General features: G+C 44.9%; 1 protein-coding gene and 1 long non-coding RNA gene across 4 annotated transcripts; one reads left to right on the forward strand and one right to left on the reverse strand.

Moving 5' to 3' along the window:
- The first annotated feature begins 8,245 nt into the window (after nucleotides 1–8,245).
- Nucleotides 8,246–23,480, forward strand: LOC115648093 (serotriflin-like). Of its 3 annotated transcripts, none has more exons than XM_030555232.1 (9): nucleotides 8,278–8,336; nucleotides 13,293–13,464; nucleotides 13,586–13,644; nucleotides 15,158–15,277; nucleotides 16,625–16,715; nucleotides 18,465–18,610; nucleotides 19,350–19,444; nucleotides 21,305–21,393; nucleotides 23,226–23,480. In XM_030555232.1, exons 3-9 carry the CDS (start codon nucleotides 13,588–13,590, stop codon nucleotides 23,351–23,353), a joined length of 726 nt encoding a protein of 241 aa, XP_030411092.1. In that variant the 5' UTR covers nucleotides 8,278–8,336; nucleotides 13,293–13,464; nucleotides 13,586–13,587; the 3' UTR covers nucleotides 23,354–23,480. The 3 variants fall into 3 exon arrangements, with proteins under 3 accessions (XP_030411091.1, XP_030411092.1, XP_030411093.1); XM_030555233.1 differs by lacking the exon at nucleotides 13,293–13,464 and adding an exon at nucleotides 8,606–8,668 and having other exon boundaries at nucleotides 8,293–8,336; XM_030555231.1 differs by lacking the exon at nucleotides 13,293–13,464 and having other exon boundaries at nucleotides 8,246–8,336.
- Nucleotides 23,481–24,243: 763 nt separating this feature from the next.
- On the reverse strand, nucleotides 24,244–43,975 carry LOC115648096. The gene is made up of 4 exons (XR_003999460.1): nucleotides 43,934–43,975; nucleotides 33,847–33,906; nucleotides 25,147–25,210; nucleotides 24,244–24,280 (listed from the first exon to the last, which is right to left on the reverse strand). It is a non-coding gene; the product is annotated as an uncharacterized LOC115648096 (long non-coding RNA).
- Between the last annotated feature and the right edge of the window lie 17,389 nt (nucleotides 43,976–61,364).

Below are 61,364 nucleotides of genomic sequence, written 5' to 3' on the forward strand. Positions count from 1 at the left end.
CTCACTTCAAAATGTGTACATTATTTTCAGTCTGAATGTTAGTAACTTCAGTTTCCAACAACTGGATCATGTTATGCTGTTGTCTATCACACTAAATATCAGTTCTCTGCATATTGTACTCAAAGACAGATCAAGTAACTTCTGAACTTTCCCTTTGACAAGTTAAATATATTTAATCCCTTCAGTCTCTCTCACTGTACGTGTTTTCCAGACCTCAACACACTGCCATGTCTTTTCTTGGAATCCTTTTCCATTTTTCCAGATCCTTCTAAAGTGTAGACACCAAAAATGGGACACAGTATTTCAGTAATAGTCTTACTGATGCGATGTACTGAGGCAATACCATTATCCTACCCCCACTCAATATTTTCTTGCTTATTCAACCAAAGATCACGTTAGCTCTTTGAGCCACAACCTCACCCTGGGAGCTCATGAGCATTTAGTTATCTACAACAATTCCTAAGTCTTTTTCAGGGTCACTGACGTTCCAGATACAATGCTCTATCCAGTAAGTATAGAGCACACTCTTTTTTTCCCCTATAAAATAAATAAATATAAACCTTGCATTAGGTTGCATTAAAATGCATGTTTTCTGGCGGCTGTGACCCTTTTTCCAAAGTGCTCTGTATCAGTGGTCTGTCATCATCAATATTCACCACTCCCTTGATCTGTATCATCTGCAGATTTCATCAGCCATTATTTTATATTTTATATAAATCATTTATATTATATAAATCATTGATAAAAATATTGACTAGATTTGGGCTCAGAAACAATTCCTGTGGAATGCTACTAGAAATACCACCTCTTCTTGAGGGTCCCTATTAACAATTGTGTTTTGAAATTCATCAGTAAACCAGTTCTCAGTTCATCGTTATTTAAGCCAGAGAAGAAACTGGTTCTGCGATATTGTGTGAGCAGAGAGAGGTAAAAAGCTTGTTTCGAGGAGATTTATCCATAATTGTATAGCAAAGTTCCCACATAAGATACTGGACCAAGCTGGTGTCAGGCTGTCAGAGTGAAGTGACCTTAGGCAATAATAAAAGAAATCAATAATGTTCCTGGGACAAGATGACATTTCATACTTCTCCTTTGCATTCATTCAGCTCCTATTTTGAGCGGGTTTCCTCCCGCAAGGAGAGATAGAGTCTCTCAAAGTATGCCATTATTAGGAAGGAAAAAATTCTAATGAATCACTCAAAGAAAACTTTTTTTTTAAAAAACCACACAAATACTAAACTTTACTTGGTATAAAGAGAATAGAGTCTAGCTCTGACCCAGTTTGGTTAATTCAGCTGGAGGCCCTCACAGCTGGTTGGTTGCCTTCTTCAGCAGCCACCTCTTCACAGGAGATAACTTGCTAAATTTCTTGAACAAAGATTTAGGAAATCATTATAAATATCTAAATTGCTTAGCTTTATTGTAATGGCAAAGCCATTACTGGAAAAAAATTTCCCTTCAGCTTCCCTTCCTCACGCCACTAGAATGTTTATTGGTATTACTTATGATCTGGAACAGAGCAGAAAGTCTTCACAATATTAATCCTTTTCAAATAGCCTTACAAATGCTGGCATAATCTGAGTCATGTCCTTTAGATGGCCTAGAGTGCAGCCCAATACAGCAAAGAAATACCTTCCCAGAAATCACTGGTCCGGTGGCATCTGTTTTGTTAGCCTTTGTCTATATTAAGGGATAGATTGTGCCCTCAGGGATGCATATGGGACATACTGCACCTGGAGTCTCCTGGGGGAATTCTGTCTGACTCAGCCAGATTTCCTACTGGAATGAGTGAGAAAGATTGGTTAACTACATAATATAATCACTATGTGTATTATCAGGGGGCAAGCTCCAGGCACCAGCAGAGGAAGCACGTGCTGGGGGCAGCACATGCTAAGGGGTGGCATTCCGTCCATTCTTGGGGCAGCACAGTCCGAGCATTTTTTTTTATTATTATTATTTTTTTTCATTTTATTTTGTTTGGAGCAGCAAAAATGGTGAGCCAGCCCTATGTATTATAACCTGTTACCTCTTCTGAGCTTCTCACAGTTTTTGAGTCTGTGTTCTTTCATTAAAGTACAGAGTGGAGAATTATGAATGTATGAGTTTTAATTAGCCAAAATAGCTTTGAAAGCAAATGAGAAATTACAGCAAACAAAATAAAGAGGGTTATATGTAGGATTTACATATTTAGGACAAGCCCTCATTAGTAACCTACTTCCACAAGTTTCTTTCTGTGGGCTGCTTTGTCATGTGTTCCCTTGGCCAACCTTGCACAATTCCATGTTCTTTCCATCAGCAATGTCAGCTTTCTGTAGGAAGATCGATTTTTAAGTTAGAACAGAGTTTTTATGTAAAGTGTCTTCACGCTCTTGGATGGTTTAGTAATTTATCATGCAGCACTGTAAAGTCATTTGAATCATTCACTTGGTCTATCTCCAATAACATAACAATTAATGAAATCATACAAAAAGAGTGATGCAAACTTCTGCACCAGTATTTGATTATTCCCCATACTTCAGTGATAGTCTGTAGGATCGCTGCATATACAGAACTTTTTCTCTGTGCAACTGCCAATCACGCAGTTAATCAGGTCTTACAATCATTGAGGCCTTATTTTGACTCACCTTTTTAACTTCACATTGGTTTCTCAATATACCATTTGAATTTATCAGCTTCTTTGATACAAAATAAACACCTTGCTAGAAATACTTTTGTTAAAGTTTAATTATATAGCTTAGTAATCAATTACTATTTTAAATAGACAACATGGTCTGAACTATTTGCAATACATTGTGGTCAAGTTGCCTAGGTAATGAGGCTTCCTCAAACCAAAGGGGTCTGCTAGAGAATGCCTTTAACAATAAAATAAAATAAAATTAAAATAAAATGCCTAACTCTTATATAACACTTTAGATGGCTTTAATTTTATGATATTGTTTCTTAAACCATAATTAACACATTTTGAATCTATTTATCTATATTATGCCTTATGACACTGCATCGACTAGCATAGCTTGAGCTCTTATATCTCTATTACAAAGTTTAAAGCATATAAAATAGAAGAAAAAGATAAAAGAGGAAGTTACTTCACAATTTAGCAAGAGATTGTGGTTACCTAGGCAGTTAGCTGTTATAGTTACTCAACCTGAGTTAAACACAGAAAGAGCATCTCCTGATTTTTTTTAACGGTGTAAATTATGCCAAGATATTAACCTGGGAGGGCGGGTGTCTCTTAACATTACTCAGTTAACATTACTTCTGTTAATAAGCTCTATATTTTCTGCATAATCAGGATACAAGAGTGCAGTTTGCTTCTCCTCTGTGCCTTACAAGCTGGTTTGGAATGGCTTTATACCCACCCTGTCCCGTTTCTGGCAACTAGCATCTTCTGGGGCACCAGAAGGGAGCAGAGGCTGTGCTCCCCAGCAAGATCTGAGTGTGTGTATATCCGCTATTGCCAAAGCATCTGAGCAGCTCACAAGGGTCAATGTATTAATCCTCACAACATCATTATTTCCCTTCAACCGATGAGGAATCTGGGATCTAATCCAATGTCCACTGAAGTTAATAATAAGTTTGAACTCTTTCACTGACTTCAGTGGGATGTGGACCAGGCAGGCTCTGAGTATGTCTACACTGCAATTAAACACTCACAGCTGGCCTGTGCTCACAGGCTGTTTAATTGCAGTGTAGATGTTCAGGCTCACAGATTGAAGGGGGAAGGGTGCCAGACCCCTGGTGCTAATCCAACCCTGAATGTCTACACTGAGGTGAAACCAGCCCCATAAGCCTGAGTCAGCTGACCCTAAGAGAAAATTGAACAAAACTCCCATTGACTTTAATGGCAGCAAGATTACACCCCTGGTACTTCAACTTTAATCAGATTCTGGTGGTTATGGTTTATGTTAAGGGTAGGGAAGGAAGCAGGGCCAGCTCTAGGTTTTTTCCACCCCAAGCAAAAAATTTTTGGCTGCCTCCCACCCCAGCCCTGGGCTCTCATCCCACCCCCTGCCCACTGCCCTCCCCTGCCCATAACCCCTGCCGCACCAGCCCTGGGCTCTCTCTTCCTCCCCCACCCACACCCCTTGCTGTCCCAGTGCTTGGCTCTCCCCCCCCAACCCACCCCACCTTCACCCCCTGCTGCCCAGCCCTGGGGTCCCCCCACCAGTGCTGACTCCGCCCCCTCCCCTCCAACCAGTCTGGCACTGGCAGGGTCAGGATAAGCAGCGGGGCTCCCAGGCTGCGCTCAGCCCAGGGTTCCTCCAGCCAGGGCTCCCGCCTCCAGGACCGGCCAGGACCTGGGAGGGCAGAGCCGTTGGACTGCCCCAGCAGGGGGCTGAGAAGCCTGGGCAGAGTAGCCCCAGGGTAGCCCCAGGGGGAGGGGGACCTGTCCTAGATGGCCCCGCTGCTGCTGCTGCTTCTGGCCACCCTGCCGCAGTCCCTGGGTGGCTTGGACTGCTTAGCCCAGCCCTGGCTGCGGCGCTGGGAGTGGCCACCCTGTGGCACCCGCAGGCAGCTCTGTGTGCTCTGTGGGGCGGCCCCCAGCTAGAGTGTCCCCCACTCGGACCCTGCTCAGCCCAGCCACAAGGTGTGGGCACTGTCCCCCACCCCTGGCACGAACTGCAGCGGCCCCAGGGCGCCCCCCATACACAACGCACTGCTGCTGCCAGATCCGGCTCTAGGCTTTTGCTGCCCGAAGCAAAAAAAAAATGGCTGGAATGCCACCCCTGAATATGTGACGTCCCAAGCACTGTCTTGGTTTGCTGGTGCCTAGAGTCAGCCCTGGAAGGAAGCACTTCATTGTAGATGCAGTCCAAAATATCTAAAGCTCAGTTTACCACCCACATTTAGCAATGATCAGTAGGAATATATGACAGTGTTTGGTATCCAATGCCTCACCCCTTCACTTAACCATAATCAGGATAAGCTAATTACCATTCCAAAGTGTTTTCTGTGTAGCTCAGTCCCAGATATCATATTTATTGGTCTTTTGGTTCTTCATCCTTCTTTCATCCCTGAGTAATGAGTCACAAAGTGCTGTGGGAAAAAAATGTTCTGAACACCAAAGGGATGTGGCTGTATACCCAAGTACGGATGTTGTAAAGGAATGTTTGTGAGTTTATTGTTACTTATACAGTCCCTTCCTTTCTGGCTTATGCACATATTGTTTTAAATAAATACACTACAGATTATCTGAAGGTCTGGTTCAGATCTATCAAACCGTGGCTTGTGTGTTTTCATATTCAATAGGGGCCTCATTAGATGTGTGAAAGTTTCCCTCTCCACACAGAAAGGATTGTGTGCTACCTGGGTGTAGCTCTGAGCTAATATTAGCTAAATCCTGCTCACCACCTGGCATCCTGGGAGAATGTGCAGTGCCCGAAGGAAAATTGCCAGTCTCTTCAGAGAGATAGCGCAGCTCAAGTGACTCACAAGCCTCTGTGCTCCTATTTCAGAGCATGAAAGGAAATGTGAGGCTTTTTAGATGAATGAATTTCAAAAGGTTCAGATAAGCATCCAAAAAGAAATACGCACATTGCTCATGCAAAGTGCATCTGAACTATTCAGAACTCTTAAAGAGGGTTTGAGCAGCAGAATGTTTGACATAGCCCCATAGACCTAGGTCTTCTCACAAAGCCTCCCTCACCTACATAGTTCAGGCTCACTTCTTGCCTTGCATTGTCTGATGGGAAGAAGGCGGAAAGGCCCAATGACCTATTCTTCATAAAACTCTAGGATTAGTCCTGTCCTAACCCTGTAGAAGATACTTAGTCCTCTTCCATTTACTTCTTCCATTTGCTTGGAGGTAAGGTGGGAGGGCTGGCAGACTGGGCAGTTTCTGGGAATGTAACTGGCTCAGCCCCTTGCTCCATTCATCAGAATTCTAAATGCTACTCCAGGTCTTGTTGCTGTTTCTTGTGGACCCTTAATGCCTCATAGTGCTGGGATGCCCTAAGGGGTTCTGCAATAATCAGTGATAGAGTAGAAACGTTTTTCATGCTGTGGAAGGGAATTTAGAGTCCTGCTCCATGGGGAAAGGTGCAAACCCAAACACACATGCATCTATGTGTTGGACATTTTCCAAACACAACCCATAATTCTCTTGCTATGTGTTTGTACAGCACCTAGCACAATGGGGCCCCAACCTCATCTCTGGAAGCTAGCATAATGAAGATGATATTTTAAGATAGGAAACAGTTCCACGGAAACTCTAAGTGGGCTCTAGCACAGAGGTTTCCTTAGCAAGGAGGCTATTGTGTTAGAGAGGGGTGAGTTGGCCCAGTAAACCCCTCCGCCCTTAATATTTATTCCATTATTTTATTAGGGCTGGAAGTGAGACTTATAAAGCAAAAGCAGTAAAGAATCCTGTGGCACCTTATAGACACCTATAAGGTGCCACAGAATTCTTTACTGCTTTTACAGATCCAGACTAACACGGCTACCCCTCTGATACTTATAAAGCAGTCACTGCCACTATAATCCTTCTTTCTTTTTTGTGAGGATCAGTGCTACTTCTGCTCCCCTCCTTCCCCTTTAGCAGAAGTGCCTAAAAGTCAGATTTGTGGAACATTGGCAAGGAATTTTCACCTGCTCTGTGAAAGGACTGACCTTCCAAGGCCTGGCACATGTTAGGAGAGCCAATTTCTGTTTTTCTTTGTGTTTTGTTTTTTTAAAGGCAAGAACAGCACAGGTGGACTAGCTTGATTTCAGTCAACTGTTCCCTGATTAAAGATAGTTCTTTTTAAAAGAATGCTGCACTATGCTGAGATATGTCATCATGTGCCAGCAATGCCCCTCGGCCATGTACATTGGCCAAATTGGACAGTTTCTACACAAAAGAATAAATGGACACAGATCAGACATCAAGAATTATAACATTCAAAAACCAGTCAGAGAACACTTCAACTTCCCTGGACATTCAATAACAGAGTGGCAATTCTTCAACAAAAAAACTTCAAAAACAGACTGTTGTCAGATGCTACCGGTGTGGTGCTCTGCTCTGTTCAATGTTGGTATCACTTGGCTGCGTGCGTGTGTTCCCTCTGTGTGCTGCGCCAACTCTGCAGATAGCTGACACAGCAGACCCGAAGAGAACCCCCAATGATCACAGAGTCTAGTAAGGTGCGAAGGCACGTCAGCCAGGTTTATTGCCATATTGGACACAATGATAGTTCCCTGCAGATTTTTACTCTAGCTCAGGGCATACTACAAATATTTGCCCACGGTCAATGGACTCGGCTCAGTCAGTGGCGGGACTTTCCACTGCCCCCTTGGCCAGACATAGACACCACCCCAGAGATACATTCTTATACACAGGTACAAACAAGTTACACATCACTCCTGACGTATTGAGGTGCAACCCCTCTACGTAGCCAGGTACAACCCCTCTACATAGTCAGGTGCCACCTCTCACCTTGTACATGTTGGTTCGAACAAAACAACTCTATCCAGCATATTCCCCTTTTGGCCTTGTCATTGGGATGGGTCAGCCTGTTTGTTCCTTGTTTTCTGTGGAATGTTCCAGTACAGGGTGTTCTGGTACCGTGTTTATACTTCACCACACTAGGTAGATATATGTTTATGCAGCATCAGCCCTTTCCTTGCCAGCTTCTGTGAGTAGGGCGTGCCTCTAGCTCACACCTTAACTTTGCTTTATGATAACAAAGTCTTGACCATTACTTTAGCTCAGGCCTCAGGCCTCATACTGGGCCTTTATCAGGGCTTTACTTACTACACAGACTACAATAAGAAACTGCAGAACTGGAATTAATTTGCAAACTGGACAACATCAAATTAGGCCTGAATAAAGACTGGGAGTTGACGGGTCACTACAAGACATTTAAAAAAAACCCTAATTTCCCTATGCTAATTTGCCCCTACTGTTACTCACACTTTCTTGTTAATTGTTTGAAATGAGACACCCGGATTAACACTACAAAAGTGATTTTTCATCTTGTTGATAACAGCCCACTTTAATAGATTTCTCTCGACCCCCACTGGGCAAGGCAACTCCCATCTTTTCATGTACTGCTATATATATCTTCCTACTGTATTTTCCACTCCATGCATCTGATGAAGTAGGTTCTAAACCACAAAAGCTTATGCCCAAATAAATTTGTTAGTCTCTAAGGTGCCACAAGTACTCCTCATTGTTTTTGCTGATACAGACTAACACGGCTCCCCCTCTGAAACCTATGGTGATATTGTAATTGTTTTTAAAACCATGTGTTTATAAAACAGGAAGTAGGCATGCTATATATACACTTCTAGAGTGGAGATAACTTCAAACACTTACAGCCCTTCCAAAGATACAGAAAGACTCAGGCTGGAGAAAGGTAACAAATTCTTTTCTTTACAGAATTTATATTGGAGAAAACACTTATTCAGCACTGTCTCACAATGGCTATTTTATTCAGAATCTGAATAGTACCAAAATGTCTTTACTTTTAATTGCACAATTTTAATGTACTAATCCCACAGGGAAATTATACTAATAAATAATATTGTCTGTCTATATTATTTGATCTAAATTGCACTGGTGTAAATAAGAAATGACTCCCCTAAAATCAATGGAGTTAATCTGATTCCCACCATTGTAATTTAGATCCAAATCTGGCCCATCATCTCAAGGCATTTTCCATGCAAGGGTCTTAAAGCACTTTGCACAGTGAGTATCTATTATCCTGCTTTGCAAATGGTTAAGCTCAGTCACTGAAAGACTGATTCTTTTCTCTTTTACATTGATTTTATGCTGGTGTAATTTCAGTGGAATTATCCCTGATTTAAACCAAGGTAATTGAGCATAGGCTTTTCTTCTCTAGAGAAACTAAACAACTTGCCCAAGGTCTCATGCATACAGTATATTAGACTATATATTAAATATTTCAGTGAAAAACAGGTTACTTCTATATTTTTAGTGAATGGGGGAAAAAAACTAAAAGGCATAAATGTAAAACACATAAAAAATAGAAAATGTATTACAATGTAAAGTGAATAAACAAACCCTACCAATGACTGTTAGTTACAAAATTAACAGAAAATCTCAGCATTAAAAACAGGTCAGAAAAATTTCTCAGTTAAGAAAAAAAATAGTGTTGGGTTGTAAAAACGCAAATATATGAATTTGTTTCTAGCTTTGTCGTTTAATAGATTTTTTATAATTAGGAATTTTTAATATATGATTACAATTGGCATAAAACAGCTACAATTTTCAAACCTGGGTACCTGATGTTAGAGTTCTAGAGCTGGAATTTTCAAGACCACTTAAGGCTCAGATCCTCCAAGGTGTTTAGGCACCTAACTCTATTGAAATTAATCCCATTTACTTGGTATAAAATTGTGTTTGAGAGCACAAATATCTATTTAAGAATCTACCTTCAATGCCCACGTTTCAAAATGTGGTATAATATAGTTTGATAAGGACCTATTTATTAATATGGGTGGGCTTGTCAGATCTTATTGAGTGCAAATGTATATTAGTATTTTAAGTTTGTGAAACAAACATGTGATTCAAATCTACTGCTAGAAATGTTTTGTATCCCTTGCCATACATTTATCTGGGGAATTTCAAACACTATGCACTAACATGTTAGAATGAACTTTGTATCAAGCCTTGAATCATCTCAAAAATTCAGCCTCCTTTGGTCTTTTTTTTAAAAGTGAAGATAATGTGTGTACTTAGAGAGAAATCCAGACAACACCTCTGCACCCAAAGATTTCCCTCCCTCTGCAGGACTCAGACTTCAGCCTGCATTGTATGTCAGCTTTGCCACTAGCTTTATTTAGCATAGCCCCAAATCCCTGGTGTGGTTTTTCTTATGTAACAACGGGGGAGGGAGAGCACATGGGCTATGCATATGAGAGGGGCAGGGAGCCCTGTTTGGTGCTGTGTGGGCTCTGTGTAGCAAGATACATGGAATATGGAAGGACAGAGCATGCTAAGGCAGAGGTTCTGACAGTGTAGTCCCTCCTCAGCACAGCCAGGCTAAACTAGAGGTGCATGTGGGAAAGTAGCCTCCATGAATGGCTCCATGAGCATACCATTGGCTGGTAGGGAAGGGGACAACGTTTCCCCAGTGCCTAGACCCTGGCTACTCAGTGTGGGCGCTGGGCAGATGATGGAACATCTTCTCATTGCTAAAAAACAAGACCATATCCTGCTTGCCTCACCCACACAAACTGAGCCTTTGATTTCAGTGTAGCTACTTCTGCATACGCAGCAAGCAGAGCTTCTCCTGTGAGCAGACTTTAATATTAGAAATGCACTTTAAACCAAAATAACGTAAAACCTTTGCCTCCCACTTGGTCTGGCATTTTCTGTGCTACAGGTAATGGGATCACTCATGCCTGCAGTGCAGGGAACTGTAACCATCATACTGATTGTACTGTTGGTCACATCATGAAACTGTAGAATGGGAAACAGAGAGTCCTGGGGGGCTGGACTTCAATCTTGCCAGGTAACAGGATGCTCTGTTCGCGTTTAAAAGCTATTTATTGGTAATTCCTCTGCAGAAGTTGGACTCCTTTGTCACATCATAATCATTCACTGCAGCAGTTATAGATTCCTGGCAGGTCAGATTAGAAGAGATCCTTATCATCTGTTCTGATCTCCTGTTTACCACAGGCCGTAGAATTTCTCCCAGTTTCCCCTGCATTGCATCCTAGCTTGTGTTTGACTAAAGCATAGCTTATGTTTACTTATTGATTTTTATGTTGACTAGTAGCAATTTGTGATAATAGCAATCTGGGGGTGTTCCTCACTTACACTGATGTAAATCAGGAGTAACTCCACTGAAGTCAATGGTCTCAATCTAGTTTAAGTGAAAATCGGGCAACAAAGATACAGGAAATTTCAGACTTTTTAGACAGGAAATTGCTTTCTGCAGTATATCAGGATCATATAAATATCAGAGCCTCCCACTCCTGTTTCAAGGAGTAGGAGAATACCAGTTGTCCACACATTTAAAGTAGATAGTTGTGTAACCCATCTTTGCGGTGTAGTGTTAACTTGCCGCTAGCTATTTGCCAGACTGCAGCAGCAGAACTCAGTTCACATCAGGGGGGAAAGTTACAGCTTTTCCTAATTCTTACTTCTTACCTGTTATCAATAGGTGTAGTTCATTTATTCATCTGCTAAGAATTTACATGTCTGTTTTCTACTTTCTTCTTATGTTTACACATTTAATAAGCCTTAGAATCGTAGCATCCAAGTCAAACAGGATTTCTCAGATCTCTGCCATATTCTTGCCCTGCCTAGTTTTTGTGATTATACAACAGGCTGAAGCTCATATTTATTGTTATGTATAATATTGCTCTATGAACTGAAATTTTCTCTCAATTGGCTATTGTCCTGTGGAAGTCACTTTATCAACCCAAGGGGCAATAGTCTGTTTTCATAAGCTGGGCACTGTGAGGGCAAGCGTCATCTGCTATTTAACTCTCCACATCTGGAGCAATTTTAGCTCATGTATATGTTCTGGTATCGCAGTGACCTTGTACTGAGTTATCTGTTTGAAGTAACCTGGTCTTATGACCCAGTTTCAATCAAGAGTCACAACAAATACATTGGCCATCTAAAAAAGCAATAGTGCAAAAATAATCTCACATTATGTATGTATGTATGTATGATACAAATGCACAGAAGGAATCATCGTTCCATCTGAAAGTGAATAGAGCTTTATTAAATCCTGCAAAAACACGTCTGTGAATATTCACTCCAATTCTGAACAACAGAAAAACAACAAACTAACAAGCTCACGAACACATGCACATTTGGTTTTAGCACCATAATGCAGAAGTTATCAACCCCACACCCAGCTTCCCAGAAAAGTCTGAACGGCTGCTCTGCAGGAGCCATGAAGAAACCTGACATCTCCAAGAAGTCAGCTGGTGTGAAAAACAGATTAATAGGCAATGTTTCCTAACTTGGTAACCTCTGCTACTCATTGCACCTGCATTCAGGGTATCCCTACTCAGTATTAGGAATATATTTTTAATGTGTGAATGTAGCAGGGCTGATCAAATCTAGGAGATGGTGGGATATTAAGAGCTTGATTTTCCTTACACAAGTTTTACCTTTCTGTATCATCACTGGCTTCAGTAACATTAGAGTGAGAGCAGAATCAGGCCCATAGAGTCTAGACATGGAAAAGATTCAGTACGAGTCATGCAGCCAGTCTCCCTGTCAGTGCAAGCTAATTAAGGGATCAGGGAAAATATCTAGTAATGGGGAGACAATGAGTGTAGAGACCTGATCTGCTTGCCTGCTTTCTGATATGACACCTTCTTCCCCAACACATGACTACAGCTATCTGAGAATTTTTTGTGAAAAAAAAAATGACAGAAAATGCAGTTTTCACAAAATCAACATTTTCTGCAGGAAAATATCAGTTGTGTCTTATTTTTTTTCAGTCAGGAAAATCAAAGAAGTATTTTATTTTGAGTCAGGTTGACCCCAATCAAAATATTTTGCTTTGTCAAATTGAATCAAATTGTTTCATTTCAGGTAAATTCAACATTAATCTATGTCCGCTTAAGATGCTGCACTGCCTCATGGGGGTTGTAGTTTGGGTGCCTCATGCACCCAGTCTCTTCTGTTGATTGGGCTCCCTGGCTGGACTACATCTTCCATCATGTATCTCAGTCTCCCCTCTGAACTACCATGGTCCATCATGGGAGGTGTAGTCCCACCAGGGAGCCCAGTCCATAGAGGAGAATCTGGATGAAACACCCTAGAACTAAAACTTACATGAGGCATTGCAAAAGCTCAGATGGAGTCAGTTCATTGTTGAAATGAACTAAAATGATATCTTTCAACATTTCTGATTTTTTTTAACTTTCTGTTCAATAAGAAATGTTGATATTCTAAATTTTCTACCCAATTCGAGGTGAGGGGGGATTCAAAATATCAGAACTTCCCATAGGGCAGAAATTATGTTTGTTTTTGTTTTGTTTTTTTTACCAGCTCTACACCTCACCCACCTCCCTGCTTCTGATTTCTGACTTCAGAGTTAGGGAAGGCAAGTCAGCCATGATGGCATAGGGCCAAGCTAGGAAGCAGTGGGGAGTTTGAGCAATCAGCAATAAGGAAGCAATACCGAAAAAAGCCAACTAACAGAGCAGGAGAAGGGAGTGGAAGAACATTAACAAGGAATGCAGTGCTATGTGTAAATTGGTGGAGGACTGGGTCACCTGTGGGGGTTGATATGGGAGAGGAAGGGCAAGGAACCGAGGACTAGTATATCCATCTCAGTGCAGCATGCATTAAAACAACCCCTCTCTCCTGCACACAGATGTTCAATGCTATGTTCTTTGAGGAGAGCAGTGGTGAGATCCTGATCTACTGCATCAATGAACGAAGGCGCCTTTTATAAAGTGAAGAGAAGACAGGCAGAAAACTGCTGCACATTCAAGTTATTTCAAATCAGAGAAATGGAGACAAAAGAAGATTTTTCTCATTAAAATGTTAGAACCCAAGTTACCTTCATCCCTAATCTCCCTGTCTTGCTCCAGAAATATATTCCACTAACAAAAATGCTGCTTCAGAAAAAAGACTAAATGACATGGTGTTTATTTTTTTCCTCAGAGATGGGTCTGCTAACTGCGATCATGTGCCTTGCTGCACTGCACCAAGCTGTTGGACAGGTATGAACCTTTATTTCTATGCAGAGGAATAGAAATGGGCTGAGTTTTGTACTAAACCACTTCCAAAATATTTAGTTGCCCAGAGTTCCATAAGTACAGATGGCATTTGACCACCAGTACCCATTACTTCAGCATGTACTCTAAGCATCTCCACATTTTTCCCTACCCTTATTTATTTAAATACTTTCCACAGCTAAGGTCTGCTTCTCCTCTCACATTTGCCTTATACTGGTGTAATTCCACTGAGTTCAGTGGAATTATATCTAATTTAAACTGGTGCAAGCAAGAGGAGAATCGAACTTTGTCAGTATGGAGATGCTGATGCGGTAGTGATCTCACCAGGAACCACTATTTTCTGGAACTCCTTCCTAGCACTTTGCCATCCTAATGGAAACAAGCAGGGAAGCAGGTAGCTTACTGCTGGCTGCTTCTAAAGGCATTGCTTGTTCACAGAGGACAGACACTTCATAGCTATTCACATATGGAGCACCTTTATTTATCTGAATCTCAGCTATCCAAAACTCCCTATTGTCCATGTCCCCTGGCATGTTCTCTGACACCTATTAATAACATTGGAATTTCCCACAATGATCTGAAACATCATTTGCATGCATTCAGCATCCTCCACTGAGTGCTGATCCAGATGTGAGCTTTTCCAAAGTAGGGTAGTGTTTGGGCCCCAGCATTTTGTTCAGCCCAGTCTAGAGACAGAGGCTAGTTGCAAAGTTTGATATTGGATCCACATCTGTGCTTTCCAAACATTCAGGGATGTTTGGATCTGGGGATGCAGTTCTGGCCCATCTATGCATTCCATAAGCCAGCTCTGGGATTGAGAGGGGCAGTTAAGGAGGAAAGGGAGAGGGGCAGGACTTCAGTAACTGTAGGAACAAAAGGGAATTCACCAGCAGGTGAAAACAAAATGGGTCACCACTGACTGGTGAAGTAGAAGAGGAGATATCAGCAAGACAGGGACCACTGAAAATAACACACTAAGGGACTGTGAGGGAAGGTACTAACTAGTGGGAGTGGCAGACAGAGGTGACTAGATGGATGGTATAGGAAAGGAACAGTGTAAAGCAGCCGGGGAGCAGGGAGTTAAATGGAAGGGAAGCAGGAGGTAGAAGGAGCCAAATATGTGGGTATTAGGATGGACAGTGGGAGGGGGCAGAGTCAGAAGAGATTGACTGGGGCACCAAAAGACAGATAGGGAGTTTGGGAATCTGCTGACTGGAGAAGCAGAAGGGAAGGCACTAAATGGAGGAGATGGGTTTTCTGCTGCTCATTAAAAAGACAGAGGAAAGAGAGCCATTTACTGACAGTGCTCCATAACCCAAGGGGATGCTTCCATCACCAGTGTGAGCCAGTTAAACAGAGCCTAAGAACACTGAGTACAGTATAATCATCAAACAGTAGTTAAAATAGTCAACTGGGATTATAGGTTAATGCATCGAGTATGGTGAGATTTGGCAAACAAAAATGTGACAATTTTTCCTGTGATTTTTCCCTTCATAAGCCAGGTCCGGGATTTCCCGCTTTGTCTCATCTCAATGTGGATAACCAAAAGGTTATTGTCAACAAGCATAATGACCTTCGGCGTGCGGTGAATCCCACTGCCAGAAACATGCTGAAGATGGTAAGCTACATGGCATTGCTTTTCCTACAGATCTGAAATGTTTCCCATTGTCACAGAGTGGCAAACTTGGCCATCAAAATCCTTCCATGATAAGGTGCAGTTTTCGCGCTAAGCTGGGGGAGTTTAAACCAAGTGGGAGAGAAGCATGTCCTTGTGGTTGGCCATTGGCCTAGGCACTGGTAGGCCAGAATCTACTCCTGTAATTGACTTGCAGCAGAGCAGAGGAAGTTTTTTCAAAACCACTGAAGTGACTTAGGAGCCCAAGTGCTATTGAAAACCCTACCCTTCAGCTCTGTGCCTCAGTTTTCCCATCTACAGAACTGAATTAATAATATTCACCTACCTCCCAGGGGCACTGGTAGGATGACCGGATGTTCCATTTTTAAAGGGACACTCCCAGTTTTGGGGACTTTTTCTTATATGGGCGCCTATTACTCCGAGAGTGACCAGACAGCAAGTATGAAAAATTGGGACAAAGTATGGAGGGTAATAGGTGCTTATATAAGAAAAAGCCCCAAAGATTGGGATTGTCCGTATACAATCGGGACATCTGGTCACCCTAATTATCCCCCACCACCTGTCCTGTTTTTTCACAGTTGCTGTCTGGTAATCCTAGTCACCGGGAATCTTACCTCAATAATATTTCTATATTGCATGGAGATCTTTGAATGGAAGGAGCTGTAGGAGACAAATTCCAGTTCTTGTGCAGGAATCTAGTACATGGGTTCTGCATGACTTATGTCCCATTTTAAGCCCTCAGAATAAGGCCTAAGTGGTACCTAGGAATGGAATAGCAGATGCTGTCCCTCCAGAACCCCTTCACAGGGATTGCCAGCTCCTGGATCTTTGTGTGCTGGAACTGTACAAAAAAGGTTTGCCTCAACATATTTCTAATGTACAATACAGGTTTCATGTCCTTTATGACTGCCAAACTGTTATCAAAGCAGGCTGGAAACTGGTTTACAGACCTTTCCATTGGACTTGGACATTGCTAAAATCACAAACCATGGCACTTTTCAGGGCTAGGCTCTAAACTATAGAGATTTTGGTTTATTCATCCATAGTGACAAGAGGGTCCCCTTGTCACTATGGATGTGGGGCTGAGGAGTTTTCCTTGAAGAGAACACTCCACTTCAAATAGATAGAAGAAATCTTCAGGATATTATAACATTCAGGATCCCCAGCTAATATAAACTAGCCTAGCTACAATGACTTCCATGGGGCTGTTTTGACTGACACCCCCTGAGTAGCCACGCCATAATTTCCAGATCTGAATTTAGTTTTACGTTCACTATTGGATTGGTTTTACCAAAAGGTAAATATGATATTTCTCCTTGTTTCCTTAAGAAATGGAATCCTGAAGCTGCGAGCAATGCTCAGAGATGGGCAGATCAGTGTAAAATGTCCATCAGTCCTAGAAATGAGAGAGTTGCAAATGGTAAGTGAAGAGTAACTATAAAATTATGAGCGATTGAAATAACCATCTGGAGACTTACAGGTACAACCATTTTACTGCAAAAGTGTTATTTTAGCAGGGCAGGAGCACTGATATGGGACGAGTTGAGATTTCACTTCCAGATCCATATAAAAAACCCACCTGAGTTGAAACTTGACACACACAATCTCAGCCAGAGAGTGAATGTTTTCTTCACCATGGAAAAAATTGCTTCAAACTTTTTTTTCTTCCCATTTGCCCCTACCAAAATCCATCGGGGAGAGGAATCCATTAATTCTGTGGGCAGTGTCTTGACCGCTGAGACATGAAGCTCTTTGGGGAAGAGACTGTCTCTTACTATGTCATTAGAGTGCCTAACACAATTAAACCCTAATCTCTGTTAGGGCCTTTAACTGCTATTGTAATACAAATAATTAGTAAAGTGGGACTTAGAGTGATGCACAAGTTTTGAGTGAGTCTTCTGCAGAGGGATGTATTTTACAAACAAAGAAATTTGAACAGGTGGTACGTGCACTATAATCAGTTATTGGAGGGGGATGATTATTTTAATCTAATATTTAATGGTAGCCTGTTAATCCAAGAACAGGTGGTATCTTTTAACTAGATCTGCTCTTCTCATCTAATATTTTAATGAGGTGCTTCTAGTTTAAACAGTCTGCAAACGAATATCTCTGGGTATACAGGACCTGCTCCAAAGCCTATGGAAGTTAATGAGACGCTTTCTGTTGTCTTCACTGAGGTTGGATCAGGTCAATAATTCCCTTCTTAGAGGTACTGGCTTATAGGTACAGTCAAACGTCGCAATAACGCGCCCCACTATAACGTGAAATCGCATATAACGCGATCGTAGTTTGGCTCCCCTTTAAGGCATAATACAGTACTGTACCACGGCAGGGGAGAGATGCTGCAGCCCCACATCTGTTGGGGACAGAGAACTCTGAGGCTGTGGGCGCCAGTGCTCTCTGTCCCCAGTAGGTGCAGGGCCACAGCTTCTCTCCGGCTTCTCCAGGGCTGTGGACGCCGGTGCTCTCTGTCCCCTGCAGGCGAGGGGACCGTGGCTCCTTTTGAAGCCGGAAAGAAGCCGCGGCCCCCCACCTGCCGGGGACAGAAAGCACCGGTGCCCGCAGCCCCGCAGTTCTCTGTCCCTGGCAGGCAGGGGGCCGCGGCTCCTTTCCCTTGGTGGGCACTAGACACTAGGGGCACTAGGCGGTGCACATCAATGCACCGCGTTGGGGACCACTGACAAACTGACTGGTTTGAAACCCTGCTATACTGCAACCTCCCATTTAGCATGATGGAAGTTTTTGGACCCCAAACATCACGTTATAGCAGGGTTTCACTGTTCTGCTTTGTTCAGACTGGAAATAAGGTGTAAATTTTCAACAGTGAGGTTAATTAAACTTTGGTACACTTTACCAAGATTGTGGTGGATTTTCCATCTCTGAAAATTTTTACTCAAAATGAATTTTTTTTCCCCTAAAAGATCTGTTCTAATTCAAACAGGAATTACTGAGGGGAAGTTTTCTGGCCTGTGCTATACAGGAAGTCAGACTGGCTGATCACAATGGTCATTCTGGCCTTGGAATCAATGAATCTCTGATTAGACACAATGTGTAGGGTGGAAATATGGTGGTTAACCTAACTGTAGGGTGCAACTCACATCTCTGCTATTCCTACAGTCTCTCTACTTGTCCTCACACTGTCTTGAAACTGCCTCATTTCTATTTTCAGGTGTCTTCTGTGGTGAAAATACCTTACAGGCAACTTATCCTCAGTCTTGGTCTGATGCAATCCAAAGCTGGTATAATCAAGTGGCTAATTTCAAATATGGTACTGGAGCAATCAAAGACAATGCCCCTATTGGTAGCTACACTCAGGTATGGAGATTAATGACAGATTTCCAGCAAATGACATATTGTTTTAGGAAGAAAAGTGATACCGTCTGGAAATAAAATATATTTATGTGAGCACCCATATGTCCCCATCAAAGTCAATGGAACTGTGTCTGTGTAATTAAGGAAAGTTAGGAGTCTGTACCTTTAGAAACTTATTACTATCTGTCATTCCCTGCCTGATCCAAAGTCCACTGAACTCATTCAGAGTCTTTCCATTTACTTCAAAGGGCATTGGATCAGATATTTAATAAGATATATTCCAGCAGAAAATTATGATATTTTGATATTTTTCTTCTTCCCAACATGGGACCAAATGTCAAAGTATCTTAAATTACTAATAACATACTGAATTGTGGAATGACAATGTCTGAAAAATGTTGATTTGGAAATGTCAAAGCAACACATTTCAAAACATTGAATAGAAGCAAAACATTACTTGTCTGAAAAAATCATATAGATGCTCTACAAAAGATGGTTGGACACATATTTCAGTCTCCTCCTTCTCCCAACTGCTAAATTGCATTTTTCAAAAAGCTAAACATACAGAAATATTTCCTTGTTATTACTTTTCCAGGTAAGCAATTGCTACAGTTCCCACAGTGATGTTATGAGTTCATGAACTGAAAGGCTGCTGTTCTGGGAGCTCCTGAAGAGGCTCTCAAATAATCCATGATTGAAACGAAGCCTTGCTGATTGAATGTACTTATTTTCATGCCTGCAGGTGGTTTGGTATAATTCTTACGAGATTGGATGTGCAGTTGCCTACTGTCCTCAGAATAAGTGGCAGTACTTTTATGTTTGCCACTACTGTCCCGCGTACGTACCAATATAGATTTCCTTTAAGTTGAAACACTTTGTAAGATGTTTTGAAACCTTCTAGGCAGGGCTGTCAATTAACTGCTGTTAACGCGTGCGATTAACGCACAGCAAAATTAACGCACATTTTTTTTAAAGCACATTAATCGCAAACCATCTGGGCAGGAGGGCAGCATGAGCGGCCTTGAAGCGGTCTGGTCAGGCGCAGTAACGCAAGGTGCCACCAGGGGGTGGGAAGAGAAGAGGCTACGGAAAGTAATATAGTTCTCATCCCTGCATTTTTAAAGTAAAAACAGGACTGCCAGGGACTCGCCAAGCCGCCTCCCTCCCCCTTGAAGGGCTCTCCTGAGCTTCTCTCCCCATGCCTCCCAGGGCTGGGGCTAACTGCCCCCCACCCTGTGCCACTAGGGTGACCAGATGTCCTGATTTTATAGGGATAGTCCAGATATTTGGGTCTTTTTCTTATATAAGCTCCTATTACCCCCCACCCCGTCCCATTTTTTCACACTTGCTGTCTGGTCACCCTATGTGCCACCCACCTCTGGGGCTGAGCTCCATGCTGGCCGCAGTTGGGGCTGCCCCGCTCAAGCTCTGCACTGCCCATGGTGGGGTCTCCCCTCCCAGCCCTGTGCCACCCACAGCTGGACTGACCCCTCCCCCCTGCTGCCCAGGGCTGGGAGTGACCCCCATCCCGAGCCCTGTGCCACCCGCAACTCAGGCAGAACCCTCCCCCAAGCTCTGCACTGCCCATGGCTGCAGCTCAATCCCCCCTGCCCTCTAATCCTGCACTGCCCCTGGCTGAAGCTAATCCCACCCTCAAGCTCCACGCCTCCCCTGGCTGTGGCTGATTCCTCCCTCCCCATCTCTGTGCTGCCCAGGGATCAGTTCTGAAGCCAACACTGCCTGCCAGCAGCAAATTTCTCTGCTTTCCTTCAGATGACACCTGCCCCCAACACTGCCACCTCGGGACAAATGCCCAGTGTTGGTGAAGATATAGGGACGGCTGGGACAGAGCTTAAAAAGGGGCCTGTGCTGGCCAAAACGGGAGATATCGTCGCCCTAGCCAGCCCGGGCCCTATTGTTCCTGGCCAGCCCCTCATTCCCGGGACCAACCTCCCTGCATCATGCCCCATTGCCTCTAGCCAGCCGCTCGCTCTGGGGGCACCCCATAGAGAATGTGGGCCTGCCTCTCCTGCTCCTCCCCTGAAGTACGATGAGTCCCTGAGGTAAAATCCACCCTCCCTTTCAAGCAAGGCTTCAGTCAGCTGAAGGGAGCCCAGCTAGCTCAGTAAAAGGAGGTGAGCCCAGTACCAGAAACCACCCTTCCAGAAGCAGCAGCAAGACACCTCCCTCCCCCTCCTCCTGCACAAGTTATTACTTGCTCCTCCCTATTGTCACCCCCTGTCCTGCCAGACCCTCCTCCCACACAAGTTATTGCTTACTTCCCCCCACTTTTGATTTAGTTATAAATGTATATTCAGAGGGAGAAGGGCGTATTTTAATATTTGTACATTTCGAATACTGACCTACCCAAAAGGGGTGCTGTAAGGGTTATTTCATTCCTGCCCACAGCATATTTGGAGGTCTTTGAATGGAAGGTGCAGAGAATTAATTGTGTTACTGTATATTCTATACAAGGACCAAATTATTATATTGAATTAAAAAAGAATTATAACCACAGAAATGTATTTCTTTCTTTCCTTTCAAATAGACTGTCCTATCTCCAAAGCATCATTTGAAGTAAAACAGGATTGTTTAGGAGCAGGTTTCACACAATCTGGGGAGTTAGTTCTACGTTATACAATACGTTAACTTTATTTTAAAGGGATATTTCATGTCTGGGTTGCTTTTTAATTTCAGAGGAAATAATGCAGCAGACTTATCTAAGCCATACAAACAGGGCCCAACATGTGGCGATTGCCCTAATGCCTGCGACCAAGGACTCTGCAGTAAGTTAATGGGTTTTTTGTTCTTTCCATATCTTTCCTGAAGAGAGAAATACAATGCTAGATTACCTTGGACAATAACGAAGGTTAAGATTGTCACAGTTATTTTTAATAAATGACCGTACAGGTCACGGGCAACAAACAAAAATCACGGGAGCCTGTGACCTGTCTGTGACTTTACTAAAAATAACCAAGGGGCACAGTTAGGTAGGAGGGAAGAATGACAGCTGGAGTCCCATGGGGGAAGACTAACAGGCCCAGCCCCACAACCATGCGGGGGGACAGCTTGCCCCCGGCTCCAGCAGCCTCAGCCATGGAGCAGGTGCACAGCCCTGGTTCCTGAGCTGGTGGCAGCTGTGGGGCAGGGGCACATAGTCCCAGCTCCAACCCCAGCCACAGGCACACAGCCCCAGCCCCCACCACAAACCGTACAATAAAACCCTCTGGCATCTCTCAGACTATACAAGTAGCTATTCTGGACAATATTTAATAAATAAGAGTCCCCTTAAAACAGTCATGGGTAAAGTAAATCCCATCAGCTCTGTCCTAGCGCTAGACACACATCAGTGGGCCATGTAATCTAGATAGTGCTAGCAGTGCCCTCTGTTGGAGACCTCATTACCCTATATTAAGTATTCAGTCTAAAGTTTTTCAGCCCTGTATACTTAGGGGGGGACACAAACACCCAATACGCACATGAGCTGGTGGGTTACACATATGCATAGAGCTCTGCATAGATACTAGAGCTTTGCAGGCTGCAATTAAGTGTGAGCAAAAGTGTGTATATGGTTAAGTGTGCAAATAGTTTCACCTTCCAGTTTGCATCCACCCCCTCCCTCCAGTCTCTGAAACTGAGAAAAATAATAATTCTCTACTTCACTGTACCTTGTTGTGGAGCTTAATCTATTAAAGCTTAAAGAACACTTTGAGATCTTCAGAGGAAAGGTGCTTATTATGATACCAATGACGATTTGTGTTCAGAACAATAAATTCCTAATAAAAAGGAAAATAAACTGTCCTACTCTTGGTGCAACCTTATAGTCAAGTCCTTTTGTATCTCCACTAACTTCAGTTGATTTGTAACACGGTTAATTTTGGCTTGTTGCACTGTATGATATGGCTGATCTTCTGTTTCAAAGTGATAGTCAGTGAATGCCAGTGACTAAAACCTACCTTGGCCTAAGCACAACTTTGATTCTACTTTCACTTACATCACTTACATCAGGCTGGAGGAACCCTGGGCTGAGCGCAGCCTGGGAGCCCCGCTGCTTACCCTGACCCTGCCAGTGTAATTCCACTGAAAGTAGTTTAATGGAGCGCAGATGAGGCCCACCAGGTTATTGTGGGTACAAAAGCAGAGAGCCAAACAAGACTACATAGGTTTATGAAGACAGTGGATTGAAAAATACATTTTGAAAGGGAAACAATTAATGGATCAGGGCCAGCTTTAAGCCGATTTCCCTGATTCCCTGGAATTGGGCCCCACACCTAAAAATTAATTTTAAAATTTTTTTTACATGCCCGGCGGGGAGGAGTTCTGCTGCGGGGCTTCTGGGGCATTTTGGTGGCGGCTGGGGAGGGTCCACTCCGGGATTTTGGCGGCGGGAGGTGGGGGATCCATTCCAGGTCTTCAGGGGCATTTCGGCGGCAGGCGGTCTTTCATTGCCGTAGAAGACCCAGAGTGGACCCCTTGCTGCCGAAGTGCCGCCAAAGCCCCAGACCGCCCCCGGGTATTCAAATCAGGCCCCGTTGTTCATAGAGCCGGCCCTCTAACTGATTTAGGCCTGACTTATCCATTTATCATCTAACTCTGTTTACCATTTGGTTTATTTCAGCCAACCCTTGCAAGTATATAGATGCATACGCAAACTGTGCCGTCTTAAAAGAGCTCTTTGGCTGCACTCATTCTCTGGTGAAGGAAAAATGTCCAGCTTCCTGCAAATGCACCAATGAAATAAAATAATATCCTGCTATCCATCACTTTCTCTTCCTTGAGATTGTTTTATTTGATAGAGAAGAGAACCCAGGATAAAACAAAAACAAAAACATTCCCAATATTTTCATATCCGCTTGAATTCTGGATAAAACAATGATTAAGTTGTGCTCTGCCTTATGTGTTAGATATCCTGAATATTATTCAGTAGTTGAAACTATTTCCATAATTACTTTAGATTATTCAAAAATCTTATTTTAGCTATTAATGGGCATAGGTCTATTCCAGGAGTAGGTGGGTGAGGTTCTGTGGCCTGCAATATGCATGATAGGTCCCTTCTGGTCTTAAAGTCTATATGAGTTTACTTCAAAGCATGGAACGGCCGCTGAATTTTATTCTTAAACAGGAAATCGAGTCATAATCTACTTGACTATTTCTTTGTATTGCACATTAAATTTCAGTTGATTTGCCACTGACTTTTTCTTTAATTATAAAATGAATGTAATCCTGCTAAATAAAAGCATTGTTTAAAACCCTCATTGTGAAGTAATTCTTGCCTGTAATTCTTTGCCACTGTGCATGTAATATTCCACAAAAAATTTAAGCCAAAGAATGCTTTCAATTAAGCTTTACTTATGCAAATTACCTCTCCTTCATAACAGCAACCGATTCACCGAAAATATTATGTGATGCCATTGAAAAAGTAGCAAACAGGACAAATACATGTATTATTCATATACATTTAAATTATAATAATGATCAGACTTCAATGTTTCATGTTCTTTGTGCACCTTCTACAGGGCTGGTGCAACCCATTAAGCAACCTAGGCGGTTGCCTAGGGCGCTAGCATTTGGGGGGCAGCATTTCTGGTCCTTCGGTGGCTACCGCGGTGGCCGGATCTTTGGCCACCCCACTCGTCATCGGCATTTAGGTGGAGGGACCCAATCCCCTGGGATCTTAAAACAAGGAAAAATCAATCAAGTTCTTAAAAAGAAAAAACCTTTTAATTAAAGAAAGAAAGATAAAAATCATCTCTGTAAAATCAGGATGGAAAATACTTTACAGGGTACTCAGATTTATATAGCCCAGAGAAAACCCCTCTAACCTTAGGTTCAAAGTTACAGCAAGCAGAGGTAAAATCCTCTCAGCAAAAAGGGACCTTTACAAGTTGAAAAAAACAAAATTAAAACTAATCCGCCTGCCTGGCTACTTACAAGTTTGAAACATGAGAGACTGATTCAGAAAGATTTGGAGAGCCTGAATGGATGTCTGGTCCCTTTTAGTCCCAAGAGCGAACAACCCCCAAAACAAAGAGCACAAACACAGGCTTCCCTCCAACAAGATTTGAAAGTATCTTGTCCCCTTATTAGTCCTCTGGTCAGGTGTCAGCCAGGTTTACTGATCTTCTTATCCCTTTACAGGTAATAGAGACATTAACCCTTAACTATCTGTTTATGACAAATGCAAACAAAAGAGAAATAAGCAAAAGGGTTAAACATTTAAATAAACAAGTTATTACCTTTTTATTTAACGCTTTTATTAAAAGTTGATAAAATTTATATTATTTGCCAAATCTGTTGTATTAATTTAGTAACTTAGGGCATTTTCTATTACTTTATATTAACTTTATTTTAAAACCCCACCATATGGAAATAAGGAAAGCCCATATTTCAAATATTAGTTAGTGGTTAGGATTAGAAACAGAATCTGCATTTCTGTTGCTTGGCAACCATATCTTCAGGAAAGTTAGAAGTCCAGCGGTTGCATTCCTGAAGGGTTAAAATAATTAATTTAGTGGAATTACTAAAAGTAAAGTTTTTACCTTGTTTTCCCTTTGTTTGATTGTTGCTTTGTTTTGTTTTCAACTGCATTATCTTTAGAGGTTTCTGTAAAAAATATAATGTTTAATTTTTAAAACAAAGAGAGAGAACAGAAGTGGGAAGAAGCAGGAGAAGGAAGGGACAACCTAGGAAAGTAGGGAGACCTAAACCAAGAAAGGTTAACTCTATCAAGATATCTTAAGGTACAGGGAGCAGCAGCGAGTTTAGCAACTGATGATTTGTCTATGCTGGCACTTCGTCAGCAAAACTTTTGTCCTTCATGGGTGAGAAAAAAAAACACTCCTCCCCCAAACGACAAAAGTTTTACTGACAAAAAACGCTGGTGTGAAAAGCGCTTTGTTGAAAGCCTCAGCCACTCTTTGGAGGTGAAAGTTTTTTGCCAGCAGGAGAGCTCTCTCCTGCCAACAGGCAGCACTACACTGCATGCTTTTAAGCAGCATGGCTGTAGCAGCACAACCGTGTCACTAAACGCCTTGTAGTGTAGCCATAGCCTGGAAAAGGATATAAAGGAAAACATAACCACTATGTAAAAATATTTGAGAAAAAAGGTTATATTTTTAGCTCTGAGCAAGGGCTATGGCTCCAGGAGTTAAAGCAATGGTTTTTATCCTGGCTTTGAAAGATGAGTGGGGTCATTACCTGCTCTTATTAAACCTGAATTTGTTCCCCCAATGTATGTTGCTTTGGGGTGCACGCCAAATAGATTGCAGGAGTGCCCTTGCATGCCTCAGCTAACTGTTTTGGTGCAACTCTGTATGTTAATGCAACAATTTTAGATGTTAACCTTCTCAAATTTCAGTTTTTTTACTTTGAAGTTCTTTTTTATTCACTTCCCTGCAATCAAGTCGCAGCTCCTGTGCTCTGTGAACTGTTCCATTTTTTCCTTCATCTGTTTGATCAATTTAGTGAAAGTAGTGTTTCCTACTTGTCCTGTTCTCACAGGCACCAATCTACATTTAGGTTTTACTGAAAGGTGGCTTTTATCACATGGTGGTGGTTGCAATGCAGTGGACCCTGTTTCATCTTTTAATTTTGCTAGGAGCACCTTTTTCCATTTTTGTCCCCATTCTTCAGGCACCAGGTAGCTATCTGAAGCCTGCTGTTGATCGCAACTATTTATAACAGGGGAGGGTACATCTATTTTTTGTAGTTTGCTTACACCTGTTTCCAGTGTTTTATTCTGTTCCTGTGCTTGCTTTCTCTGATAGGCTTGCTGCCCTGCAAGAGGAGCGGGAGCATTCCAGGGCTCTGTGGCTTTTCCTGTTTCTTTTAACTCTCTTTGTTTCTATTACTTGTCCCATCAATTTTGTGGCATGTTGTCTTAACCATTTAACAGCCATGTTATAGTTTGCAATATACTACATTTCGAGGCTCCGATCTCCGCCTTAGCCTTACAGATTTCATTCCATGTTTCTTCCCCACTATATTTTTTAAATCCACATGGACCTCTTTTGCTTGCAACCCAGCACATCCATACCCTATTAACCTTTGTGAGGACTCACAGGGAAGGGTTAAGTGAATTCCTTAACTTGTGGTTTTCTTTCATGTTAGATCACAATTCCTGTAGAGGACAACTCGCTTACTTACCAGATCAGCAGTCATGGATCACTAGTGTGGTTAGATGTTCAGCTGAGAGTGTGTGCTGTCCCAGCTCTGTGTAGACAGTTGGTACAACAGACCTCGAGCGAACCACCCAATGACCACGAGACTCGTTAAGGTACAAAGGCACCAGGCCAGGTTTATTGTCAATGAAGCATGCTACTTGTATCCCGCAGACTCTACCAGACTGCTAATACATGTGTGCCCCTAACAATGGACCAGTTCAGTGAATGGTGGGACTTTCCGGTCCTCCCTAGGCTAGATAGAGACACTCCCTTTGAGCCTCCATTTTATACACCAAAACAAACAAGTTCTGTACTGCCCCTCTGACCTAGTTATTTGGCACCCTCTGACATGATCACTTACCACCCATCACCTTGTACATCTCTATCCATCACACTGTCATCCTGACCTTATCTTTAGGGTGGGTCAGGGTGTTCCTGTTATCTTTAGGAAATGTGTTGATATCAAGGTAGGGTTGCCAACTCTGACCGAAGCTATTCTGGGAGATTTTTTTTTCCAACATGACATAATATAATTTTCTTAAAATAGCCTATTAAAATTTCCTGGATTGCTTTCAATATTCACCGGAATATCGATGCCGATTCTGGGAAACTCCAAGACAATCCTGGAAGGATGGCAACCCTATATCGAGTTGATCTGGCACCTCTCTGGAATATGTTTGTGTGAGTGCTCTGTGCCTAATACCTCTTAGGAATGGTGTTTTAGCAATATCAGCCCCATTCTTGCTGTATTCTATGAGCAGGGCCTTCCTCTAGCTCACAGCCTGATTTTGCTTTATATCAATAATGTTTTGATTGCTACTTTAGCCCAGTCCTCAGGCCTCATACCAAGCCTCTGATACAAGGGCTTATGTTTCAGGCCCTCTTCCTACTACACATTGTAACCTGTAACCAGAAGTGTAAATAGGGCGGTACCCTCTGGTACTCCGTACCTGCAAGAGATTTCTAGCTGCTACGGGGTACTGGAAAGATGTGGGGCCAGCCCCTCCCCTCCCCGCCACTTGCTGGAGCGCATGGCTGGGTGGGGCAGGGCTGCTCTGTGTTCCTTAAAGGAACAGAACCTGGTGAGGGAGGGCATTCAATTATTATGGCTTTAACAGCACAATACATAAGCTAACAAACAAAGGCTTTGTTTAAGGTTTTTAGCATATGTATTGTGCTGTTTTACATTGGTCAAGACTCCTCAAGAGTGGAGAGTGGGGGGACAGAAGGTGCTTAAATAAAACAGTGTTTTTTATTCTGTTTCTCCCCACTGGTCTGAATTATCCATGACATTCATACTGCATCACATCAAGTCCAAATCATTAGAGGAGTGCCTCTGCTTGCACTGACCAGAGGATGTTTGGATTCTGATGTCAGCCCAGTTCTGCAGCCTGACAAGAATTAGTGGTGTCCATCCCCAGTGTAAAACACAGAATTCTTCTTTGCAGCCAGGTAAGTCTGACATGCATATGGTTAACTGGAACTGGAGCAGCAAAACAAAGAAAACAAATGCCTCATTTTCCAGCTTTGTGGGTGAGAGAACTATAAGTGAAGATTATAATGCTGGGCACTGATGGCCTTAAACCAGCTGCCTCAGGGATCTTCCAAGAACTCAGCTGAAAATATGTTCCTCATCTTAGCAATGGAGCTAAGACTTATCACACTTTTGCCCACCTTTATTCGAATGAAGCTTCTTCTGATCTGACAGCTCAGATATTGTCAGTTCCATCCAGAACAATTTACAAACTTGGAACATAAACCTGTAAACCCTTAATCATTTGATCAATGCCATTGAAGACAACAGGACTATTTGTATGACTATGGACCACTTTTGTGGACTGGTAAGAGTTTCTGGAGTCTGTTCCTATAAAGGAAGTTGAATCCTCCATTGAAGTGCAATGTTTGGGTACAATACCATAAAGCAGTTTAGGCTACAGTTCTACTTAAAATTTGTCTTTTAATAAGTCACAAATATGCTGAAATGGCTCCTCACCCAACTCCGATATTCTATATAAACAGACTGAATATTACATATTTTGGGAGAAAGTGAGTTAAGCATGTTGATGTTTTTGTATACAAAGGGGGGATATTGGAAAATTACAAAAATCCAGCTCCTTGACCTTGCAACTTCCTCTGTACTGGTGGATGCCCTTGTATTTCAAGGGGATCCCACAGAGTTGCAGGGGACTGTTAATGCACAATCACTTGTAGGATGACAGCCTGGGTTATAAGAAAGAATCATAGGACTGGAAGGGACCTTGAGACATCATCTAGTCCAGTCCCCTGCACTCATGGCAGGACTAAGTATTATATAGACCATCCCTGACAGCATTTGTCCGACCTGCTCATATGTGACTAGACAAACAGACTGGAGAGAGAAAGGGGTGGGGTTCCTGTTAAAAGAGGATATTTAGCATTGCAGGCAGTAATCACAGATCTGCTGAGATGAGAGGCTGTCTGCGCCATTTCAGAAAACTTTGGTTTGGGGGAAGGTCTGAAAATAAAATTTGCAGCTTGCTTCCTGTTATAATAATTGCGGAATGCTCAGCATAGCCCTCCGTTTTTACAAAGGCACCTACGGGGAACGCTTGGCTACACCAACGTCAAAGAGAATAATGAATTCACAATAATTATATTCAGATTTGGTCCCCCTCTCCAAACATAGACAGAAGGATTTAATGCGGGGTTTTAAAGAAGAAACCAAAACTGTTTTAACAATGGAGTGTGTGACTAGCCCACTGCGTTCAAAACTTAAGCTTCAGAAGTGAGTTCTAAATAACTTTTTTTGTTTAGCAGAATGACTACTGATAAATGACTAGGTGCCATCTAGGCAAATATTTATGAAAGATCCCAACCCTTAGTTCTTCCTCCTTCCAGCCAGACTCCTGATTTGGCAAAAAAGTCTTAAGTGAACATATTGTTGCAGGTTGGGCAAAACACCTTTGAAGAGGCTGGATGCAGCTTCTTTTCATTGAAGTTAGCTGCAAGAAACACTTAAGTTGCTTTATGAAACAATAGCAGACTTCACCCCAAGGACAGGTATTTATGAACACTCGTCTTCATTTTATTTCATGTTGTTTCATATTTGCAGAAAACATGGGGCTCTAGTTATCCACTACTGTGTGCTGCACAAGCTGCCTTCTGCTGGCTGAGAGCTGCGATTTCGGGGATGAGATGGCTGTGGTAGCAGGGACAGCTAGTCACACTACCTTTTTATCAATCGGTTTAGGTCTGCAGTACGGCAACCCCAAATGTTCAAAAATCATGAATCAGGCTCACCAACAATCATGAGATTGGTTTTAAAATCATGAAATTATGTAAAAATAATAGATTTGAGGTTCTTTTTATTTGCCTTCTGCTTTCCAAACCTTTGGGGTGCATTGGGGTCACATTTTGAAGATGTCTCCACAGCCACAAGGGCTGGAAAATTCCTTTATTTATATTGGTGTAGTTAAAACAGAACAGCCCCGTAATGTAAAAGCAATTACATTGGCTTCATAGTGGTATAGCTACTTCCATACAGAAGAGGAATAAGCTCTACTGGTATAAAGCACCTTTTATACCAACATAGCATCCACAATAGGGCTTGTATAGGTGGAAAAAATATCACAGACTTGACCAAAATAGCTCAACTAATATAAAACTGTGTGCAAACAAAGCTAGAGGCACCTCTGAAAATCCCCGCAAAGTTGCCAACTCTCATGATTTTGTTATGAGTCTCATGATAATTATTGTTTTCCTTAAAGCCCCAGCACCTGGAGTCAAGAGGAAAAACTGCCCCACAGTGGCAGCTCCTGCGGATCCTGTCCCGCAGGATTGAGCCCAGCTTCATGTTCCTGGCATTGCGACCTGGCACGCAGGGTTACAGCACTCCTCAGGTCTGGCCCAGCTGCCCCGTCAGGAGGGGAGTGGGACAGCCAGGCCAAAACTGAGTGAGTGAGGTTGTGACGTGGCACATGAGATCACCATGCCATTCACTCGAATATAGACCAGCTGCTCTTCCATAATCACAACGATGGGGCAGCCAGGTGAAACGGGAGTGGCTCTGCAGCTCCATGCACCACGTCGCAACGTCCTAAGCAGGGAGTCAGGCCCAGGGTGGACTAGCACTGCACCACCAGGCAACGTTCCCTTCGGGGGCAGGACCCAACTCCCCACCCCAGGAGAGGATAAAACAAACTAGACCAGAATTCCCAAAAAAAACAAAAAGTGATGGAAAGTAGAAAGAATTTCACAGGGCTTTATTTATAACAATCAGTGTGCTGCTACGGCAGAATATACAAGGTTTATGCAATAGAGGGCAGCATAGCATAACAATTACTGCTCCTCGAAGGCGTCAAGGGAGCCAGTGGACGCCGCCCAGAGGAACTCCGCCCGGATGCGTGATCGGACCAAGGAGCGGAAGCAAGCCCCACAGTCACCGGAGTCTCCATCGGCCAACCTCCCCTCCCTGGTCGCGTGGATGGCCTTTTTCGCCAGGGCGAGGAGGAGGTTGACCAGGAGGTCCCGGGACTTCGTGGGGCCACGGATAGGGAGTGCGTACAAAAGGAGGTGAGGGGAAAAGTGTAACCAGAAACGTAAGAGGATGGCTGTGAGGAGCCGGTGTAGGGGCTGCAACCTGGCGCACTCTAAGTACACGTGCCCCAGGGTCTCCCTCACGCCGCAGAAGGGGCAGGTGTCCGGGACAGGGGTAAACCGCGCCAAGTACACGCCCGTGCTTACGGCCCCATGGAGGAGCCGCCAACTGATATCCCCAGTGGGCCTTGGGACCAGGGTGGAGTAGAGGCTGGCCCACCGGGGCTCCTCACCCTCCAGAGGTGGTAGGAGGTCCCGCCACTTTGTATCAAGGCGGGACACGAGGGTGAGGAAGAGAATCTCCAAGTAGCAGGGTGATCCCCTGCTCCTGCCCTGAAGGGCTTAAAACAGCCCAGGAGAGAGCTGTGGCTGGGGCAAGAAGCCTGGGGTGATTGGGGAGAGTAGGCTCAGCTGTGGCCATGCCCCAATCAGGTCTAGCTGGCCCCTATAACAGGCTGTGAGCCAGAAGCCCAAACCCTCTCCCTCTGCCTGTAGAGGGAGAAGGGCCTGGCTGCAGGGAGCTAGACACAAGGTACCTGAGTGGAGCAGGGCTGGGGGAAGGCAGAGGAGCTGGGGAGCTCCAGCCTGGAAAGACCCAAGCTGCGGCCTAGCATTGGGCTAATAGGGTTGCAGAGGGCAGCCCAGGGGTAGGCCAAGGCCAAGGCAGCAGGTCCAAACCCTCCTTTCCAGTGATGAGTAGTCTGATACTGCCATCTGTCCCAGGGCGTGGGGCTAGACAATGACTGGTAGTAGCCACATACTGAGGTGAGGTGGGAATAGTGGGTGGGGGTTCCCTGGGGAGGGGAGACCCAGAGAGAAAGGGGTTACTGCCAGGGGGCAGCACCTCAAGTAAAAGGGCACCGGGTCCAGGGAGGGACACGGGGGACAGAGGACAGGCGGATCATCTGCCTGCAGAAGGTGCTCCGGAGCTGGAACTGAGCTAATTCCCAGAAGTCACCAGCAGGAGGCGCTGCAGCGGTGAGTCCGCTCCTCTACACTCCAGCTTAATTTTATAACACACAGGTGGATTCTGACCTGTGTGTTCATTGTAAACTGAAGGTAATATTGATGCAAGTACTATTCTTGGCTAATGTATAACAATATCCTGTATGTTGCAGCCACAAATGCATCAGTCATTATTTCTGACCTTTCTTTTCATGTTAATGTTCATACCACTAAAGGTCCTCTCCTGAAGATAAAACCAGAGCTTGGCCATCCTAAGCAACATTCTACTTCCAAGCAATCAGAGTTGTACTAGAGACAAAATTGAACCATAAATTGTAGCAAAGATCTCCTTGATCCCCACCAGAGAATATTGAGACTGAACTCCTTCTGAACAGATCTCTAAGAAAAATATAAAAAATAAAATAGAACAACTAGTAAGGAAAAGCTCTTGTAAAAGTAATAATTTAAGAGCAGGTTAAGGGATGCATACGAGATTTGAACACGTGCAATTTAGGACATACTAATAACATATTTTTTTTAAATTATGTACAACTTGTGCTGTTCCAAATATTGCAAGTAAGTAAAAGCAGTACCAATTTTCAAGGAAAGAAAGAAGAGTGATCCTGGTAATTATCCCATAAATTTCATAGCATTTAAGGCCAGAAGGGACTATTATTATATCATCTAGTCTGTTCCCCTGAGTAACACAAGCCAGTTTCCCCTATATTAGGCTCAATGACTCTAGTTAGAGCAAAGTTCAGTCTTCAGGAGACTAAGGGTATGTCCACACTGCAACAAGAGGGTGTGATTGTAGCTTGCAGTGTTAGAATGTTAATTGCATTCAGCCCCAGAAACAGAAAAGGCTGCAAGCCTACTGCTTCTGTTGATGCTGCTTTCTGACACCTTCTGAAAGCCTGCTGTAATCTTGAAATTCTCCAACCCAGTGAGAGTTTCTTCCCCAGGATTCTAAATCAGTTTCTGAAATGTTTATCAGCTCAGCAAGTGTGATGATTAAGAATCATGACGCTTTTAGTACATGCTAACGAGACACATTTTAAAGGTCCTCCAGCAACACAGAAAGATAATTACAAAGCCTGAGCTTAATAAGTGTCCTCAAGGTGTGTGCATGTGTATGTAGTTTAAACGGAAACGGTTTATCAACAAATGCTAGCCTTCAGTGCTTTCAATCCAAACATTTCAGCATCCTACAACAGTGCAAGAAGCTGGAAATGTAATTGAGTAGCAATTGGTTTGTTTCTAGTATCCAAGAAGAGACAAAAGCACAGGATAACCAAATAGAATAGTATAATTAAATTAGACCTGAAGAATTCTGTTTTCACTATTTAAAGGTGCTATTTGTAATGTAATTAAGGAAACTGGTTTTTAAAAGTTATATTAGCTGATATAAATTGACATAGGTCCATTGATTTCAAGGAATTTACAAAAGGTGAGGTTCTGGCCCATGCATTTTTAACCTGACAGTAGCAATTAACTTGAATATTAAGTTTATAAATATTTTGTATCTTATAAAAGAGAAATAAAAATGTTGCCACTTACCTCAATTCGTCTCTTAAGTCTAAATTAATAGAGGCACTGAAAGCTACTCATAAGGAAGCCCTATAAAAAGAGAAAGGTAGGAAAAACATTTCTGAAAACGAAGACATTCCAAGTGTTTAATAAACATAGTGGAGGACAATCTGCTTGTTCTTGTTTCCAGCCAAAATTAAAAAAAATATATTAAAGAAACAGCTATTAAGCAATCCCTTTACCAGAGGCAATTCAGACTCTACTGAGTCTTAAGTGAAAATTAAGAGTCCCATTTTGGCATGAAGGGCTCAATCCTGGGAGGTGCTGAACACTAGCCTTGAATCAGCAAAACATATAGGCATGTGCTTCACCTTAAGCACAGAAGTAAACCCTTTGAGTTCAATGAGCAACTGGTTAAGGGCTTTGCTGGACTGGGGTCCAGCTGCTCATCAATTTACAGGATGCAGAGCTTAGCCACTGCTCTGAGTAGGCCCCATTAACCCAGGACACTGTGGGGGGGGCACTCTGGGCTGGTGCAGAGGGAAAACATACTGCTGTCTGATCCCTATCCATTTGGGATCCTGCATAACCCCAGGGACCCATTAGAGAAGCAGTCCCTGCACTCAAGTGTAGTAACTTTCAAGGGCTGCGCAAAGCAGACAAGGTACCTTGCACACCTGCACAGCAGGTGATCAGTCTGGCCCTATGCAAGCAAGACAAAAGTCAATATTTCTCTTTCCAGGTTCTCTGGAATCATTGACACCTTTGTCAGGAGTAAGGTTCCTCCCCGGAAACAGTGCTCTGTAAGATATGTTATCAGTCAAAGTAAATAAAGCTGTCCTGTTTGCACAGCAAATACTCCGAATCTATACACACTCCCTCCTCCTTATAGTATGACTGCACTCCTTTGGACACATGAGCGTTCACTGGAGTGAGGTATCTCCTCTTACAGCAATTTGCTGACCAGACACAAGATTCTTCTACCTCCGATACAATGAAGGTCATAGAAGGGATGCTACCTCAGACCTGATAGATGTCTCTAAAATCATGAATGGTGTAGAGAAGGAGATTAAGGAAATATTATTTACCCCATCACATAACACAAGAACTAGGGGTCAGTCAAATAAATTAATAGGCAGCGAGTTTAAAACAAACAGGAGTATTTCTTCACACAACACACAGTCAACCTGTGGAACTCATTGTCAGAGGATGTTGTAAAGGTTGAAAGTATAACTGGGTTCAAAAATAATTAGATAAGTTCATGGAGGATAGGTCCATCAATGGGTATTTGCCAAGATGGTCAGGTATGCAACCTCATGTTCTGGGTAACTCTCAACCTCCAACCACCAGAAGCTGGGACTGGATGACTAGATCACTTGAAATTGCCCTGTTCTGTTCATTCTTCTGAAACATCTGGCACTGGCCACTGTCAGAGACAGAATACTGGGCTAGAGGGACCATTGGCCTGACCCAATTAGCTCTTCTTATGGATCCCTTATGATCTCATTTCAGTTCGAGTCTCAGCTGGCTTGCTTCTCTAGGCCCTAGTCTTACCCATTCTTTGGGATACACATTTGATGCACAGTCTGAGCTGGATAAGGCAGCCATTGAAGCTGTCTATGCTCAGCTTTAACCTGCAGCAACCATCACAGAAAGACTCCAGTCCACTGCAGCAGGGCATAGACAGGGGCAAAAAGCAGGGACAGCCACCCTCGCTCTCTGGCTTTTATGAGCCAGTGGATCCCTGTAGTTCATGAACCACTTACACATGGACCTACCCCACTCACCATGCCCACTCCCCTCTCTTTGCTGCCGAGATGTGGGATGCTGTGGAGAAGGGGTTCTCAACTCTGAGCCCGCTCCCACCGCCAATGCTATAAAAATGCCACAGCCCACACATGCCACGACAACTGTTTTTCAGTAGATTAAAAGCCAGGGCCAGCATTAGGGGGTAGCAAGCAGAGCAACTGCCAAGGGCCTTATGCGAACAGGAGCTGCTAACAGGGAGTTTTGCAAGGGAGTTCTCCAGGTGAAGGAGGAGCACATACAGCATCTGTGACGTAAGTGACTGTTTGCAGTGTTTGTGTTTGTGTTTGGGGGTTACTTGCTGTGTGCTGAGCTTGTGTTTGTCAGTCTGTTTGGTTTGTTTGTTTGAAGGACCGTGTACTTTAGCTGGCAGTTGGAGGTGGAGCTACTAGGAAGGTTTGAAAGCTAGAAGCCTCTGGTAATTGGCTGAGCCTTAACCAGTGGGTGGGGCATTCACTCAGGCCAGGGCTTTATAAAGCTGCGCACAAGCGACCAGGGAGCTTAGTGAACAAGAGCTGCTAACAGGGAGTTTTGCAAGGGAGTTTGGAAGGGGAGTAGGAAGGGAGAGGGGGTCCCTTGTTGGTCTCATCTGTGACCCATCGGTCCCCTGAACCTATAAACTGAGACACATCCAAAACCTTTTTGTTTACAGCAGAGCAGAGCGGACAGGGAGCTGTAGATGGGAATTTGAGAGTTTGATAGAGGGAGGCTTACAATCGTGAGGAGGACCCGCAACACCTGTGCCAGCACTGCTTCTGTCTCCTTCACCTGCGCCTGTAGCCAGACAGAGCACCAAAGCATGGATGCTTTTACCCAGATTCTGGTGTGGGCTTGCAAAGACTGTAATTTGCAATTTCCACTTACTGATATCCAGGCTGGGGGTGGCATCCAATGTGAAAGGTGCCTACTGGTGGAATCTCTCAGGCAGCAGGTGGGAGAGCTACAGGAGGAGGTGGCTAGGCTGAGGAACATCCGTATCCATGTGCAATTCCTGGACAGTATCCATGTGGACACAGCTGACGTAGCTGTCCCACTTGACAGGACTACTGACACACCAGTGGAGGAGGAGATGCCTCAGGGTGTATCTGACACACCAGAGGAGGAGGAGGCTCAGGGTGGACACAGCCAGCTGGTTACTTCTAGCAGCAGGCAGTGCTCCACCGCTGCTGCGAACCCTCCTGCTGTGGTAAAAGATAACCATTATGCTCTTCTTGATACAGGAGAGAAGGAATCACCCCCAACAGTTAAGGAGGTGAAGCCTCGTACCCCTAAGGCTGGGAGGTCTGCTGCCACCACTGATAAGAAATGTAGGGTAGTGGTGGTTGGAGACTCTCTGCTGAGGGGGACGGAGACACCAATCTGTCGCCCTGACCGTTCATCCCGGGAGGTATGCTGCCTGCCAGGGGCCCATATCCGAGATGTTACAGAGGCATTGTCGAGGATTATCCGGCCTTCTGACTACTACCCCATGCCATTCATCCATGTGGGCACAAATGATACTGCGAGGTGTGACATTGAGCAGATCAAGAGTGACTATGGGGCTCTGGGAGTACGGGTTAAGGAGTTTGGAGCGCAGGTGGTATTCTCTTCGATTCTTCTTGTTGAAAGTAGGGGTCCGGGCAGAGACAGATGCATTGTGGAGGTGAATGCCTGGCTGCGAAGATGGTGTCGCCAGGAGGGCTTTGGCTTCCTCGACCACGGGATGCTATTCGAGGAAGGACTGCTAGGAACAGATGGCGTTCACTTTTCGAAGAGGGGAAAGGCCTTATTTGCACACAGACTGGCTAACCTAGTAAGGAGGGCTTTAAACTAGGTTCGACGGGGACAGGTGAGCAAAGCCCACAGGTAAGTGGGGAACAAGACCTGGGAGATGAGTTGGAAACAGGAGGGAGCACGGGCTATAATGGCAGAGAGGAAGGAGGGTCAGGCCAAAGCTGGGAGGCAAGATCAAACCAGTATCTTAGATGCCTATATACAAATGCAAGAAGTATGGGTAATAAGCAGGAAGAACTGGAAGTGCTAATAAATAAATACAACTATGACATTATTGGCATTACTGAAACTTGGTGGGATAATACACATGACTGGAATGTTGGTGTGGATGGGTATAGTTTGATCAGGAAGGATAGACAGGGGAAAAAGGGAGGAGGTGTTGCCTTATATATTAAAAATGTACACACTTGGACTGAGGTGGAGATGGACATAGGAGACGGAAGTGTGGAGAGTCTCTGGGTTAGGCTAAAAGGGGTAAAAAACACAAGTGATGTCGTGCTGGGAGTCTACTACAGTCCACCTAATCAGGCGGAAGAGGTGGATGAGGCTTTTTTCAAACAACTAACAAAATCATCCAAAGCCCAAGATTTGGTGGTGATGGGGGAATTCAACTATCCAGATATATGTTGGGAAAATAACACCGCGGAGCACAGACTATCCAATAAGTTCCTGGGCTGCATTGCAGACAACTTTTTATTTCAGAAAGTTGAAAAAGCTACTGGGGGGAAGCTGTTCTAGACTTGATTTTAACAAATAGGGAGGAACTTGTTGAGAATTTGAAAGTAGAAGGAAGCTTGGGTGAAAGTGATCATGAAATCATAGAATTTGCAATTCTAAGGAAGGGTAGAAGGGAGTACAGCAGAATAGAGACAATGGATTTCAGGAAGGCGGATTTTGGTAAGCTCAGAGAGCTGATAGGTAAGGTCCCATGGGAATTAAGACTGAGAGGAAAAACAACTGAGGAAAGTTGGCAGTTTTTCAAAGGGACACTATTAAGGGCCCAAAACAAGATATTCCGATGGTTAGGAAAGATAGAAAATGTGGCAAAAGACCACCTTGGCTTACCCTTGAGATCTTGCATGACCTACAAAATAAAAAGGTGTCATATAAAAAATGGAAACTAGGTCAGATCACGAAGGATGAATATAGGCAAATAACACAGGAATGCAGAGGCAAGATTAGAAAAGCAAAGGCACAAAATGAACTCAAACTAGCTATGGGAATAAAGGGAAACAAGAAGACTTTTTATCAATACATTAGAAGCAAGAGGAAGACCAAGGACAGGGTAGGCCCACTACTCAATGAGGAGGGGGAAACAGTAACAGGAGTCTTGGAAATTGCAGAGATGCTTAATGACTTCTTTGTTTCAGTCTTCACTGAGAAGTCTGAAGGAATGTCTAGTATAGTGAATGCTTATGGGAAGAGGGTAGGTTTAGAAGAGAAAATAAAAAAAGAGCAAGTAAAAAGTCACTTAGAAAAGTTAGACGCCTGCAAGTCACCAGGGCCTGATGAAATGCATCCTAGAATACTCAAGGAGTTAATAGAAGAGGTATCTGAGCCTCTAGCTATTATCTTTGGGAAATCATGGGAGACGGGGGAGATTCCAGAAGACTGGAAGGGGGCAAATATAGTGCCCATCAATAAAAAGGGAAATAAAAACAACCCAGGAAACTACAGACCAGTTAGTTTAACTTCTGTGCCAGGGAAGATAATGGAGCAGGTAATTAAAGAAATCATCTGCAAACACTTGGAAGGTGGTAAGGTGATAGGGAATAGCCAGCATGGATTTGTAAAGAACAAATCATGTCAAACTAATCTGATAGCGTTCTTTGATAGGATAACGAGCCTTGTGGATAAGGGAGAAGCGGTGGATGTGATATACCTAGACTTTAGTAAGGCATTTGATACAGTCTCGCATGATATTCTTATAGATAAACTAGGAAAGTACAATTTAGATGGGGCTACTATAAGGTGGGTGCATAACTGGCTGGATAATCATACTCAGAGAAGTTGTTAATGGCTCCCAATCCTGCTGGAAAGGTATAACAGTGGGGTTCCGCAGGGGTCTGTTTTGGGACCGGTTCTGTTCAATATCTTCATCAACGATTTAGATGTTGGCATAGAAAGTACGCTTATTAAGTTTGCGGACGATACCAAACTGGGAGGGATTGCAACTGCTTTGGAGGACAGGGTCAAAATTCAAAATGACTGGACAAATTGGAGAAATGGTCTGAGGTAAACAGGATGAAGTTCAATAAAGATAAATGTGAAGTGCTCCACCTAGGAAGGAACAATCAGTTTTACACATACAGAATGGGAAGTGACTGTCTAGGAAGGAGTAGGACAGAAAGAGATCTAGGGGTCATAGTGGACCACAAGCTTAATATGAGTCAACAGTGTGATACTGTTGCAAAAAAAGCAAACGTGATTCTGGGATGCATTAACAGGTGTGTTGTAAACAAGACATGAGAAGTCATTCTTCCGCTTTACTCTGCGCTGGTTAGGCCTCAACTGGAGTATTGTGTTCAGTTCTGGGCACCGCATTTGAAGAAAGATGTGGAGAAATTGGAGAGGGTCCAGAGAAGAGCAACAAGAATGATGAAAGGTCTTGAGAACATGACCTATGAAGGAAGGCTGAAGGAATTGGGTTTGTTTAGTTTGGAAAAGAGAAGACTGAGAGGGGACATGATAGCAGTTTTCAGGTATCCAAAAGGGTGTCATCAGGAGGAGGGAGAAAACTTGTTCACCTTAGCCTCCAATGACAGAACAAGAAGCAATGGGCTTAAACTGCAGCAAGGGAGATTTAAGTTGGACATTAGGAAAAAGTTCCTAACTGTTAGGGTAGTTAAACACTGGAATAGATTGCCTAGGGAAGTTGTGGAATCTCCATCTCTGGAGATATTTAAGAGTAGGTTAGATAAATGTCTATTAGGGATGGTCTAGACAGTATTTGGTCCTGCCATGAGGGCAGGGGACTGGACTCGATGACCTCTCGAGGTCCCTTCCAGTCCTAGAGTCTATGAGTCTATGCCATAGAGGGCCCATCAAAGCTAAGTTGGTCGAGCTTCAGCTCAGGTAGGAGGGGCTCAGGCTGCAGCTTCAGTCCCGAGCAATGGGGTTTGGGATTTGGCTTTCTGCCCTAGGCCCCCGTGAGTCTAATGCTGGCCTTGCTCTATGGTTTATTTTGACGGAACCCCTGAAACCTGCTCGCAGCCCATCAGGGGACTCTGGACCCCTGATTTGGAACTGCTGTTGTAGAGTTCAGTTCCTTTTTGCACAGGAAGTGCCATGCAAGAGGCTAATCTCAGTACAGTGTGTCACAGCAGTCAGGCTGGCTTTCAGGTCTCTGCAGCTGCAATGGGAGGCAGAATTTCCCCCGTGATACTAGTGGTAGGGCCTGGTGAGCCCAATTCCACCGACCACACACACACGACTAAAGAAACAAAGGGATTCTAACAAATCTACTATGGGAGTTAAGGCAGCAAAAGAGTCGCTTCTAACTACATATTGCAGTTCCCTTGACTTTATTGGAGTTCCTTCTGCTGTACATCAATGTCGGAGGAGAATTGTGCTCTGTTTTATTTATGCCACTGGAGCAAGCTGGTGTCAAGCTGCCTCCTCAAAACATAATGATGATTGGGCAAGAACTGAACAATATCAGAACCTCAGAACATTTTCTGCCTCCCACAAGATCAGCACAGTCTGTGTCCTGAGCATTGCCGCCTCCTCCTCCCCAGGTACAGCCAGTTTTTCTCCAGTTGTGCAACTACTGTCAGAAAACCTAAGCAGCTTAAAAGTAAAAAGTATCCCACCCAGAGAGAATGCTTGGTCAGGTTTAATAATTCAAATCCATAGTTTTTTTCCAAGAGTGTTTCAGTTTTTTTAAAAAAAATTATTTCTAAGTAATAATGGGTCCCTTTTATACAGTCTGCATCTGTATTTTCATTAGAACAGCTCTATCCCTCTGCCCAATCAGTTTCTTTCTTTAATTTATTATTTTTATTGATATTCTGTCAGGTCCTCTGTTGTATGAAGCACTGGACAAACAATAGAAAGACAAGTCTTGTTCTAAGTCTGTTTAAACCAAGACACACCCAATAGTAGTGTAACAAAAGAGATTTAGCAGAGGAAGAAGGGCAATAGAAACTGCAATAGAAGTCATTAACTTAGACCACCAATGTCCAGAGCTAGACTCAAATAAGTTATCAATAGCTAATAATATTGTCAGAGGTCATTGCCTCATCACTTGCCCTGTTTCCATGGTTGTTTTTCTCTGCCCCTCTCCTCTGGAGAATATGGCCCCAGTAATGTTAGAATTGATATTTGCAAGATTAGACAGAGTTAGATCTCCTAGTCCCATCCCAGACCATGTTTCTGATGGGCAGAGGCAAGAATCCAAGTACATTGCTACCCCGATTTAACGCAGTCGTGGGGAGCCAAAAATCCCTACTGCATTATAAGTGAAAAGCCGTTATATTGGGGTAGCAGTGGCAGGGTTGCAGCAGCAATTTAAAGGGCCTGGGGTAACTCACAGCAGCCAGAGCCCCGGGTCCTTTAAATCGCCGGCAAACCCTGCTGCCGCAGCCCTGGGGAAGTGGCAGCAAGGCTTCGGCACTGATTTAAAGAGCTCGGGCTCTGACCGCTGCAGCGAGCCCAGGCCCTTTAAATCGCCGGCCCAGCCCCATTGCCGCAGCCCCGGGGTAGCGGCAGCAGGGCTCCGGCGGTGATTTAAAGTCTCTGGGGCTCCCCGCAGTAGCTGGAGCCCTCGACCCTTTAAAGCATTGCCTGAGACCCGCTGCTACCATGCTATATGCGAACCTGTGTTATATCAGGTCACATTATAGCTGGATAGCAGTGTATTTACATTTGAAGATAAGTGTCTCTCCCTGGATAAAACATTTATGACTTAATTTCAAGAACTGTTTGTGTGTGTTCCTGCTACTGCCTAGGTCAAATAGATTCTCAGTAGAGACGGACAGGGCTGGTGCAAGGAAGTTTCGCACCCTAGGCAAAACTTCCACCTTGCACCCCCCCAGCTAACCCCACCTCCCCATGGCAGCTAACTCAGCCCCCCACCCGGGGACACCCCCCCCGCAGCAGCTAGCCCCCACCGGAACAGCTAACCCCTCTCCCTCCTGTCCCCCCATAGCAACTAAACCTGCCTGGGGAGACTTCCCCCCGCCCACCGATAGCTAACCCTGCCTGGGGAGACTTCCCTCCTTCCTCCCCCCCACCCCGGCAACTAACCCTGCCTGGGGAGACTTCTCCCCTTCCCCCCGCCTGGCAGCTAACCCTGCCTGGGGAGACCTCCTGCGGAAACGAAGCCTGCCTGAGTAGCCCGCCTCCTCCACTCAGGAGCCTCCTGAGTAGCTCAGCTTGGCCTCCTCCACTGAGCACGCTGGCGCCGCTCTAATTCTCCTCCCCACCCAGACGTGCGGCGCCGATTGGAGGAGACTTAAGAGCTGGGCTGTGTGCTCAGCGGAGGAGGCAGAGTGGAGGTGAGCTGGGGCAGGGAGCGGTTCCCCTGTGCGTCCCCCCCCTCGTTATTGCAGGCAGCCCTCCCCGCATGCCTCCCCACCCAGCTCACCTCCACCTCCTTGCCTGAGGGGGCTTTTAGGCGCCCCCAACCGCTAGGCACCCTAGGCGGCTGCCTAGTTTGCCTAAATGGTTGCACCAGCCCTGGAGACGGACTTGATGGATGCAGAGCAGGAAGGCCAGGCAGGGAGGGATAGGGAAGAAGATGAGGCCATGGCCAGAAGCAGGTTGAATGTCCTGTACAATCCCAGCAATTGCAAACCCTTCCTGAGCTCCCCCTGGCGCACACACACCCTGCAGGCTGTGGGTCTGAGGATAATGTTTGGTTAGAACTGTAGCAGAACTGTAGCCAGCTGTAGGGTGACTACAGGTAGAGCTGGCTGGAAAATGGATTTTCCATCCTGCAAAATATTTTGAGCTTTCATTTTTTCCATCATCCTGAATTGGGGAAAAAAGTCAACATTTTAAAAAAAATTTTAAGTTAAACTCCCTCAGTCCCTCTCACCCCCCGGCCCCCCACAATATTATTGTTTGGATCAAACTTTTCAATTTTGATCTTTTTTAATACAAAATAAAGTAGTTGACAAATGAAGAAAAAATCAAAACTTTCCATTCTGAAAGTGTCAGACTGAGCTATTGTGACATTCTCGAAATGTTTTATCAATCCTTTTTGGGAAAGAAGTTTTGAATAAATTGGAATTACCTTATCAAAAATATAGGTTGAGGCAAAATGGCATTTTCCAATGAAAAACTGCTTTCAATTAAAAGTTTTCAGCTAGCTCTAACTGTAAGTATAGACAGGGCCGTCCTTAGGCATAGGCAGAATAGGTGAAGGCGTAGGGCCCCACACTGCCTGGGGGCACCACTCAGCAGGCAGCCCAGACAGTGTAGATGCAGGGCTGCGGGGTCCTAGAGAGAGCCGAATGCAGCACAGTCTGAGGGATGGGATTGGCTGCTGGGGTCTCTGGGAAGGGGCGGGGTGGGGGTTGGGAAAGGAGCTCACCTGTGAGTGTGACTCTTTCTTTCCCCCCGGCTGAGGTCAGGCAGGCTCTGTGGCTCTGGAACCAGTATCCTTTGTTGTCTCCCATAACATCCATTCTTCTCCCCCCTGCCCCACGGAGCACCCCCTCCTTTCTCTCCCTCCTCCCCAGGAGCACCCCTCTCTCTCTCCTCCCTCCCCTCCGTCAGGGCTGGGTTGGGTGAGGTGCTGCAGGGGAGGGGAGAGGAGGCAGCTGGCTGCCTGCTGAGGAATGAAAGTGAAAGTAACTCACTTCCTCGCAGGCAGCCAGAATTGGAATGTGACACAGGGCTTGGCTGGCAGTGGGCTGAGCAGGCCAGCTGAACCACTCAACCTGCTGTCAGCCTGGGGTTCCATTCACTCAGCCGGCAGCGGGCTGAGTGGGCTGGTGGCGGGCTGAGCAGGGCCGGTGGGGGGTTGAGTGGCTCAGTCTGCTGCCAGTCTGGGGTGCCAGCAGCACTCAGCCTACTGCTACTCCGGGGTTCTGGCTGCCGGCCCCTTGCCAGTCAGGAGCTCAGCCGCCAGCACCACTCTGCCTCCTGCCAGCCTGGGTGAGCAGAATCCCAGGCTGGTAGCGGGCTCAGGGGGGGTTGGCGGCCGGGATCCTGGCTGGCAGGAGTTGGTGGTCAGAACCCCAGACCAGCAGTGGGCTGAGCAGGGCCTGGGATCCTTGTCTAGGGTTCCAGCCACCAGCCCGCTGCCAGTTTGGGGTTTCATTTACTCAGCTGGCAGTGGCCTGAGCAGGACCGGTGGCCAAGACCTCAGATAATAACAATAGTTTATTTATATAATATAGACATAGAGAGAAACCGTCTTGTGACGAACTGGGTATGTTCTTGATGTTTCCTCTGAATACTGTGTTGGTGCCTCAGTGTCCCCTATGCAGTTCTTAAGTATCTAGGTGGTGGGATAAGGGTGTGTGATTGCTGAAGAGCAAAGGGACAGTGCACCTAAATGCCTGGCACTGTCTCCTAGCAACTGATGGCCTAGGCCCCTTCTCTGCAAAGGTGCCAGCTGAAGGTGTTGGAGACAAAGGGATCAGGTGACCTCCTGGCCCGGGAAAGGGGCTGAGGAGAGAGGAGAGGCTGGGAGGGGTTGTTAGTCTGGAGCTGGCTGGGGTCGAGGAGTGAAGTGCAGACGTGGGGGGTCTGGTTCACTGCCCCCCAGAATGGACCCGGCCGAGGGGTCTGGTTCACTGTATCTACAAGCTCTGTTTAAGACCTGTTCCTGTCATTGAATAAACCTCTGTTTTACTGGCTGGCTAAGAGTCACATCTGACTGCAAAGTGGGGGTGCAGGACCCGGTGGCTTCCCCAGGATCCCACTGAGGCGGGCTCACTATGGGAAGCACACGGAGGGGCAGAGGATGCTGAATGCTCCAAGGAGAGACCCGGGAGGTGAGCTTCTTGCCCTGAACAAGTCTGCTCCAAGGGAGAGGAGGCTCCCCAAAGTCCTGACTGGCTTTGTGGGGAGCAGTTCCAGAGCATCGCCCGGTGACTCCGTGACACTTCTACAAACATTAAAATGTATTACTGGCACGAGAAACCTTAAATTACAGTGAACTTGGCACACCACTTCTGAAAGGTTGCCGACCCCTGGTATAAAGTGACCATATGTTGTACTAAGATTCTCCTGCTTTTTTTTTTTCCCTGTGAGTCAGTATAACTTTTGCCAGCCCAGAAGTTGGGCAGCCAATGTTTTACATTTTCACAATGTTTTCTCCAACTTTCATAAAGTAAATACATAGTTAATATGAGTTAAAAAGGCCAAGGACACTTCTTTGTGAAGAATCTGTACAGTAGATCATTCCCATAGATGATCCAGAAAATAAATTTGAGGTTGAATTTTTTAATGTTGTGATGGATAAAGAAGTATCTGCTGTTGATGAAAGGTTTAATACCTTGCAAGTACACCATGAACAGTTTGGATTTTTGTATGACATAACTAAATTCAACGAAATAGGAAAACAAGAGCAACTAATGACAAAGTGCAAGAACCTAGAGAGCCTCCTGAAGCACGGTGATAGTTTTGAATTAAATGGACTTGAACTGTACGAAGAATTGAGTACACTGTCATCAATGTTGCCACATGCAAAATTGGTGATGGACATTGTACAGTTTATTCATACTCGCAAACTTGTTGACATATATCCTAATGTGTATATTGCCACTTGTATTCTACTGACAATTCCTGTAACAGTAGAATCAGGAGAACAGAGTTTCTCAAAACTAAAGCTCATTAAAAACTATCTCCGCTCTACCATGAGTCAGGACCGCTTAACTGGTCTTGCTATTCTTGCAGTCGAACAAGACACAACTTTGTCTTTGTCATACGATGACATTATTACTGATTTTGCAGCCAAAAAAGCCAGAAAGATTGCTTTTAATTAAAAACAAATCTTTGTTTCAATACCTTTTCATATAAATTTCCAATAAAATTTTGATGAATTAAAAAAAAATATTATTTGCATCATTCTGTCATATCAGAAGTTTTTCTATGGTGCTGCTTCTTTAGTGCTAGTCCATCAGCATTACAGTGTGCTTCATTAAGTTAAACTGGTTTTAATAATGTGAATGTGGCAAGTTTTCCAATACTGTAAGCTTATGTTTGTGTTGCTAAGAGCAGATCAGGCACAGGGGCACCAGTTTAATAATCTCGCCTAGGGCACCATAAATCCTAAGGCCGGCCCTGGGTATAGATCAGGGATCAGCAACCTCTGGCATGCGGCTCGCCAGGGTAAACCAGGGTATACCTGCCACGTCCGCAGGTTTGGCCAATCATAGCTCCCCCTGGCCGGGGCTTATCGCTCCAGGCCAATGGGGGCTATGGGAAGCGGCAGCCGGCACATCTCTCAGCCCATGCCACTTCCCACAGCCAGGGCCGGCGCTTGCATTTAGGAGACTTAGGCAATCGCTTAGGGTGCTTGCATTATTAGGGGGCGGCATTTTGCCGGAGGGGGCAGCAGGCGGCTCCAGTGGAGCTACCGCAGTCATGCCTGCGGACGGTCGGCTGCTCGCGCGGCTGCGGTAGACCTCCCGCAGGCACGACTGCAGCAGCTCCACCGGTGCCGCAGGAGTAGCCGATTGTCCGCAGGCAAGACTGCGGAGCCGGGGGACCAGCGCGCTGGGCGGTGAAATGGCCATGCACCTAGGGCACTCAAAACCCTAGCGCCGGTCCTGCCCGCAGCCCCCATTGGCCTGGAGCAACAAACCACGGCCAGTGGGAGCCACGATCGGACGAACCTGGGGACGTTGCAAGGGAACAAATCGGTCAGGCCTGCCAGGGCACTTACCCTGGCAAGCCGCATGCCAAAAGTTGCCGATTCCTGGTATAGACATACTAATGTGCATAAATGATAGAAAGACAGGAAATGATACAGTATGTGACTCATACACACACACAAATTATGAACAATTAAACTCTGCAATACGCTTTTCTAAAAGGGGACAAATCATCTAACCAGACTGAGATGGTGGCTAGCAAATTAACGAGCAAGCCACTGCTGACAACTCAGCAAGGGGCATCAGCATTACAAATGCCAAGTGAGATGAGACTGGTGAGCACTGCCAAACTTAATTGTTCAAAATCACGAGTCAGGACCCCCCAACTCAAGTGACTTGAAAAATATATAATATATGGGCAGATGGTCTAGTTATTTGCCTTCTAGTTCTCAACTGTCTAAAATTCATGTTTGTATGCTTTTCCTCTGCAGTCATGAGGGCTAGAAACTTTTTTTTAACTGAAAGTTGAAATTCTCATAATCACGAGTCCAGGAGCTAGGACTTTAAGAAAACTAGAGTTGCCAACAGTGAGCTTGGGCAGGGGGAAGAGTATATGGAAAGTATTTTGTAAACCTACACTGAGAAATGAACGAGGAACAGGACATGAGAAGTTAGTTGTGGGAAATCTATGGATGCTTAAAAGTATTTAGGAGGGAAAAGGGTGTTTTTTGTTGAAATGCTCACAAACAGCATAGTGCTGTGTAAATCTCTATCTTTTCTGATTCATTTTTCAATGACTGGCCCAGACAAAGCTTTCTGAAACTAGTAATTAAACTGAAAAGGAAATAGGAGATTTCCCGTTGGCTGCTATCTGGCAATTTACATGAGGTATTGGACCAATGTGGGTATGTACAAGTGCACTTGAGGCAGTCAGAGTAGGAGGAAAGCATATTTTTCAATGGCTCAGTGAACAAGGAAGTTGTTGAAGTCCTGTTGTTGCCCAGTTATATAGGGAAGAAAGAAGGAGATTTCTGAAAGAACAATATGTGCAATTAAAAGCTATTAAGAAGAAACCGATCAGTGATCATTGAGACACTGTTCTAATAGAGACCCTGAAAAAGAGACTTAAGATGTGGAGAGGAAAACAAAATCAGGGGTAAAGAAAAATTTATTTTCAAGGAAAAAATTATTTGTAAAGAAACAGAGCAAAGGCATGACTATTCATGTCTAACCAGACATGTAGGAAGACATAGGGCTACCTTAAGACCCTACTCATGCACGTCTAAGGAAGCCTGTAGATCCTGAGTAAAGAAAACATTTAAGCATATATGTTAACCCATCTCTGTTCACGGGAAGCCAGTTAAGCACATGCTTAACTTTAAGCTTTTGCTTCAGTTTCACCAAAATGAGTGTCTTGAGCACATACTGATGTGCTTCTATCATGGGGCGCTCTACTCACCACTGGGACACCTCCTCCTGGCCACTCTGGGCATTAAGTCCTTCAGGTGTTGCACCCTCGGCTCACGGGCTCTCCACCCATCTCTGCAACTCCAAGTCTTTGCAACTGGTCCCTCAAGTCAAGTCATTACACATGCTGCCCCTTTCTGGGGTGTCAAGGTCTTCCAGGGCAAATGGTTCCAGGCAATCTATTTTCCATTGCCTGGGCTGTACCACTTCCCCAATACCTAGTAATGGAACCAGGGCCTGCCCTCTGCTCTGGGGTCCAGCTCAAGGACCATCTAATCAGCACCAACCTCCCATCTCGCAGGGTCCTAGAGCCTGAGCTCCAGCCCAAGCCCGGACAGCAACATAGCAGTGAAATAGTCTCACAGCCTGAGCCCCACAACTCCAACTCAGCTGGCATAGGACAGCCATAGGTGTCTAGTTGCTGTGCAGACATACCCTATGTGTACCTTTCCCAGACCTGAGGTAAACCTCTGTGTAGCTCAAAAGCTTGTATCTCTCACACCCACAAAAGTTGTGCCAATAAAAATATATTACCTCACCTGCCTTGTCTCTTTAATATTCTGGGACCAACAGCTACTACAACACTGCATACAACACTGAACATCACAGGTCCGAGAACTTCACCCAGTGACTCCTGAACTGAGCTCTATAATTTATTATTAAAACACTAGAGCATAACTTTCAGGAGTTCCAAGTCTGATTTAGCTTCCCCAAGTGATGAAGAATCTACCATATCCCTTGATTCCACTGGCTAATTACCCTCATTTCAAAATGTGTACATTTTTTTCAGTCTGAATGTTAGTAACTTCAGTTTCCAACAACTGGATCTTGTTATGCTGTTGTCTATCACACTAAATATCAGTTCTCTGCATATTGTACTCAAAGACGGATCAAGTAACTTCTGAACTTTCCCTTTGACAAGTTAAATATATTGAATCCCTTCAGTCTCTCTCACTGTACGTGTTTTCCAGGCCTCAACACACTGCCATGTCTTTTCTTGGAATCCTTTTCCATTTTTCCAGATCCTTCTAAAGTGTAGACACCAAAAATGGGACACAGTATTTCAGTAATAGTCTTACTGATGCGATGTACTGAGGCAATACCATTATCCTACCCCCACTCAATATTTTCTTGCTTATTCAACCAAAGATCACGTTAGCTCTTTGAGCCACAACCTCACCCTGGGAGCTCATGAGCATTTAGTTATCTACAACAATTCCTAAGTCTTTTTCAGGGTCACTGATGTTCCAGATACAATCCTCCATCCAGTAAGTGTAGAGCACACTCTTTTTTCCCCTATAAAATAAATAAATATAAACCTTGCATTAGGTTGCATTAAAATGCATGTTTTCTGGCGGCTGTGACCCTTTTTCCAAAGTGCTCTGTATCAGTGGTCTGTCATCATCAATATTCACCACTCCCTTGATCTGTATCATCTGCAGATTTCATCAGCCATTATTTTATATTTTCTTAAAAATCATTGATAAAAATATTGACTAGATTTGGGCTGAGAAACAATTCCTGTGGAATGCTACTAGAAATACCACCTCTTCTTGAGGGTCCCTATTAACAATTGTGTTTTGAAATTCATCAGTAAACCAGTTCTCAGTTCATCGTTATTTAAGGCAGAGAAGAAACTGGTTCTGGGATATTGTGTGAGCAGAGAGAGGTAAAAAGCTTGTTTCAAGGAGATTTATCCATAATTGTATAGCAAAGTTCCCACATAAGATACTGGACCAAGCTGGTGTCAGGCTGTCAGAGTGAAGTGACCTTAGGCAATAATAAAAGAAATCAATAATGTTCCTGGGTCAAGATGACATTTCATACTTCTCCTTTGCATTCATTCAGCTCCTATTTTGAGCGGGTTTCCTCCCGCAAGGAGAGATAGAGTCTCTCAAAGTATGCCATTATTAGGAAGGAAAAAATTCTAATAAATCACTCAAAGAAAACTTTTTTTAAAAAAACCACACAAATACTAAACTTTACTTGGTATAAAGAGAATAGAGTCTAGCTCTGACCCAGTTTGGTTAATTCAGCTGGAGGCCCTCACAGCTGGTTGGTTGCCTTCTTCAGCAGCCACCACTTCACAGGAGATAACTTGCTAAATTTCTTGAACAAAGATTTAGGAAATCATTATAAATATCTAAATTGCTTAGCTTTATTGTAATGGCAAAGCCATTACTGGAAAAAAATTTCCCTTCAGCTTCCCTTCCTCACGCCACTAGAATGGTTATTGGTATTACTTATGATCTGGAACAGAGCAGAAAGTCTTCACAATATTAATCCTTTTCAAATAGCCTTACAAATGCTGGCATAATCTGAGTCATGTCCTTTAGATGGCCTAGAGTGCAGCCCAATACAGCAAAGAAATACCTTCCCAAAAATCACTGGTCCGGTCGCATCTGTTTTGTTAGCCTTTGTCTATATTAAGGGATAGATTGTGCCCTCAGGGATGCATATGGGACATGCTGCACCTGGAGTCTCCTGGGGGAATTCTGTCTGACTCAGCCAGATTTCCTACTGGAATGAGTGAGAAAGATTGGTTAACTACATAATATAATCACTATATGTATTATCAGGGCAAGCTCCAGGCACCAGCAGAGAAAGCACGTGCTGGGGGCAGCACATGCTATGGGGTGGCATTCCGTCCATTCTTGGGGCAGCACAGTCCGAGCATTTTTTTTATTATTATTATTTTTTTTCATTTTATTTTGCTTGGAGCAGCAAAAATGGTAGAGCCAGCCCTATGTATTATAACCTGTTACCTCTTCTAGGTTTCTCACAGTTTTTGAGTCTGTGTTCCTTCATTAAAGTACAGAGTGGAGAATTATGAATGTATGAGTTTTAATTAGCCAAAATAGCTTTGCAAGCAAATGAGAAATTACAGCAAACAAAATAAAGAGGTTAGATGTAGGATTTACATATTTAGGACAAGCCCTCATTAGTAACCTACTTCCACAAGTTTCTTTCTGTGGGCTGCTTTGTCATGTGTTCCCTTGGCTAACCTTGCACAATTCCATGTTCTTTCCATCAGCAATGTCAGCTTTCTGTAGGAAGATCGATTTTTAAGTTAGAACAGAGTTTTTATGTAAAGTGTCTTCACGCTCTTGGATGGTTTAGTAATTTATCATGCAGCACTATAAAGTCATTTGAATCATTCACTTGGTCTATCTCCAATAACAAAACAATTAATGAAATCATACAAAAAGAGTGATGCAAACTTCTGCACCAGTATTTGATTATTCCCCATACTTCAGTGATAGTCTGTAGGATCGCTGCATATACAGAACTTTTTCTCTGTGCAACTGCCAATCACGCAGTTAATCAGGTCTTACAATCATTGAGGCCTTATTTTGACTCACCTTAAAGATTTAACTTCACATTGGTTTCTCAATATACCATTTGAATTTATCAGCTTCTTTGATACAAAATAAACACCTTGCTAGAAATACTTTTGTTAAAGTTTAATTATATAGCTTAGTAATCAATTTCTATTTTAAATAGACAACATGGTCTGAACTATTTGCAATACATTGTGGTCAAGTTGCCTAGGTAATGAAGCTTCCTCAAACCAAAGGGGTCTGCTAGAGAATGCCTTTAACAATAAAATAAAATAAAATTAAAATAAAATGCCTACCTCTTATATAACACTTTAGATCGCTTTAATTTTATGATATTGTTTCTTAAACCATAATTAACACATTTTGAATCTATTTATCTATATTATGCCTTATGACACTGCATCGACTAGCGTAGCTTGAGCTCTTATATCTCTATTACAAAGTTTAAAGCATATAAAATAGAAGAAAAAGATAAAAGAGGAAGTTACTTCACAATTTAGCAAGAGATTGTGGTTACCTAGGCAGTTAGCTGTTATAGTTACTCAACCTGAGTTAAACACAGAAAGAGCATCTCCTGATTTTTTTTAACGGTGTAGGATTAAATTATGCCAAGATATTAACCTGGGAGGGCGGGTGTCTCTTAACATTACTCAATTAACATTACTTCTGTTAATAAGCTCTATATTTTCTGCATAATCAGGATACAAGAGTGCAGCTTGCTTCTCCTCTGTTCCTTACAAGCTGGTTTGGAATGGCTTTATACCCACCCTGTCCCGTTTCTGGCAACTAGCATCTTCTGGGGCACCAGAAGGGAGCAGAGGCTGTGCTCCCCAGCAAGATCTGAGTGTGTGTATATCCGCTATTGCCAAAGCATCTGAGCAGCTCACAAGGGTCAATGTATTAATCCTCACAACATCATCATTTCTCTTCAACCGATGAGGAATCTGGGATCTAATCCAATGTCCACTGAAGTTAATAATAAGTTTGAACTCTTTCACTGACTTCAGTGGGATGTGGACCAGGCAGGCTCTGAGTATGTCTACACTGCAATTAAACACTCACAGCCGGGCTGTGCTCACAGGCTGTTTAATTGCAGCGTAGATGTTCAGGCTCACAGATCGAAGGGGGAAGGGTGCCAGACCCCTGGTGCTAATCCAACCCTGAATGTCTACACTGAAGTGAAACCAGCCCCATAAGCCTGAGTCAGCTGACACAGGCCAGCCACCAGTGTTTAACTGCATGGTAGACATACCCTAAGAGAAAATTGAACAAAACTCCCATTGATTTTAATGGCAGCAAGATTACACCCCTGGTACTTCAACTTTAATCGGATTCTGGTGATTATGGTTTATGTTAAGGGTAGGGAAGGAAGCAGGGCCGGCTCTAGGTTTTTTCCACCCCAAGCAAAAAATTTTTGGCTGCCTCCCACCCCAGCCCTGGGCTCTCATCCCACCCCCTGCCCACTGCCCTCCCCTGCCCATACCCCCTGCCGCACCAGCCCTGGGCTCTCTCTTCCTCCCCCACCCACACCCCTTGCTGTCCCAGTGCTTGGCTCTCCCCCCTAACCCACCTCACCCTCACCCGCACCCCCTGCTGCCCAGCCCTGGGGTCCCCCCACCAGTGCTGACTCCGCTCTCTCCCCCCTCCCCTCCAACCAGTCTGGCACTGGCAGGGTCAGGATAAGCAGCGGGGCTCCCAGGCTGTGCTCAGCCCAGGGTTCCTCCAGCCAGGGCTCCTGCCTCCAGGACCGGCCAGGACCTGGGAGGGCAGAGCCGGGGGACTGCCCCAGCAGGGGGCTGAGAAGCCTGGGCAGAGTAGCCCCAGGGTAGCCTCAGAGGGAGGGGGACCTGTCCTCGATGGCGCCGCTGCTGCTGCTGCTGCTTCTGGCCACCCTGCCGCAGTCCCTGAGTGGCTCGGGCTGCTTAGCCCAGCCCTGGCTGCGGCCCTGGGAGGTGGCCACCCTGCGGCACCCGCAGGCAGCTCTGTGTGCTCTGTGGGGCGGCCCCCAGCTAGAGTGTCCCCCACTCGGACCCTGCTCAGCCCAGCCACAAGGTGCGGGCACTGTTCCCCCACCCCCGGCATGAACTGCAGCGGCCCCAGGGCCCCCCCCCCCCCCGTGCACAACACACTGCTGCTGCCATATCCGGGTCTAGGCTTTTGCTGCCCGAAGGAAAAAAAAAATGGCTGGAATGCCGCCCCTGAATATGTGACATCCCAAGCACGTTCTTGGTTTGCTGGTGCCTAGAGCCAGCCATGGAAGGAAGCACTTCATTGTAGATGCAGTCCAAAATATCTAAAGCTCAGTTTACCACCCACATTTAGCAATGATCAGTAGGAATATATGACAGTGTTTGGTATCCAATGCCTCGCCCCTTCACTTAACCATAATCAGGATAAGCTAATTACCATTCCAAAGTGTTTTCTGTGTAGCTCAGTCTCAGATATCATATTTATTGGTCTTTTGGTTCTTCATCCTTCTTTCATCCCTGAGTAATGAGTCACAAAGTGCTGTGGGAAAAAAATGTTCTGTACACCAAAGGGATGTGGCTGTATACCCAAGTACAGATGTTGTAAAGGAATGTTTGTGAGTATATTGTTACTTATACAGTCCCTTCCTTTCTGGCTTATGCAAATATTGTTTTAAATAAATACACTACAGATTATCTGAAGGTTTGGTTCAGATCTATCAAACTGTGGCTTGTATGTTTTCATATTCAATAGGGGCCTCATTAGATGTGTGAAAGTTTCCCTCCCCACACAGAAAGGCTTGTGCACTACCTGGGTGTAGGTCTGAGCTAATATTAGCTAAATCCTGCTCACCACCTGGTATCCTGGGAGAATGTGCAGTGCCCGAAGGAAAATTGCTGGTCTCTTCAGAGAGATAGCGCAGCTCAAGTGACTCACAAGCCTCTGTGCTCCTATTTCAGAGCATGAAAGGAAATGTGAGGCTTCTTAGATGAATGAATTTCAAAAGGTTCAAATAAGCATCCAAAAAGAAATACACACATTGCTCATGCAAAGTGCATCTGAACTATTCAGAACTCTTAAAGAGGGTTTGAGCAGCAGAATGTTTGACATAGCCCCATAGACCTAGGTCTTCTCACAAAGCCTCCCTCACCTACATAGTTCAGGCTCACTTCTTGCCTTGCGTTGTCTGATGGGAAGAAGGCGGAAAGGTCCAATGACCTATTCTTCATAATACTCTAGGATTCGTCCTGTCCTAACCCTGTAGAAGATACTTAGTCCTCTTCCATTTACTTCTTCCATTTTTGTAACCCTTCTGCCCCTCTGAGTTGGCAGCAACAAGGGCCGGGTTCAGTATCCAGGGGTTCCGTTTCAGTAACACAATGCATAAACGGCTCGAGCCCCCACCCAGTGACCTGGGACACTCACATACCACACACCCCTGGGCTCCTCTAGGAGGCAATACTTCCCCTCTCGCAAGCACAGAGTCTGAGTGTAGCAAAATCTTTTTAATAAAGGAAGGAATCAATGCGGCATCCCATTGGAGAAACACCACAAACAGGGTTATAACACAAACCATAAACAAAAACCCACCTCCAAGTACGTTTGGCACTGTCCCTTTTCCCCTTAGGGTTTTAAGTCCAATCACCCCAAAGTCCAACAACCCAAAAGTCTCTGGTCAATGCCACCCCAGAGTTCGAGAGTTTATCTGTAGAGGTCCCTCCCCCCAGCCTGGGTAGAAAGGGGCACCTTACGTGGTCCGGGGCCAACTGCCCTGCCTCTCCGTGGGTTCTGCTTCCGCCTTCTCCGCGAACTGCTCCACTTTACCAGCTGCTCCACTCTGCTCCTCCAGCCGTCCTCAGGAACTGCTCCGCTCCACCAGCTGCTCTGCTCCATGAGCTGCTCTGCAAAACCTGCTCGGCTCCGCTCGCTCTGTGGGCTGCTCCACCCATCCCACAGCTACTCCGCTCTGCCAGCCGCTCTGCTGCCACCAGCTGTCCCGTGATCCGCACCAGCCATCCCCGCAACTGCTCCACTCCGCTAGCTGCTCTGTTCCACAGTATATCTTCAGGCTCCCCCACTAGTTAGCACAGTACTCAGTGCTCTCAACTCAGTCATTTCAGCTCTTTCATGATTTCAACTCTTAGTGATCGCAGGTCTTAGTGGGGGAGCCCCAGTGCTAGTGCACCATTAGCCCAAAGTACATTCAGCTCAGTAACCTGTATTTAGATTCTTGAGGGAATAAAAAAAATCAACTCTGACATTCCACAGTGGAGAGAGGAGGAGGTGCAACTGGTGCTTCTGGCTCCACAAGGAGACTACACCACCAGGCACAGATACCTGTCCCCAGCCGTATTGAGCATGGGCAAGGGAGATTGGTCCAAAGCAATATAGTTTACTGAAACAGACGGCATGCATTCAGGGGGTAGGCCCAAAGTTTCAGCAACACATCCATGAAGGCTCTCATGGGCCTCCGGCTCTTGGCGACTTACACTGCAAATAGCTCTCACTCCATCCGTGGGTATCACAGCAAGTCGTGGTGCCTGTGGACGCCTGGACAATGCATCTGCATCTACATTGCTTCTTCCTGATCGGTTTTGAATGCTGAAGTCATAGCTAGCCAAAGCGGGCACCCATCTTTGCCCTGTAGCATCCAGTTTAGCACTTGTTAACACATAAGTCAGTGGATTGTTGTCTGTCCACACCTGGAACTGAGCCCCATACAAGTAGTCTCGAAATTTCTCAGTGATGGCCCATTTCAAGGCCAAGAACTCCAGCTTGTGGGTGGGATAGCGGGTTTTACTATCAGACAGTCCTCGGCTAGCAAAGGCTACAGGTTTACGCTTGCCTTCCACCTCCTAGTACAGTACTGCCCCCAGACCCTCCAAACTGGCATCAGTATGCAGGATAAATGGCTTGCTTGGGTCAGCAAATACTAGGACTGGGGCATGAGTTAGGCAAGTAATGATTTCTGGAAAAGCCCTTTCACATCTCTCATCCCACCGTGGCCCAAAGGGTTCGAAGGGGCCATAGTGTCTCTGCACGGAAGGCCTTTTATTCTTGGTCTTAGATTTGTCCTTGCTGGGCTGATATCCCCTTGTAAGATCATTGAGGAGTTTTACAATTGTAGCATAGTTTTTCACAAATCTGCGGTAATAACCACTAAACCCAAGGAAGGTCTTGAGTTCTCTGTAGTTGCTTGGACATGGCCATATAGTGAGTGCTTCTATTTTATCAGGATCAGTACTCACACCCTCTTGGGACACTATGTGCCCCACATACTTCACCGAGGTCCTGCAGAACTGGCATTTGTCAATTGAAAGCTTCAAACCATAATCCTCCAGCCTATCAAGCACTTTAAGAAGTCTTTCTTCATGCTCCTCCAAAGTTCTTCCAAACACAATCAGGTCATCCAAATAAACTAACACTTGCAGTAAATTCATGTCTCCCACAACTTTCTCCATAAGATGTTGAAATGTGGCAGGTGCTCCAGAAATCCCTTGGGGCATGCGTTCGAACTGATAAAACCCTAATGGGCAGATGAAGGCTGTCTTCTCCTTATCTTCTTCACCCAGAGGGATCTGGTAGTATCCACTCCGAAGATCCAACACAGAGAACCACTGGCTTCCCAGCAAACAGTCTAAGGCATCTTGAACTCGAGGCATTGTGTACTGGTCAACCACAGTACGGCGGTTTAGGGTGCGGTAGTCAATACACATCCGGATTTTCCCATTCTTTTTACGGACCACCACAATGGGCGAGGCGTATGAGCTGCAGGACTCTGTAATGATGCCATTTGCAGCCAGCTATTGAAGATGCTGTCGCACATCTTCCATCTCAGAGAGAGCAAGCCTCCTAGATCTCTCTCTGAAAGGTCGAGAGTCATGTAGTCTGATGTTGTGCTCTACTCCTTTTGCACATCCCACTCATGCAATGAGAACACCTTGGATCTTTCACAAAGTTTCCTTCTTAGGCGATCTTTCCACTCCTCGGACAATGGTGAATCTCCAAAGTCAAACTTTGCTGGGTCTATTGTTGGCACTTGAGTCTCACACTGGGCTTTTACAATTGATTCAGGCTCAAAGAGGTCTGCTATCTTTTGTCCTTGCCTCACAACAACATCTCTACTTGTTTCATTAGTAATCAGTATAGTCACCTTTTCCTGGGCTTCAGCAGGTAGGGTTATGACTCCACTGGGGACCAGCACTCCTTCCGGGAGCTCTCCTTCAGCCGGCTGCTCTATCATTGCTAATGCCCCTTTACTGCCTTTCAGCCTGGTACTCATGACAAGTACTTCTTGCTCCGTCCTTGCAGGCACTACTAAGGGGGTTGTACCCATGTACTTCAGTGCCCCAATCGGTAGCTCAGATGTCTCCTTTTTAGCGCTCTCAATCTTCCTATAGGCTTCAGCACAAAGCGTATGGATCATCAGGGTACTCAGGTACTGGTCCCCAGCCCGTTGTCTGCAGTAATCCGCGAGCACCTTGAAGAGGCTGGAGTTGGTCCCTATCAGCACAGGCACATCAGAAGTCCCTTTCGGGTCAGGGCATATTAAGGCAGCGGTGTCCACCTCTTGCTTTACCCCAGCAACCTCCTCTGGGAATTCCAGGTGCACTATGACATACCCTTGATAGGGGTATTCATCCATGCTGAGGCCACACAGACCAGTGCCAGTCAGTGGCTGTATGGGCAGGTGCCTAAGCATCTGTTAGTAGAATGACTGAAATATAATAGTCACTTGAGATCCAGTGTCAAGCACGGCTTTACACTCCGCCCCTTCAATCCTCACCATGACCTCTGCTCGAGGCCCTATCAGTCCTGCAGGGATCCCAGCTGGTTGGTCTCTTCTGGGGGAATCTTCAAATCCTCTAGGCCTAGGTGGTCTTCGTCCCCGGACCTTCTGGCAGCTACTGGATCTCTCCCAACTGATCCTCAGCTTTTCATACACTAAGGAGGGGTTCTCTTCCTTATGGCAGTTAGCAGCACTGTGCCCATCCTGACCACACCGGTAGCAAAAGAAGTGTCCTTTCCCCATTCGGCGAGGTGGGATGGTGACTCTAGATACTGACTTCTCTATCATCACGGTCTGAGGCTCCTTATTCCTGGAAATCTTAGCTTGGTCAATGATGCTTTGCAGCTCAGCTATCCGTTCTGTCAGGACCTGCATTTGTTGGGCAAGTTCCTCTGTGGTGCTCACCATCAGTACACTGGCCATTGGCGGTGGTGTCATGCTGGCTGGTTCCAATGTTTGGGCTTCCCAACACTCGCTGGCCGCCTGCCTTTCTTCTTCTTCCCTGACCTCCTTTATCAGCTGGGAGTAACTTGGGGGATGTTCCTGCCGTTCTTAGTCGGAGATGAAGTAGGATTGGGTTCTGACACTGAGTCCCTCTTACAACTTGAGCCAGTCTTGTCTGATCCATCTGCTCAGCAGTCACTGCTCCCCTCATAACAGCTCTCTGAAGTAGTCTCTCCAGCCTCTGTATATAGGCTGAAATTTTCTCACCCCTTTGCTGTCGGGAATTAATGAATTTACAGTAACTGTCCTCAGGGCCCTCTACGCTCCCAAAGGTATTATCAAGGGCCTCTAGGCAGTCCTTCACACTGACCTCAGGGTCAGTGAGCTTCAGGGTGCGAATTACATCTAATGCTGGGTCACTAAGGCTCTCTATTAGACATCGTCGCTTTTCTACATCTGGTACGGTCCACTCCCGCAGCATTTCAGTAGTATGCTCCGACCAGAGTTCAAACTCCTCTTCCCCATCAAATAACCTTAACTTACGACAAGAGTTCGACGTAGCATAGGCCAACACAATCTTTTCCAATATATGCCCCAGTGCTTTTGCCCAATCATAGGCTGAGTCTGCCGCCCCTGAGCTAGAGGCTGCAGGACTGGGGCCCAACAAACCCGACATATTAGCCATTATACAAACAGTAGTTTCCTCAAAATATAAACATAATTATTTCCCAATACAGTGGAACACTCAACAGGTGCTTGCGAGGGGTACTGACCCAGCGATCCCGGACGAGCCCCCAAAAATGTAACCCTTCTGCCCCTCTGAGTTGGCAGCAACAAGGGCCGGGTTCAGTATCCAGGGGTTCCATTTCAGTAACACAATGCATAACCAGCTTGAGCCCCCACCCAGTGACCTGGGACACTCACATACCACACCCCCCTGGGCTCCTCTAGGAGGCAATACTTCTCCTCTCGCAAGCACAGAGTCTGAGTGTAGCAAAATCTTTTTAATAAAGGAAGGAATCAATGCGGCATCCCATTGGAGAAACACCACAAACAGGGTTATAACACAAACCATAAACAAAAACCCACCTCCAAGTACGTTTGGCACTGTCCCTTTTCCCCTTAGGGTTTTAAGTCCAATCACCCCAAAGTCCAACAACCCAAAAGTCTCTGGTCAATGCCACCCCAGAGTTCGAGAGTTTATCTGTAGAGGTCCCTCCCCCCAGCCTGGGTAGAAAGGGCACCTTACGTGGTCCGGGGCCAAATGCCCTGCCTCTCCGTGGGTTCTGCTTCCGCCTTCTCCACGAACTGCTCCGCTTTACCAGCTGCTCCACTCTGCTCCTCCAGCCGTCCTCAGGAACTGCTCCGCTCCACCAACTGCTCTGCTCCATGAGCTGCTCTGCAAAACCTGCTCGGCTCCGCTCGCTCTGTGGGCCACTCCACCCGTCCCACAGCTACTCCGCTCTGCCAGCTGCTCTGCTGCCACCAACTGTCCCGTGATCCGCACCAGCCATCCCCGCAACTGCTCCACTCCGCCAGCTGCTCTGTTCCACAGTATATCTTCAGGCTCCCCCACTAGTTAGCACAGTACTCAGTGCTCTCAACTCAGTGATTTCAGCTCTTTCGTGATTTCAACACTTAGTGATCTCAGGTCTTAGTGGGGGACTAGTGCACCATTAGCCCAAAGTACATTCAGCTCAGTAACCTGTATTTAGATTCTTGAGGGAATAAAAAAAATCAACTCTGACATTCCACAGTGGAGAGAGTGCAACTGGTGCTTCTGGCTCCATAAGGAGACTGCACCACCAGACATAGATACCTGTCCCCAGCCTCTCTCAGTTCACTGGGTTTTGGAACCCATGTCCCTTGTCTAGCAAGTACCATGCAACTGAGGGTGAGTCATTTGTCACCAAGCAGTTCCACTGCTCAGCAGTCTGGGATAGCGTAGTCATGCCTATGCAAATACACTCTCTGACATTCTTTCCACCAGATGTTAGGGTAGAGCTTATCCTGATTCTGCTTACATTTGCTTGGGGGTAAGGTGGGAGGGCTGGCAGATTGGACAGTTTCTGGGAATGTAACTGGCTCAGCCCCTTGCTCCATTCATCAGAATTCTAAATGCTGCTCCAGGTCTTGTTGCTGTTTCTTGTGGACCCTTAATGCCTTATAGGGCTGGGATGTCCTAAG

This window comes from Gopherus evgoodei, chromosome 3, assembly GCF_007399415.2.
Source record: "Gopherus evgoodei ecotype Sinaloan lineage chromosome 3, rGopEvg1_v1.p, whole genome shotgun sequence".
Classification (NCBI taxonomy): Eukaryota; Metazoa; Chordata; order Testudines; family Testudinidae; genus Gopherus; species Gopherus evgoodei.

Coding starts and splice junctions, on each gene's coding strand:
- LOC115648093 (XM_030555231.1), top strand. CDS start 13,588: ATGGGTCTGCTAACTGCGATCATGTGCCTTGCTGCACTGCACCAAGCT. Junction 13,645..15,157: donor TGCACCAAGCTGTTGGACAG/GTATGAACCTTT, acceptor TCCCTTCATAAG/CCAGGTCCGGGATTTCCCGC. Junction 18,611..19,349: donor CTATTGGTAGCTACACTCAG/GTATGGAGATTA, acceptor TCATGCCTGCAG/GTGGTTTGGTATAATTCTTA.